At 52.9% G+C, this 68,823-nt stretch overlaps 3 protein-coding genes and 1 long non-coding RNA gene across 10 annotated transcripts in view; 2 read left to right on the forward strand and 2 right to left on the reverse strand.

The window, feature by feature from the left end:
- Positions 1-6,252: 6,252 nt before the first annotated feature.
- CISH (cytokine inducible SH2 containing protein) lies at positions 6,253-11,803 on the reverse strand. Its single transcript, XM_032868159.1, has 3 exons — positions 11,699-11,803; positions 8,048-8,268; positions 6,253-7,834 (listed from the first exon to the last, which is right to left on the reverse strand). Exons 1-3 carry the CDS (start codon positions 11,716-11,718, stop codon positions 7,302-7,304), a joined length of 774 nt encoding a protein of 257 aa, XP_032724050.1. The 5' UTR covers positions 11,719-11,803; the 3' UTR covers positions 6,253-7,301.
- A 4,638-nt stretch (positions 11,804-16,441) lies between these two features.
- On the forward strand, positions 16,442-43,156 carry MAPKAPK3 (MAPK activated protein kinase 3). 2 transcript variants are annotated; one of them, XM_032868161.1, is made up of 11 exons: positions 16,442-16,538; positions 16,830-17,105; positions 34,757-34,896; positions 35,909-35,973; positions 36,439-36,518; positions 38,358-38,481; positions 39,679-39,754; positions 40,083-40,207; positions 40,661-40,746; positions 41,017-41,097; positions 41,723-43,156. In XM_032868161.1, exons 2-11 carry the CDS (start codon positions 16,881-16,883, stop codon positions 41,873-41,875), a joined length of 1,155 nt encoding a protein of 384 aa, XP_032724052.1. In that variant the 5' UTR covers positions 16,442-16,538; positions 16,830-16,880; the 3' UTR covers positions 41,876-43,156. The 2 variants fall into 2 exon arrangements, with proteins under 2 accessions (XP_032724052.1, XP_032724051.1); XM_032868160.1 differs by having other exon boundaries at positions 16,443-16,568.
- LOC116873918 lies at positions 18,113-23,182 on the reverse strand. Its single transcript, XR_004383912.1, has 3 exons — positions 23,032-23,182; positions 19,089-19,287; positions 18,113-18,146 (listed from the first exon to the last, which is right to left on the reverse strand). It is a non-coding gene; the product is annotated as an uncharacterized LOC116873918 (long non-coding RNA).
- A 22,372-nt stretch (positions 43,157-65,528) lies between the features above and the next one.
- DOCK3 (dedicator of cytokinesis 3) overlaps positions 65,529-68,823 on the forward strand; it is a 581,779-nt gene continuing 578,484 nt past the window's right edge. For all 6 annotated transcript variants that reach the window (XM_032868163.1, XM_032868164.1, XM_032868166.1 and 3 more), the window contains exon 1: positions 65,529-65,903. In XM_032868163.1, the coding sequence (XP_032724054.1) occupies positions 65,867-65,903 (37 nt within the window). In that variant the 5' untranslated portion in view covers positions 65,529-65,866. The remainder of the gene's footprint in view (positions 65,904-68,823) is intronic.

Genomic DNA, 68,823 nt, shown 5'->3' on the forward strand with positions numbered 1-68,823 from the left:
CGGGTCCCCCACCCCCACCACCTGGGAGCTGGCTGTGAGCCTACCGGCCCGCCTGGGACCTGCCAGATCACGTTGAGCAACCAGTTCCTGAGAAGCGTTGAAGGCTGTTTGGTTTAAAATTAACTCCCCCGCTCCTCCCTCCCCTGCCTGTGGGCCTCTTCTGAGTTCTTGGAAGAGGCGCTCTGCTCTTTCTTCCTGGGAAGAGGCCGCAGCTGCTCTGATTCTAGTGAAAACACCTCACCCTGGGTGGGCGTGGGGGGGTTTGCCCGCACCCTGCCTTCTCTGCCCTCTGAAAGGCCCAGGGATCCTCCTGGAGCCTGGCATGCCCTGGTTCGCCCACTGAGACCCAGAGGAGAAAGGGAGTGATTGTTAAGGTTCTGACAGGGGTGCTTGTGACCCCAAGGCCCACAGTCCCCGATTAGGGACCCGCTGGCCCTGAGCGAAGCAGTAAAGGGCTAGAGAGACCCAGCCTGGGCACGTCTGGGGTAGGGAGATAACATATGCTGGCAGCAAACCCAGGACTTTGGGGTGCCTGGATGGCTCAGTTGTTTAAGTGTCTGCCTTTGGCTCAGGTCATGATCCCAGAGTCCTGGGATCGAGCCCCAAAGGGAGCCTGTGTCTCCCTTTCCCTCTGTCCATCTCCCTACTCATGCTCCCGCATCCCTCTCAGAAATAAATGAAATCTTAAAAAAACAACCCAGGACTTTGACTTCTTTGAGACACATATGGCTCAGAGATAAAAAGCAACTTGCACAGGGTCACCCAGCTTTGCTGGCCAGGCTGACAACGATGACCTTGGCAATGACACTCAGGGGCAGCCCCCACAGGCACTCACCTCAGGGCCAGAGTGCTCTCTGTGAGGAGGCCCTTGTCTCTTACCCACACTCTTCTAACTGCCCTGGGAACCCACCTTCTTTTCAATAGACCTTTGTCTTCTAGTGTCTCCTTAGGCTCCATGTCTCTGGGCTTTGGGGAAAAGGTTTCCTGAAAACCTGCTCTGCTAATAGCTCCTCCTGCTATGGCCATCTACTCGAAAGAGCTGAGAAAAACAAAGGAATGTTGGCCAAGTGGAAAGGTCAACACACACACACACACACACACACACACACACACACACACACACAGGCTCACAGTGATGTTCAGAGGTGGGACTGGTGGGGGTAGGGAACTGTGAAGTGCTCTTTGGGAGGAGGCTGAGGGCCTTTCCAGAACAAAGTTTTGGCCCAATCCAGACTACGAGGAAAAAGTCTCATCTCTGATGGAGGAGGAGCCCAGCGATGCAGAGGAAGAGCCCGGTCTGGTTCACTGATGCTGTGTGAAGGGAGAGTCCTCGGAATAGGGCTCTGCCTGGAGGGCGTTTGCTGGGCACTGGCCTCCTTCAGTGAAACCATCCCAATGTGGGTCTCGCTAGTGGGGACTGTGGTGGAACAGTCCTAGAGGACTGCCTGGAGGAGTTGTGGCAGTCCCAAGTTCCATCAGAGACCACCAGTTCTAGTGCTCTCGGCCTTGCCTGCTTCAGCCAGGCCAGCGTCATGGAAGCAACTATCTTTCCATTAAGCATAAAGCTTTGGCCACACCAAAAAGGCTCCTCCTGCTCCGGGCCCACCTCCTCTCCTCTGGCTCATAGGTGAGCATCGTGCCACTTACTCCACATTACCCCAAAGCCAGACCCAGCCATTCTCCAGCCACCTGGGGGCACGGCACTACTATTTCTGTTAGACAGATGGGGACACTAAGGCTCTGGGAAGAAGAGTCCAGGTCTGGACACGGGGAATCTGGGGAGCTATGAACTACGATCTTCAAGTTGCCGGCCAGTAGGCAGCTGACTCCAGTTCAAGAGTTCTAGGGGGAGGGGGACAAGCCCTGGAATGATCGCAGCCCTGGACTCTAACCCCACTTCCTCTCAGTGACTATGGACAAGCTACTTTGCTTCTCTAGGTTTCAGGCTTGCATCTTCGAAATGGGGTAGACGAGAGGCACCTGCCCAGCTCATCTCCATCCCCTGTGGCTCACCTCCGAGGGTGCAAACTACTGAGGGCCGGGAGAGGAACAGGCCTTGTGGGAGACCCCCCCCCCCTCCGGGTCTGGGGAAAGGGTAGAAGATGGCCTTACTGTTACTGTGAGAGAAGCTGCTAGAAGGTAGGGCTGGCCGCACCTCTACCCCCGCCCATGCAGAGACCAGAACAAAGGGTCTGTTCGCCAGGACCAGAACCCAAGTCACCGGCAACTGATACCTAAAGGTGGAGGGCTGGACACAGAGGGCAGAGCTAATGGGGGCAGGGCCCGCTTATAGCTCCAGCCCAGCTCCCCTGCAGCCCCCACAGGGACCTTGGCAGCCATCGACATCTGCCCAGACAAAAAAAGACGAAAACGGTGGCTAGGGAATAGTTACAATGACAGCCACAGCAGCTCCCTTCAGCATCACCTCACAAATCCTCTAGTGCTCCCTGTGTCCTCTCTGAGGCAGGCGCGGTCACTTTCCTCACTCCACAGCCAGGAATTTTCTCGGGGTCAGTGAGGTTGAGGGAGACTCCCCAGAACCAAGAACCAAGTTCATGGCACACAATCCAAACAGGGGTGGAGGTGGTTGGGGGGCGGTGTTGGGATAAAGCCAGGGAGTGGGGTCCTGTTGGCCAGGATTAAACCTCATCTCCTTGAGTCTCAGATGTGGGAGGCTCAGCCTGCTGCCCAGGGGTGACCACTGCCATGAGCGCTCAGGCAGTGGGTCGCACGGCCTGCCGAAGCTGGGGAGCAAGGCCCACACCATGCAGTTGGGGCAGCGAGGGCTCACTCACCACAAGAGGTTGTTGAGTTGCTGGCAAAGCCTGAACCTGCTTTATTTTTATAAAACTTGTCTAGCAGGTTGGTGTGAAGGGACTGCCCAGGCCTGCACGGGCTTCATGTCTCCTGAGGAAGACGGCCTTTGTGAAGTCTCCAGAAGCCTCCTGCTTTCTTGATCAGGACTTATTTCAAGGGCCCGCCCCTGCCTGTCCCTGTGGGCTGCTGTGCACGCTGGGAGCATTCCCGTCTGAGAGCGTGAGCTGCCCAGGTCTGTCCCCAGCCTGATCCAGACTTGGGTTCTGCCTGGGCCCAGCGAGATTTGCTCAGCTGGCCAATTAAAAGCTGAGCCTGGGTATAGGGGCACTGATGATCGGGGGGTATTAGCTTGGTGATCATGGGAGGAGCATTCCAGCAAGACCTCACTGACAAGAGAAATCTGGTTGGCCTGGTGTTATCTCTGTCCCAAAGTCATTCCAAAAAGCTATTGTGAGTCTAGGGAGAGATACCACATGGGATCATTCTCCCCATGGCCTGGTAGAGTCTTCCAGGGCCCAGCCTCAAGTCCCTGGGCCTGCTGCCTCCTCCAGGAAGTGCCCCTGACCCCCACCCCCTTTTCTGTGTCCCCTCTGCACCCTGTGGGTGCCAAAGCTCTAGCGTGCCAGCTCTGGGGAGGCAGAGCAGAACAGTGGTTATACCAACAAGGTCTCGAGAAGGATCTGAAGCCTGACTCTGACCCTTGCAAGACATGTGTCCCTGAAAAAACCCCACCTCCACTCTCTGAGTCTTACTTCTTCGGCTGTAAATGGGGACAACCTCTGCTGGTATTCGAGGCTGCAGGGAGAACTCCTGGGGCACAGACTCTGCCCAGGGTCCCCAGGTTGCCCTCCTTACCTCCTCCTGCTCCCCACTGCCACCTCTCCTGCTATGCCCTACACCCCTCAACCTCTTCTCCCGCTTCCTGTCCCCATCTGGCTGATGGGCTCACTCCTGAGAAATGACATGATGTCATAGCATTTCCCTGCTAAACTCGAAGGAGGCCCTCTGCCACCCCAGGATGTAATTCACACACTCCCTCTGCTCCAGGGCAGCCATTCTGGACTTCTTGCTCCTGATCACAGCAGGTTTGTTCCTGGGCCCTGGCACTGGCGGCTCCTTCTCCCTAAATGTCCTTTGCCTACGTTGTCTGCATAGCCAGCTCCTGCTCAAGTGTCCAGGCTCTCAGTCCCTGGAGCTCCCCCGATCCCCAATCTGTAGCAGGGTCCCCACACCCAAAGCCAGTCTCTGCCCTGCTCCCCTGTCTTGCCTTCTTTACACTCTTCAAACTTGTCCCCAGTGCCCACTTGTTTATTGTCTCTCACTCACCAGCCCAGGAGTCCCACGATGATGGGACTTGTTCCCTGCTATGTCCCCAGGGCCCAGATGGAGTCTGGCCTAGCAGGTCTTAAGCCCCAGCGGGACTTAACCGACGGCTCCTTCACTTGTCCCCGGCTGGTGCTGGCAGGGCATGGCCCCTTTCCTAGCCCAGAGTCCCCCAGCAGTGACTACACCCATGGGACGATTTTTAGCCTCTGTTAGGCTGGGTCTCTGACTTGGGTTTGGGCCCGATGACATGCCTTCCTTCTATCGTCTCTCCTCTAGGCAGGCATCACTCCCTCCCCTGATATGGAAACATGAAAAGACTGAGGCAGAAAAATAGCAGGTGAATGAAGTAGCTGGCAGCCCTCCACCACCAGGAGCTGGAGCCTGGCTTGTACTGAGGCGAAGGGGGATGGACAGGACCCTGTTGACCAGACCGTCTGGCCCAGATGACTTAGCACATAAGGACACAGGAGGGTAACACCAGTATCTAAGATCAACTTGCCTGAAGGCTGCCAACCCCAGCTGCCCATTCTTGCTGGCTCATGTAGCAGCCCCCGGGGCAGGGGGTCATTACCCTTGAGGTAAGCTCCGCTCTGTGCCTCACCTACCAGCCAGGGCCTTGCCCCCTCTGGGCCTCAGTTTTCTCATCCGTGGAGTATGGGTCTATTCAAACCTATTCCCATAGTGCAAAGGCCTCGTCCATTGCCAGCACCTGGCGGGTCCCCTGAGCCACCTCCCCTGCTGCAGACAATATGGAGTCTGTGGGCCTCCTCCTGCTATAGCAGCTTTCTGTCCAGACCATGACGTGAAGCGGGAAACACCCTGCTTTTGACCCCTCTGTGTCCACTACTCATCCATTGGGTGACTCAGACCTGGGGGTGGGGCAGACGGAGGAGTCACAAAGGGGCTGAGATCCAGGCGGGAGCAATGAGGAACAGCAGACGTCCCTGGCAGGGTCATGGTGACCTGGAGGAGGCGTGCTGTCTGGCCCTGCCGCCAACAACAGAGAGGGTGCCAGGCTGGGCACCGGGGCCCGGGCACTAGTCCCAGGGAAGTCGGCCTTCACTCACCTCTTATTCACTCCTGTCCAGTATCAGCTCTATTCTTTGCTAGAACCATCTCCATGCCCACACGTTTCTGTGCCTCCATAGTTCTGGCTTTTAGCCCTTCCTGCTTCCTCCTTGCCGTAAGTATAGCACTCCTGATACCCTTCCGCTCTCAATCTGCCAGCATTTGTCTCTTCTAATCATCTAAGTCCCAAGAAAATAGGAAGGTTAGAACGATTTCTAAAATGAGGGTCAGGAGGCTATAAATGAGTTTCAGAGCAGCTTTCCTATGAGTTGTTCAAGTGGAAGTGTGGAAAATTTCAGGACACAGTGGAATTTCAGGTACAGAAGCCTTAGAAAGTCAGGCCATCGGGTGATGGAGAGTGTTTTCATTTTAACGGCTCTTCCATCTACTTCTGGGTTATAGGGCCCTGAGAGGAGAGGGGTGCCTCTAACCCCAACTAACCTGTGTCACAGCCCTTCCAGGTCCCACCTCAGGGACTATCTTATTGGCCACTATCCCCAGCTCCACTGTTCTGCCGCACTGCACAGAATGACCCTTCCCCATGCCTCCTTGTGGTCCGGGAATAGGAGCTTCCCAGTCACGACCTGGTGCTTCTGCACTCCCTGTACCTCCTCCCTGAAATGACTGGCTCTGACTTTGCTGTTGGCCTCATCTCTGAAGACACAGCCCCTAGGAGTGGGTGACCCCGTAGCACCCATCCCCCAGCATCCTCCACGTTCGGTCTTTAATTGACATCTGTTTACACCTCTCAGGTCTGGTGCCCTTCTGCCACTCTCCCCCGCTGGCAGCGGCCTGGTCAGTGACCCTGCAGGCAGTCCAGCTGGCCTTCACCTCCTGCTTCCCATCCTCCAAGGGAAACAACAAGTAGTGAGAGAGGAAGGCTGCTCCCTGTTCTCCTCTACCCTTGAGGGGGTTCCCTAGCAGGACTGCTTAGCTACACAAGGTTGGTGGGCCCCAGCTGATCCAGATGTAAAGTGGCAGATAATAATATCATCAAAGGGGACAAACTGTATAAGAACCCAAAGAGGACCCATGCAGGGCTCCTTAAATGAAAAGTACAATTTTATTGTCAATACAGAAAAATCAGTAGAAGAAAAAAGACTACCAAACTGGGCTCTGCTTGTTATAATAATTATTTGATGAAGTCTTACAGATATGTATGCCTTTTCCTCTCACGTGCAGGTGCCTTCCCAGGCAGGAAGTGGGCCCAGCACACCCGGGGCGACCCGCGCGCTCCCGCAGGCCCGTGGCCCAGCCAGACCAGCTCTGTGCAGGTAGGGCTCTGCCCTGCAGGGGTGGGGAGAGGTGGGCTCTGCTGGGCACTGACGTCCAGGCTCCTATTTTCTTGTCCATTTATCTACCCTTCCAAAGCAGAGCTGGGGGCAGAAGAGTGGGGGACACATTCACAGGTAGGTGGGTCAGTGCCAGGATATCCAGAACTGCCTTGGGTCCAGCAACAGGTCTCAGGGTGGGGCTTTCCACAAGGAAGAACCAGAGAAGCTGGGGCAGAGCTGGGGTCTCGAGAGCACTTGGGGCTCAGGGCAGAGACGTGGGGTTGGGTCAGCTTGAGACTAACCCAAAGAGAATAAATAAATAAATACTGTATAACTTGGCAGTCCCCCAGCCTGGCCTATTCCCCCACTGGGGGGACCGTCACTGCCAGCCTCAGTTCCTCTAGCCACCATCTGCACTGAGACAGGGTGGCTGGAAGGAGGGGGCCCGCCCTACCCCTGTGGACTGAGAAACCAGGGCCGGCAAAGTCTACATAGTTCAGGAGGCCATAGCAGGCAAGTGGGGGCCTGGGCCCAGCCCACAGGATGAGACAGGTCCTGCCTGTCTCCCTCTCTTCTGACCCATGGCTCACCCCAGCCACATGGGGGTTGGGGGGGCTGACTTCTAGGTTGTGGGATGCTTTTCCAGACATCCCCCACCCCTGTAGCCTCGCTCCTGCTGACTCTTCCTGCTCCAGCTGGTCAGGTGCACACAGACACCGGGTGACCTGAGGAGGGATGACGAGAGCCCAAGTCCAGCTGGGGCTGGCGTCCCCTCCAGGGTATGGCCGGATGAGGCCCGGCAGCCATACTGGCAGGTCAGAGCTGGAAGGGGTACTGCCGGAGGTAGTCGGCCATGCGCCGGGGCAGCGGCAGGCAGTCCACGTCAGCCACCAGGCGGTTGATGACGAGGCGGCACAGGTGCTGCAGGCTGCGGGCACTGCTTCGGCGCACAAACGGTTGTACCAGCTTCAGGTGCACGGCCGTGACTGTGGGCACGGGCAGCGCCGGGTCGCCGGGCACATCCTCCTTCGGAGTAGGCGGGGCCGGCGTGGGTGCAGGGTCAGGGCTGTCGCTCCGGGGGTCGGCGGCACAGGAGGCCACATAGTGCTGCACCAGGCTGACCACGTCGGGGAAGGCCAGGATGCGTGGCCTGGACAGGCAGTTGGAGTCCAGGCGGAAGCTGGAGTCGGCGTACTCGATGCGCACATTGGTGGGGCCTCGGGTGGTTTTGACTGACAGGGTGAAGAGGTAGCTGGGGTGGGTGCTGTCGCGGACGAGGAATGTGCCTTCTGGCATCTTCTGCAGGTGTTGCCGGGCCTCGCTGGCCGTAATGGAACCCCAGTACCAGCCTAGGCAAGTGGAGAGGGGGCAGAGAGCCTGGTCAGTGGGGCATTCAGCAGGGGCGCAAAGCAGGGGAGGACTCCGCCTCCCCCTTTATGCTTCCATGGGGAGCACTGCACCTTCCCCATCAGACTCTCCAGGGCAGGGAGACTCAACAGATAGAGCTAAGCTTTCCCCACTGGACTTCCCAGAACAAGGCCTGCTTCTCTCCTCGAACTCACCAGATTCCCGGAGGTAAGAGAAGGTCTTGGCTATGCACAGCAGGTCCTCCTCTGGGTCCAGCACCTTGGGCTCACTCTTCGGCTGGGCTGGGGTCTCCTCTGCCACTTCCTCCAGAAAGGCCCCGGCAGGCAAAGGCTGCATAGCTGGTTCGGGCAGCTCCAGGGACTGGGCCCACAGGGGCCGCTGCCCGATCCGCTCCACAGCCAGCAAAGAACAAGGCCTAGAAAAGAGGGGATGGGCAGTGAGTGGAGGCCCTGTGCTCACCCTGCTTCCAGAGATCCCCTGCGCCCGGGGCCGGCTACATGACTTCTGGCCCGTCCATCTCGGTTCCCCCCTCCGCCCACTCATGGGCTCAATGATGTCAGCACACCACCTCCCAGCTGTCACCACAAAAGCCTCCTTGATGGCTTCCCCCACATGGAGATTCACTTTTGAAAGAGCCTCCTCTGCCTTCTTGCATTTATTGAACAGTAATTGCACTCTCTATTGTGCACCAACCCAAAACACAGATCATTCCTTAGAGGCATTTCTAGCTCAGAACAGGAAACTGGTGTCCCCGCCACCAGTAGGATCCAGTGTAAAGAAGCTTCACATTGGTGCCCTGTGGGCTGAGGTGGGCTGATTACACGGCACTGGTCCTGCTTGAACCATGGCCTGAACCTTCGTGGAGTGCTCCAGAGGCCCCCAAATTATGGTAGGATGCTTGACAGGAGTACCTGTCAGGGGGAACTCGGTCTAAACTGGCCAGGGCTGAGCGGTGGGAACAATCTCCCCAAACAGGTCAGACTTCCATCCCGTTTCCTCCTCCTCCCATCTGAGGGTCTGGGATGGACACTGGCCTCTAAGGGCACTAGTAAGTCCCACCTCCCACAAACATAAGCTCCCGAGAAAGGGCAAGGTAGTCATTCCACGTTCCAGATCCCACCCTGGCAAGCCAGCCCTACTAGGCTTTCTGATCTTATGCAAACCTTGCTGTTCAGCTTCTCCACCCTCTAATGAGGGGTACTCCCAGACTAGATCCTGACGGGTTTGGCTATACCGTGTTCTCTGGTGACAAGAGTTGGGCTGCCGAGCTAGTCCCAATCTGAGCAGTGGCCTTTCTCTAGGGGAAGACCACCCAGCATGGTTATCCTAGGGCTTCCTGGGAGTGAGGGGCGTGGGCCCTGGCTCCCAAGAAGAGACTGCTGGTCCTTCCTCACTCCTCATGAAATACATCCTCAGGCCTCAGTTCTGGGTCTGGTCCCCTGCTGGGCCTCAGGACACCAAGATAACAAAACCATGGGCTTTGCCTTCAAGGAGAACTTATAAACCGAAGTCATAAAAGCAAAGGGTGTCATGGGGGAGTCAAGGTCTGCCTGTTCCTGAGCTGAATCTGTCAGGCCAAAGGAAGGAGCGGAGGGAAGGTGCTCCATCCAGGTAGAGATGACAGCATGGGTAAGTGCCCGGGATTTCTTACGAGGCGGGAAGAGGTGTCGGACAGAAGCCTTGGCAGGGCGCGGACAGAGGAGTCAGATCTCACAGTGTAGGTTATCGCTGAGCGTTAGAAGATTTTTTTTCAATATTTTATTTATTTGACAGACAGAGATCACAAGTAGGCAGAAAGACAGGCAGAGAGAGAGGAAGTAGGCTCCCCGCTGAGCAGAGAGCCCCATGCGGGGCTCGATCCCAGGACCCTGAGACCATGACCTGAGCCGAAGGCAGAGGCTTAACCCACTGAGCCACCCAGGCACCCCATGTTAGAAGATTTTAACAAATCGGGAGAAGGGGTCACAAGACCCTGGCCTACCACAGTCTGCATAGTACTTGCCCACACCCACTCTGGGTACCTTATGGGAGTTCTGGAATCCTACTAGGGGAGCCAGAGGCCAAGCTCCAAGGAACCAGCTGGAGGCCTGCCTGTTGGGTCCCCCAGCTCAGCTCAGGCTAGCCACTCAGGCCAGAACCTCCAGTGGTGGCCCTGTCCTGACAGCTTAGCAGGGCACTTGTGGGTGTGGGCACCTCTAGGGTCAACATGGTTTCTGGGTGTGTGAACAGCCCTATTGGTCTCCTGGTGAATGACAAGCCCCCGGTGAGTGACTGTATCTGAGGAGGGGTGTGTCCACAGCTGTCATCGCCACGGCGGGGGTGACAGCGGGTGTGCTCTAGGTGTGGGTGGCCTGTACCTGTGTTTGCCTGTTGCGGAGCCCAGCCTGTGAGTCCTGAATGGGGACACATGCCAGTGGAGCATACTCAGCCCTGAGGGTGGGCGCCTCCAACAAAGCCAGCAGCCCAAACCTACCTGGGGAGGGCACCAGATGGGCTGTGGCTGTGGCTGTATATGTGGAGGTCTTAAAAATCTTGCTCCCTGGGGCGCCTGGGTGGCTCAGTCATTAAGAGTCTACCTTCAGCTCAGGTCATGATCCCAGGATCCCAGGGATCCCACATCAGGTTCCCTGCTCAGTGAGAAGCCTGCTTCTCCCTCTCCCACTCCCCCTGCTTGTGTTCCCGCTCTTGCTGTTTCTCTGTGTCAAATAAATAAAATCTTAAAAAAAAAAAAAAATCTTGCTCCCTGACACCAAACACTGGCCCTGTGGAGAATGTGGAACCCCAGAATTGGGGGAGGGGTCCTGAGAACAAGGGTGTGGGGGTGTTCGGGAGTCCCAAAATTCAGAGGAGGGAGATGTGGGAGACCATCAGGGAGAAGTATATAGTAGCATAGTCTTCCTAGCTCCTCCTGCTTCCCTTCTTGGAAACAGGACTGCTCAGGGCAACGGGCACTTCAGCCTTGCCCCACTTTCCACCCTTCTTCACTTGGTACTATGCCAGTTCTGATAACAACAGCCATTGGGCCACCCTGTGCTCCCTGGGTGTGGACACTCAGTCATCTCTCCTTTCTCTCCCCCTGGAGCTTTCTGAGTTCCTGTCAGATCAGTCCGGAGAGCATCAGACCTATCGGTTGAAGGGGATGCTAAGGTGGAAGGAATGTAAGAAGAACGTTCAGCTAAGGCCAAGACTCTTCTTATCAGCCCCCACCCCACCTCAGTCTTTGGGGGAAAGTTGGAGAAGGGAGGCAGGAGCCAAGTGCTCACAATGGGATCCCAGACTGGGTTGAGAGGAGGAGTGACGCAATTGTGGGGGTACCACAGTTAAATCGGGCCAAACTCAGGCTCTTCCAAGTGCTGCTGGCCAGCAGGTGCCAACCTGGGGGGAGCCATGGATCTCAGGCTGGCTTCCCAGGAAAAGCCTAGTCGCTAGCCCACGGCAGAAGGGTGGATGATGGGACAGAGCGGGGCAGGGGCTAACCCAAGGTCACCGGTAGGCCCTGCGGCCTGCAGGCTAGGGTAGAGAGCTCTGGGGCCAGAAGGGGGTCTGGGCAGGTGAGCCACGTCTTAGAGGACACGCTTCGCCGGCGTTCAACGCTCCAGCCAGAACCCAGGGTTAGGCTACCCTGTGTTCCTCCCGTCGTCAGCCGAACCCCAGTTTCACTACCCCCGGTACGAGCAGAGGTAGTGGCGGTGTTGTCACCGCTCCCTGTCGTCACCCCGAGCTCCTTCCGCACTCGGTCATCTCCGGCCCGTCCAGCCCTCTTACTGGCCGGCAGCGAGCACGAGGCGGTACTATCCCGAAAGCCCAGCGCAGAGGCCGGGCCGGGGGCGGCGAGCCGCACTTACCCCTGAACGCAGAGGACCATGTCCCGGCAGCGGCAGCGGCAGCTCCGGAGCTGGGGCTCGGCCGGACGGCGGCGACTGGAGCGAGCCAGTGGGCGAAGGGCTCCCTCGCAGGAGAGGCTCCCTCGGCGCACAGGCGGCGGGCTGAGACTGAGTGGCGACCGCGCGGGCGGGCCGGGAGGGCGCGGGGGGCGGGCCGGGAGGGCGGGGCGGGGCGAGCCGCCTAATCTTTTGTCCTCTGTGTCCCAACCCTTCCCGGAAGCGACGTCTTCCTAGAACCGCCGGCTGTGCTGCGGGGCTGGGGAGGGGTGTGGGCGGGGGCGCCGGCTCCCCAGGGCGGCGCTGAGGGCCGCTAAAGGAAACACCTTTGACAGATTTCCAAGAACTTTCCAGGAAAATGGGGCGGGGTCCCGCTCGCCGACCAATCGCAGCTCAGGGGGCGGAGCCGAGTGCCCGGGGCTGGCCAATTGCAGCTTTGGGATAGGAGGCTGAGGAACGAGCCGGGTTGAACGTGACCTAGAGAACAGCAGGGGAAGACCCGGTTGGAGAAAGCCAGGGAGGGGCAGGGGTTTTACCCACCCGAGCGCAGATTACTTTGGGCATTCCGCTTCCTTGGAGGCAGGCCCCTTTATCGCTCTGTAGAACTGGTGGCTGCGCAAGGGCAGGGTCACGGGCCTGTCCTGCCAGCTAGTGGCTCCCCCAAAGCTCTCTGGTGTGCAAGCGCCCCCTGTGGGCCGCATTTGGATACCCGGACTCTGTGTGGGGTGGTGGAGAACTCGGTGGCATGGGGTGGGATTTGGAGAAGGACGCGGAAGGAGGAGAGGGGTGCAGAGGGGGGGGCCTCAGATCCGAACAGGTCCACGGGGGTCAAGGATCTGCCACAGCTAAAAGGATCCAGGCGAGAATGTTTTCTCTGAAAGAGTTGGGGAAGAAGGCACATCCCAATCTTGGGATGGGGTAGGTGTGGCGACCTCATTAACCACTTGATGGCTGGGACACTGAGAGACCGCAGCATGGAGCACCTTGTAGGGTGCAGTCTCTTCAGCAGAAACTGTTACCACCCCATTACTGTGAAGACAAAAGGGCCTCACAGCTGCCAAGCGACAGAACCAAGATTTGAACCTGGGTCCCTGTGGGGCCAGATCCCAAGCTCTCTACCCCAGGACTACCTCTTCCCTCTAACTGTGACTACTTCACTGAACATTTCATATGTGCCATGTATGATCTGTGATTTCCAGCCTCATTTCCTTGTCTAACCACTACACATTGTGTCCTCTTTACAGGTGATGAGATGGAGGTACAGAGAAGTGAAAATGTACCCCAGATCTCACAGCCGGCAAATGATGAGTTGGTGCTTGGAGCACAGTAACATTCCACCCCCCCCCCCCCCCGGGTTCCTTGATATGACAGCTCCTAGGCATCCTTCAGGATCCAGCTTTAAGGTCCACAGTGAAGCTTCCCTGCCCCTAGGCCAGTCAAATGTCAGAGCACCATGGGTGTCCCATTGAAAGCTCCCTTAAGGGATTTCGGCAGTGATGCAGTTTTGTGTGTTAAACTAAAAGGCCCCAAGGGCCTCCAATCACCGTCTGTGAATGTGACAGAGTATTGCGCCTCACCTGTGTGAGTGGTCTATGATGTGCCCCTGTTCTGCCCCAGGTGTTGTGGGTCCCTCTGGCCTTCTCATTAACACCTCTCCCGCTCTGGCTGCTCCCTACCCACCCCTGCTCTGACTGCTGGGCCCACGATGCCACCCAGTGGCAATTCCTCTCATGCTTTCACTCGACAAATTTCCTTATTCTCTCCCGGGTAAGCCCTGCCTGCACTCCAGGGATTGGCTTTTGCTGCAGGGTCTCCCAGCTCCTCCCCACTAGGAACAGTCACAAGATGGGTCAGTTACAGTAATACACAGCAGTGCCTTCCTTAAAGTCTGGCTTATTTGGTCTCTTTAGTCTCATCACTTGTAGCCATTCCTCTCCCGGAAGAATAGTCTACGTGTGTGTGTGTGTGTGTGTGTGTGTGTGTGTATGTGTGTATGTGTCAGGGATATATTCAGTCCTCTACACCATTCTCCCCTGGACACACACACACACACTCACTCACTCACTGGACCCTTTCATCACTGTAAACTATTTCAAAGTCCTCAGCCCTTGGCCCCTTGGACATACAGCTATCACGGAGGGCTGTGTGGCAAAGTCTGACACCATGAACCCACCCCTACTCTGGCCCAGCTATCCCAAACAGTGAATTCTCCCATCAGTGTGCTGGCAAATGAGCAGCTAGGGGAAACCACGTATTCTGAGTCTCTTGTGTTGAGTGAATAGTTGAAAACATCTATGATGGACCTACGTGGGCACTGTGTGTCCTTGAGTAAGCATTGGCACTGGTGGTGGAGACTGCAAAGGAGCAAGCATTGCCATTGTTTACTTTTTACATTTCCCTATGGCTTGAATTTATTATAACAAGCAAGTTTTACTTATGCAATTAAAATCTGAATTAAAAAGAGATCAGTTTAAAAATATAATGATAGGGGCACCTGGGTGGCTCCATTGGTTAAGCATCGGTCTTCAGCTCAGGTCATGATCCCAGGGTCCTGAGATCAAGCCCCGCATTGGGCTCTCCGCTCATCGGGGAATCTGCATCTCCCTCTACTCCTCCCCCCTGCTCATGATCTCTCTCTGTCTCACGCTCTCTCTCTCAAATAAGTACATAAATCTTTAAAAAAATACAATTGTAAAATGTTTAGAACAATTGTTATCTGATTCTATTTTTAGAAAATAAGCTAGCAACCGCAGCATACACTGAGATAATTTGGCTGGGACAAGGAGCCAGCTCCCACCCTCAGCTGCCTGGCACTCTGCTTGTGAGTGGGATCCCACTTGTCCAGAATGAACTCTTGCTCAGCTTTGGTTTCATCTGGCCCAAACCAGGTCACCTCCAGAGGGAGGATCCTTCTCCAGTCTCCAAGCTATGGAAGCTTCCAGATCACAGGGCTTCCTTCACGTCTCTGAGATCTTGGATCAGATTCTCAGGTGGGGTTCTGTGACTGAGGTTCTGGGTCCAGCCGGGAGTAAAGGTCTGTGTGTGTGTGCATGCCTGTGTTGTGCACATGTGCAAATCTGTGCTTGTTCATATGCGTGCATCTGTGAACACATGTGAGAGCGTATTTGTACAAGTGAATGTGGGAAGGGGGCAGGGAGGCACAGGAAAGGAGGGCATCATTTGAGGGTGAGAGCTGGGCCCTGGAGTTGTTCTTTGGGGGTTGGGATGGAGACCCTGCCATGAGTGCTGCTGACCTCAGACAGGTTGCTTGATCTCTTCGGGCATGTCTGTCTGGTAGGTTATGTGGGGTGGGTACAGCACTGCCTCCTCTGGTCCCAGTGAGGTCACAGAGTGTCCAGATAGTACCCCCACTCAGTGTCTGGTCCAAAAGAGGGGTTCAGTCAGTTGAGGCCATCATCAGGGTCTCTGCTTCACCAAACCCTGCCAGCTTGAAGGTTGTCTCAAGGAGACAGAACAGAGCCCCAGGCCCTTTCCTCTGGCTCAAGACCTACACACAGCAAGTACCAGTTCTCTGGGATCTAATGCTCTGAAGAGCCTTGGATCTGCAGCCCAGGAATCCACGTGCATCCACGTGCGTGCATGAGCGAGCGTGCGTGCGTGCGTGTGTGTGTTGCTGTACAGGGAGGTGGGCGGGAGCTCAATTTGGGCCCAATCCAAAGTCAGAAGGGCTCAGAGAACCCGGTGGGCCTGAAGCGTCAGTGCCTGCAGTCCTGCAAATGGTCAGTAGATGGCAGCAGAGGCCCGCGCAGGGACCCTAACCCAAGCCTCTCCCTCCTACTCCGAAGTGAACCGTCAAGTTCCAGTCCTTCAGCCTGAGGGTAGGGGAGTGGGCGGATATACTGGAGTAGTGCAGATTTGTCACAGAAGAGAGCAATATCCCCTGCGACTCTATGCAAGTTGTTTCCTCCTAGGAAACAACTCAGTTTCCTCATCTGTGGAATAAGAGTTGTTTAACAGCCTGTGATGGGAAAACTTGCTCAAAATACCCAAGATAGTCTAAGATGGGTTCAGAATAGAGACCTAAAAGTGGAAGGGAAAGCCACATAGCTAATATAGAGTATAATGAGTGCGAGGAGGAGACTTTTTAAATAGGACACCAAAAGCCCAAGCTATAAGGTGAAAAGTTAATGGATCTGACAAAATGGGAGTTTAGGATGTCTGGTCTATGGACGCTGTATCCCAAGGGAAAAAAAATAAGCCACGGATATGAGCAGGAGATGCACAGAAAGTGAGAGACACCCAGAGTCCCCAGAGACTGGAAGGGTGCGAATCACAACGAAATGTTATTTCACTTGTCCTGATGGCAAAAATTAAGACTTTAGTGGGCCACCACTAAGGAAGTCGCAGGACTTACAAGCCTCGCTGGAGGGCCGTCTGCAGAGTACAGAAAAGACGCCCGACTCAAGTGGCTTCCTGAGGCTCCGAGATAAACAAGATTTCCTGCGCTGTCACTTCCTAGGGCGCTGGTAAACTCCGGGGCTCACATAGGCCTCGAGGGTGTCGGGAGAACCAAGAAGGTTTCCGCCCTCTTCGAGAAGCCACGCCCCCTATTCTGTCCGGGCTCAGGGGCGGGGCCCGTTGGGGCCTCCCTCCCAGCCTGGTCTTGCCAGGGCCGGCCTAGCCCTTTAAGGCTTACCGAGCCCGCTCCAAGTCCCGGACGCAAGGGGGTAGGGGGGGGGAGGGGAGCGGTCACGTGGGCGGTCCCTGGCGGGACTCGGCTCTAGGAGCTCGCGGCCGCGGGTTCCCGGGACTGGGGTCCCTGTCCCTCGCCGGCGCCAGCCAGGTACTCTGCTGTCAGGGACGGCCTCGCCAGGTACGCCCTCGTAGGGCTCCCTCCAACTTCCGTTCCCAGAACCTCGCGGCCACTTGGCTCCCAGACCCTTCCCCTCTTGACAGGTGTCGGGCGGGACTCGCTAGTGCCTGGTTGCGCGACCACCGCCCACTGCCTCGAGTCCGTACTCTCGGACAGTTCGCTTCCCGCTGTCTGCTGCCGGCAGCCCAGCCAGGATCGGGGGCTCTGGCTGGGGTGTACTGGAGGAGTCTAAGCGGAACTCATTCTTCCCTTCTCCCCCAGGTGGCCCTGGACGCGCCAGGCTGGGGTCGCCTCTGAGCGCCCCCCGGGGCCATGGATGGCGAGACAGCAGAGGAGCTGAGGGGTCCTATGCCCCCGCAAGGTGCACCCTGCGGACCTGGCTCGGCTGGCGCTCCTGCCGTCGGGGGGCGGCGGGAGCCCAAGAAGTATGCGGTGACCGATGACTACCAGTTGTCCAAGCAGGTGCTGGGCCTGGGTGTGAACGGCAAGGTGCTGGAGTGCTTCCACAGGCGCACTGGGCAGAAGTGTGCCCTGAAGGTCAGTGACCCCCTCACTGCTCCGTGGGCGACCTGGGAGGCCCAACAGCAGCCGCTTGTGGGTGCACCGTATGATCAGTCTCTCCTTTCATTCTCACATTCCCCTGTGAAGTCAGCCTCCTGGTCCTACTTGCTTTACAGACAGGGAAAACAAGGCTTAGCCTAGTTAAGCTCGGGGTGTCTCAGAAAGCAAGGGGTGGAGTCAGTAGGGGTAGAGTCTGTTGGACCCGGAAACAGGGAAGGAGTGGTTCCTGACTCTGGGGTTATGGCTGGGCCTATGTGTTCTGGCCAAAGGCGGGAAGCCCTCACTCAGCTTGGTTGTTCCTTCTATGAGAAGCTCTTCTTTTTTTCATGAGAAGCTCTTCTGACTGGAATGGAACTGAGTTTCCTTCTGCCTAAGGCTGAGTTCCCACCGAGGCTTGGGGTGGGGCTGCTTTCTCTTGTGGCCCCTGTCTGCCCCCGCTGGAGTGATGGGTGGGAGCCTCCCAGGGCTCTCTGGTGGGCAGGGATAGAGCCCATCACACCTGTGAGCAAGAGGTTGCTGATGGGCTCCAGCTGAGTCACCGGCCCTATTTTGAAAAGGGTAGGTCCTGCTCCAAGCCTGACTCACCCTGGTTCCTGGGCAGAGGGCGGGCCAGCCATCTATCTGTGTCACACCATAGGCTCCCTGGAGGCCAAGAACTCTCTGATACAAGGGGAATCCAGGGAGTTCTGGGGGTGGCTGATGTAGCCACATAGTTCTGGCTTAAGTCATTTATTTCTGGGCTGAGGACCTACCCCCTACCGAGAATGCTCTGAATCTGTGGTCACTGGGAACCTGACTCAACTGTAATTTGTGCCAGCGGCCACCTGGACGGGTAGATCGTGGCAAAGAAAGTGGCTCCTGTATTAGAACACAGCAAAGGATCTTCTCCTTTTACAGACATAGCAATTATGAGCCTGAGTGCAGGGTTCTGCGGATGTGGCTCTAATCTCTGGCCTGCATTTGCCAGCTCTGTGACCTTGCACTAGGTCCTGGACTCTGGAAATCAGGTTTCTGGCTCTGTTCAGGGGAAAAGATAAGGAGTTGATGTGAACTTGGGAGGAGACGATGCCTGTAGAGTAACTGGTACTGGGCCTGGTACAGGCCTGGAGAGGTTACAGGACTTATTTAGGTCATAGTGTCTGCAAGCATCTGAGCAGGGACCTGGGTCGAACTCCCTTTGTCTTTCCTAGGGGCACTAGGGCTGATGGGATGGGTCTGGAGGAGGCTCAGGGCTGGGCTGGTGAGGCTGAGTCTCAGATACAACTTGTTTACCTACTAACCCTACTAACTCTGAGTCCTCCGGAGGAAAACTGGCTCTTCTCGGGGGGTGAATCTCTACCCTTTCCCTCAGCACCATCTCTCCACTCTCACCTCTGTGGGTCAGGGGCAGTCTGGGTGGATAGACAACGGGCCGACTGAAGCCAGAGAACCTCTTCTTACTACCAAGGCTTTGGCCTTGTGAGCCAGGCCTGAGCTCTGATCGGCCCCTGTGGTGTTCCAGATGCTGTGAGCCAGGCAGGGATGGAGTGAGAGGCCAGAGATCTGGGACCCAGACAGTACCAGCTTTAAGCAGGGCTGGGTCTAGGCCCTTCTCCATGGGTGCTGTGTCTGACAAGTGACTTGGGGACACTTCTGACTGCAACGGTTTCTAAAACACCTCCTCTTGAATCTAGGACCTCAGTGCTTTCTCTGTTCTAGACTGGGAATAGGGCAGGCCTAGAACAAATCCCCCTGCTATACCCCTTTAGGCTTGATGGGTGAGTGTGGCTGGGGCTACTGCCTTGGGACCTTCAGGAGCTGGCCTCTAGGAGGACATGGATTAGATGTGGCTCCCACTCCAATATCTTCCTTGACTTGCCCCCAGTCCCCCTCTAGTGAGCGAATTTGGAAGTTTCTGCCATCTGGCAGGTCTTTACCATCTTCCAAGATGGCACTAACGCCGCTTCTGAAACATTGTACCTGTCCTGTGAGTGATGGCTTCAGCCTCAAGGAGGAGGAGCGTGGCATTTTTCTGCTTAGCTTCTGCCCCCTGCCATCTCTGCCCTTCTGGGTGATACAGGCCTAGGTGGTACAGGACAGGACAAGTGCAGGTCCTCTTGGCCCTGTTGCTCAAGATGGCAGAGTGCTTAGCCCAAAGTCCGGAATGTAGCAGGCACGCCTAAAACAGGAAGAGTTGTGGTCAGTGTCCCCATAGCAGTTACTGTTCTCCAGGGGCCCTGGAGGGAAGGCTCCTCCCCGGGGTGCTGGGGCTCCTCCCCAGGGTGCTGGGCCTCTTCCCCTCAGCCCCTTCCACTGTTGTGGTCCATCTTGGCCTTGCTCCCACTCAGTGGCTCCCTCCCAAGGCCAGCTTCTGCTGCTGGTACGGTCATCCCACCCTCCGTTCCACCCTCAGCACTTGCTGCTGACCTCTTGGCAGGACCTAGAGGGGACTGCCTGCCAGGAATGGGGGCAGGAGGCTGCTTCCTACTGACATCTTGTGCCCCCTCCTAGGCCTGACTGATGAGCTGGTACCCCTCAGTTTCACTCCTAGCTGGCTACAGCCCTACATATCTGTCCCCCATTAGTCACCCCACCACATCTGAGACACAATCCCTCAGTCCTTATCATGTGTATGAAAACTGTGACTTGGAGTCAGTGGTCGGAAACCATGTGGCTTGACTGGGATGACAGACTGTAGCAGAGGCCAGGTTTCCTCCCCTCCTGACTTCCTGCCCAGCCCACTTGGGGTCCTCTCCCATACAGCAGGCAGGAGTGACTGTGGCACTTAGATAAATAAACAATAAAAAAATTAAATAATAAGTAAATAAATAAATAAAATAAATTAAAAAACAATAAGAGGTTCTGAGAGGACAGAGAGGGCTCTGCACGTGGGGAAAGTGGAGTCTTCTTTCCCGCCCCTGCTCTCTGGACTCTGGGGCTCGGGGCCCTCCTCTCTGACCACTGGAGTATGTCGGAGACCCCTGAGGCTCCCCGTGCCTTCCTCTTCTTTTCTTCATCAGATGGAGTGGAGTGGTGGGGTGCTGGAGCCCAGGCTGGGGAGCTGCCCCAGGGCTCCATGGGTGCGGCCTGCCTGCCAAAGCTGGCCCTGGTGAGCCAGAGTGGAGGCTGGGTGGGGCTGCCAGGCAGGCCAGGTACTTTCTCATTTGGCAGCTGCCACCCCCTCACCTGCCATCTCCAGACTGGTCAGATCAGCCTGGGCAGGGCCATCTGTTACCGAGTCAACAACTTGGGAAGCGTGTGGTAGGGTGGGCAGCCCTGCCAGCCCTCCCTGTCTGCTGGAGTCCCCCCAGGAGGGATTTCAGTGTACCCAGCCTCCTTCCTGGGCCGTCCCTCTTCTGGAAGGAAAGAATTGGGGGAGCTCGTGGGCTTCCATGCTGCTGGAACCTGCTGAACTGTCAGGGGTGGGCCATTGGCTGTTTAAACAAAGATCCTAGGAAGGGCATCAAGCCCTAAAGAATGCCAGTAGCGGAGTTTGGTGCAGAGATTGGTTGTTTTGAGCTGCTTCATACCTGCCCAGCTGGCCTTGCTCTCAGGTTTAGAAGCTGTGCTCAGAGCCTGCACCTCTGCTGGGGATCCCCTCTGCTGGGAGGGCCAGAATCTTCCCAGTCTTTCCAGGAGCTGATGCCGTCTCTCCAGGCTTCAGGCCTTGCTGCTGTGGATTCTGATATTCTCATAGACGGCCAACAGTTTTCCAGACTGTTCTCTCCGGCAGGCCCCATTCCCAGTGCATGGTACGTGTTCTCTTACCTAATTCCTGTCGTTCCCATTTTGTGGTTACTGTCACTGACATTCAGTAAGGTCAGCGACTTGCCCACCATGCACAGCTGAAGAGTGGTGGGGCTGTGATGGGACCCTAGGCATCTGATGCCAGAGTCTTTGTATTTAAGTCACCCCATGCCTTATGCTAGTTTATGGGGACAGGGGACGGTCTCTAAGACTAGGGCCCTGGATGGGTCCTGGCGTCCTCCTGCATGGCTCCGCTGGGAGCCCGAGTGGCGCTGCTCATATCTCTCTCTCTGCCCAGCTCTCCTCACTGTGTAGGTTCTGCCCGTGAGCGGACACATGGTCCCAAAGGCCAGCACACAAGGGACATGATGGCTATGGGGCTGTCTCAGAGAGGTTGTGTGGTTCCTCTCGAGTTCCTCGTGAGTCTCAGACAAGCCCAGCCTAGCAGCATCCAGACTGCCACAGGCAGGAAGTGAGGTTGGTGAGTGGGCGAGAGGAAACCGTGTCTGGGCTGGGCCACCCAGGGGAGACTTCCTGGAAGAGACTGCCAGCTTTAATCCAGGCCTCTGGTCTGAGAAGGATGTGGATGTCAGAGGAGGGGAGGGTGTGTGTGACAGCATGCCTGGTGTGGACCACTCGGCACTAGCTGCAGAGTTCTGCTTCCCCACTTCCAGCCGAGGGTCCTGGTCGGACGCAGTGCATCTCAGTGGGGTAGGGGACCAGGCCCCGGAAGACACTGGGAGCCATAGAGGGACTATGTGGAAGAAGAGGCCTTTATACGGGGCCTTGAAAAAAGGTCAGCGACTCCCCCTCTCATTTTCCCTCAACTCTGGTTCATACTGCACCCCCAGGGACCTCTGTCTGTCTTTGGTGTCCTCCCTCACTAAGCAGGCAGAAATCCTCCTTCCTTCTCCCGACACTTTCTTTCCTAATGTCGCCAGAACCCTCTTGGAGCACTGCTGTTCAGGGTCCTCTAGAGGCTTCTTGGTCTCCTGCACTGTGCTTTAGTTCAGGTCGTGTGTGAAGGGCCTGGTTTCTGTTGACAACAGAGGTCTGTTATGTCTCTGCTGAGGTCTGTTACATCTCGGGGAAGCTATTTCCCTACTTGGATTCCTCATCTTTTTCTCCAAGGGCCTCCTTGGGATATCATCATGGGATACCCCTGGGAGAGGACCATAGGTGGAGCGTTGGCTTTGTGGTCCACTCACCTCTTTTGGTTCCAGCCTGGTGACTGGCTGCCGGGTGTCCAAAGGTGATGGTCACCAGGCAAGTGTTGAAGACAATGACCATCCCTAGGTTTGGTAAGAGTGTGCCCCCCCGCAACATGTGTGGGTTTGCTGCTCTCGGGGCAGAAGAACATGGCTCCCACGGACTCCTGTGTTTCTTCCAGGAGAATTTTGGTTCTGTTATGCCTTGTTCCTGTCTACGCGAGATCTTTTGTGTTCCCACATGAGAGGCTGTCTGAGTGCATTTTTTTTTTTTTTTTTTTTTTTTTTTGGTGGCACGTTATTGACCTTTCTGAGGATTCCCTTGGGCTCTTGGGCACTTGGGGAAGCCAGCCCCTTGTGGGGTGAGAAAGAATAGTGTGAAAAGAATTTTGGGTCCTGAACTCCTCCCTACCCTCCCACCCTTTTGGAACTAAGTAGATTAGGCCCTGCATAATTGTGAATAAAATCCTGTTGCTGGGAACCATGGGGGTTTTGCTTAGAGCAGGAGAATAAGAGGAGGCTGCTGTTTGGGGGAACAAGGAGCCTCAGGAGGCCTTTTCTGCACTGGACAGGCCAGAGACACTGAGAATATTGATTTTGGGTTTTCTTGCAGTTTTGGTGTTAGAATTGCCTTTTCCTTTAGGCTAAGGCTTTTGTCCTCGCTGCTTTCTCTTTGTGACGCTTCTATTCTTCTTAGCTCCTGGTCGCTCTCATTTCTTCTTTCCCCTCTCTGTTTCCCTTGCTGTCACTTAGTTCCTCCCCTCTCTGGCCTTGTTACTCTTTGTCTTAGGAGTTTCAAGCTTAATGGGCCTCTTCTCTGCAGCCCACAGGTCAAGGCCAGACAGCAGACATATGGAGGCTAGTCAGGTGCTGGGGATTCATGCTAGTCACCGTGAAAGTCTCCCCAGACAGGGTAGGGTAGGCGTCAGACAGAAAGGAGGAGCTTCTGGCTTACGCATGCCACTCACAGTGTCCCCTCCTGCTGCTGGCCTTGACTAGGCGCCGGTAGCCTTGGCAGCCAATGCAGTGGAGTCAGGAACATTTGGGCCAAGCTTGTAACCCGAGGAGTCCCCTGTGGAGTGTAGGAAGTCAGCTTCAGTGGCGGCCTCCGCTGTTGGGTCTCCTTTTATGGCTCAGTGGTCTGAGACTCTTGCTCAGGACAACAGTGTGAGATCAGGAGCACTGTGACTCCCGAGGCTTCTCTGGCTGAGACTGAGGCTGAGGAAAGAAGGGGGCTGGGGTCAGAGCCAGTGGGAGGAACCTGTGGAGGGACTGGGAGGCCTTGAACATGAGGTACAACCTCCCTCTGCTCTAGGGGACAATATTGTGTGTGAGCTTCCTTGCACTGGCTGGGACGAACCCTCCAGAGCACCTGACTCTCTAGCCCGCACTCTGCACCTGACCCCGTCACCTGGGACACTCAAGGCTATTTTCAGGGGGGTGTGATGAGCCAGGGCCTGGACCTGCCACTCTCATCACTCCATTCCTGAGGGTTCAGCCTCCAACAAGGGACCCACAACTTGCTCTGTAGATGCTTCCCCAACACAAACAAGCCCCCTTCTCAGGGTGTGGCAGAGGGACAGGCTGGTAGCCTCCACGCTGTCTGGCAGGCAGTGGCACTTGGGGCAGAACTTGGGTGTGGGGGTGGGGATAAGAGCACCCACTTATCCCTTGAGTGCTTCCTCCATGCTGAACCCAGACACAGAAAAATCTAAGAATGGGTTGTATCACTCCCGGGTCACGGATGAGGACGCTGAGATTCCGGAAGGCACAGCTACGCCTCAGAGAAGCCTGTCTGGACTGTGTGGCAGTCAAGTTGTGGCTCTCAGCCATCCCTGGGATGCCAGACCTCTCTACCAGGCCACAGTCTCCCCATCTGTAAGATTAGGGGCTGGGCACTCTGCTTGACACGAGCCCCCCCTTCTAGCTGTGAAGACCTGTTTGATGGGCAGTGATTGTGGGCATTGCCAGAGAGGTGAGTAGGGGTGCAAGTAGACAGGCAGTGTGGAGACTGGCTAGAGGGGGCCCCAAGATGCCTCTCCGAAGCTGGCTGGTAACTGGTGTCACCAAGGAGACAATCAGCTTTGAGACTCCACCAGCAAGATCTGTGTGCTGCTATGGACAGGAGCTCTGGGGTTAGGACTTAGGTTGGAAGACCCCTTTCCACTGTACTCCATTGCCCAGTCAAAGCCTTTTGTCAGGCTGAGCCTATACCAGGGCGCATCTTTACCTGAGGAAGAACTGAGAGAATGGGGATGGGTCACCATTGCCTGTTCCTGTGGCAGGAGCATCCCTCGTGTGGCCAGGCCACTACCCTGGTCTTTCAGAGGAGGACTTCCCCTTCTTCATGGCTATGGCTCCATGGCATAATCCAAGACCAAGAAGTTTTCCCAGGAGTTGGAACCCTCAGAGTCCTCGAGCAAAAGAGGAGCAAGAAAGGGAGAGCAGCTGGGGCCTGTGGAGGTTGGAAGCCCCTCTGGGAGGAGCCTGAGTTAGGCCGTGGCTGCCTGTGCTCACCCAAGCCTGTGTGGGGAGCTGCAGGGACATGGATGGAGCCAAGGGAAATGGGAGAGATGCCAGCAGATACGATGCTGGCTGTTGGCTTCAGAAAGAGCAGGTCTGGGGAGTGGGGGTGTGGAGTCAGAAGGTTTCCTAGGGTCTCTGCACTATGTCTCCAGGAATAGTCCGGTCTGTCTCCCCTCTCCGCACCCCAACGCACACGTTTATTCCTTTGTTATCCTCGTGACACCTGCTCCAGGGGGACAGAGACTAGCCATCACTCTTCTCAGAGCTAGAGGGTGTTGGCTCTCCTATTACTACGCCAGCAAGGGGCATGGCCTGCTGGGTGCCTCAGCAGGGGTCCCCTGGGCATGGCCTCACTTGCCCTAGTCACCCTCTGCTTAGGGAAGGTGGCCAGTACCCTCTGTAGCCCCACTGGCTATGTGGGCATCCCTGTGGCACAACTGGTCATTTGGGGGGACAGACTGTGGCTGAGGTAGGGGTCTCTTCGCCAGAAGGGACCATTAAAGGGACATTGCTTCTGAGATGAGAATAAAACACTTGCGTTTGCTGAAATTTTCTAGTCTTAGGGTGAAAATGTCCTATTTTTACACTGTCATAGGAGAAATAGAACCAGGGTAATGTTTCACCGATAATGTAGCTGATTTTGACAGAAAAATGCTTTTTTCCTCTATGAAGTTTAAAGGAGGATAATAGAACCTGGACCCTTACAAGCCCCTGAGTGGCCTCTCCTCAAACAGCCCTCTCAGAAGGTCTGGGTGGAATGCTGGGATCTGGTACCTGCCTCGGGCAAAGGGAGTTCTGGTGCTGCCACTTACTCCGGGTGTAATTTCTGAGAGAGAGAGAGGATGTTGTAGCTCTCTCTGTGCCTCTTTCCCCTCCTGAGAAGTAGATAATGACAGTCCCAGACCTACCTGTCCTCCCATCCTTATTGCCTTGTGTGAGGAGACTGCACACCCATTTCCACAGATGGGGAGCCAGAGCTCAGGGAGGTTAAGGGATTGGCCCGGAGTCACCACACACTTTGCAGAAAGGGCTATTGCTCAAAAGGAAGCTTGGGGTAGCTGAGGGGGATAAAGGCGGCTGCTGCCTGAGAAAGTCGAGTTGTGCTCCTCTTCTAGTCTGCCAAGCTGAGAGCTGAGCTAGTTCCCTGGCTTGGGTCCCCAGGGAGCCTTGGCCCCCCAACCCACCCCACCCCAGGATCCCTCCCCGGAGATCAGCCATCTCACCCTCTCACCACACTGGAGGGTCTGTCCCTTCCTCACTGGGCCTTTTACAGCAAACCAGGCTCTGTAGACTCTTGATTCTTGGTCCATTTTCGCAAAGCCAGGTCCAGTACTGTCCGTCGCAGGGTTTGAGACCATTTCCTACGACCAGCTGGTTTGCAAGGGGTCTGTCTCCCCTTGGTCCCAGAGGCTGCATCTGGATTGCCCCATTTCTGGAGGTGAAGAGTATGGGGCCACCTCAGGGCAGACCCAGGGGAATCCTGGAGCCAAGCGAACCTCAAGGCCCATTTCCACTCTGTACATAGTTGGCACGGTGCTAATCTGAGTTCTCTCTGTGTTCTCATTCCATCCTCATGGCCACCTGGGGACATGCTTACTGTCACTGCTCCCATTTTCCAGATGGGACCAGTGAGGCTCAGAGAGGTTGATGGCCTGCCCAAAGTTAGAGGCAAGTGGAAGAGGGAAGTCCAGGTCTGTCTGACCTGGAGTCCTGTGCCCACAGCTGGTCATTCATAGTACATGGTCTCTGGCCAGGGACACTGGGACCCATGGGCCTGCCCCAACTAGCACTTATGTTCCAGCTGTCCCTCTCCCTCCCTGCCTTGGAGCCCAGCTCAGTTCCCTCTTTCTGGAAGTATTCTGCCCCTCTCCTACCCGTCTCTAGCCCTCCCCAGACCCAGCATTTCTTCCTTTGTTTCCAGGTCATCTGTGGCTGGTGGGAAACATAAACTGAGGCTACCAAAATTTAGCAAATTGAAGGAGTCTTGTGTTCCTGAGACTTGACAATTTCCACACATGTGTTGGATCTGCAGTTGACAGAGCTCACTGTGAAGACAGCTGGCACGGAGCCTCCGCCATCCTCTCTCCCAAAACTGTGGTGGGAGGTGGTCAGGGAGGCTCCAAGCCTATCAGCGGTCCTACTCTCCCTCCCACACTCTACCCCCTGCCATCAGGTTCTCTGGCCTTGGCCTGGAAGGGGGTTTTTGGGGGCTCCTCTTCCTCGTGGGCCCCCTTGGCTGGGCTTCCCTGTCTTGTTTGCTCTGCGAGAAAAGCAGCTGTCTGCCAAGTCCCGACTCTCAGCGCCCAGCTGTGTGACTTTGGGCAAGTCACTTAACCTGCATACTATCCCTGCTCCCATTTTCCAGATGGGACCAGTGATTCTCAGAGAGTCACAGTTTCTCCGCAGTTAAAAGGATGACACTGGTTCTTCTCAGGATATGGTGAACACCGAATGAGGTGGCATCTGTGGTCAAATGCCGGGGCCAGCACCCCACTGGCCGAGCACCGGGGAGGGACAGCTGCCATGAAGGAGAGGCTAAAACGGATCTGCTGCTATCGGTCCCTGAGCATCCAGCTGGGGCCTGGGTGGTTGGGGTCAGTGGTGTCCCGTGAGCTGACCTCCCTGGAACTTAGCCTCTGAGGAGGAGAGGCAAATGGACAGGGTGAGCCAGAGGACAGGCTACGGCCAGAACTTAATGAAGTGAGGTCTGATCTGGCACGAGGCCAACTAATCCATAGCTGCGAAATTGGTTCCATTAGCTCCTTTAATGAGCTACGAAAGCCGGGGAAATGAGTCTGTGTGAGAACAGTGGCACATGTCTGAGGCTCTAATTTGAAACTGTGGTGAAAAAGTTAGACTTGACACTGCCAGCAGCGGTCCAAGGAGCACTGGTGTCCTGGGGTGGGGTGGCGCTTTGGGGAGGGGGGCCTGGCTCTGGCTTTCTAAGAAGAAGACCTGAATCCTGAACTTGAGTTCAACCTGTACCCGCCCCCCCCCCCATCCCTGAGGCTGTGGCCTCTGCTCTGAGTGGGCAGAGCAGCACGTGGGAATCGGGGGCCGGCCTATGCTCAGGGGCCAGGGTAAAGTGTGTTAGAAGCCGTCACTGGTGCCAGCAACACAAGGCAGGCATGGTCTCAGCAACTAGCTATAAAATGAATTTAGCTTTTCCGGTGGTTTGTGTCTTTCATAAAATCAGGGTTTTGTCAAATGGGAAAAATAATGCCAAATAATCAACACTGGGAGTCAGAAGGGACCTTAGACATGATGGAGCTGAACGCTCTCGTCAAGGAGGGAGTGTGGTGGGTTCAAAGTGCTTTTTCTTCCCCAGCAGCTCTCTCTGTGGAGAATAGAGGTTTCCCCACAATGAACAAAATGGGAGTCAAAGACCTGTATTTCCCTATACCATTCCATTCAGTTCTGCTGCCCGAGTGTTTGGCATTGACTGCGAAGCAGTGAATAGCCCAAAAATGCAATTCTTCAGTGTTCTGGTCTGCCTTTGCCCGAGTCTGGGATGAGAGCCCCCCAGTGGGAGAAGAGGTATTGTGGGGGGACATACCGGTCCTTCTGCCTCTTTTGTCTCTGTACTCTGGCCCAGAGCAAAGCTGGAATCCCCAGAAATTAGAGGGTCTGGTGAGGTTCTGTCCAGCTCCTGGCAGGTGTGCCAGGCTGCGATGCCATGCGCCGGCCTCACTCTTTAGGAAGGAATTTATGGGTTCATGTGAATCTTTCTGTATCTTGCAAAATTATTATTGAAGACACTGTCAGAATGTTATACTTTTCCCTCATGTAAGGTCTGATGCTAAATCTCTTTAATAATTTGGTCTTGAGGGGCACCTGGGTGGCTTAGTTGTTTAAGTGTTTGCCTTCAGCTCAGGTCATGATCTCAGGGTGCTGGGATCAAGTCCTGCATCTGCCTCCTTGCTCAGTGGGGAGCCTGCTACTTCCTGTCCCTCCACCGCTCCCCCTGCTTGTGTTCTCTCTCTCACTCACTCTTCCTCTCAAATAAATAAATAAATAAAATCTTAAAAAAAAAAAAAGAATTTCGTTGTGGAAAAAGTTCAATGAATGTCTGTGCTTCTCTTCGTGGAATGATAAAAGCAGCAGAGTCTATCTGGTTTCCTTCTTTGCCAAGACTCTCAGGAAGCTCGGAATCAAAAGATGTCCTCAGTTATTAGTTACAAGTTTACACGGGTTTCTGGTATGCTTTATTTTTCTCTGTATTCTATTTTTTTTTAAAGACTTTATTTGTTTATTTGACAGAGAGAGAGATCACAAGTAGGTAGAGAGGCAGGCAGAGAGAGAGAGAGGGAAGCAGGCTCTCTGCTGAGCAGAGAACCTGATGTGGAACTCGATCCCAGGACCCTGAGATCATGACCTGAGCCAAAGGCAGAGGCTTAACCCACTGAGCCACCCAGGCGCCCTTTTTCTCTGTATTCTAAAGAGAATTGGACATTTCTTGTTTTAGTCATGCTTTTGGATTATAAAATGCCTGAACTCCTGTTGTCCAATGAGTAGAGCAGTGGAAATAATGGGACTTAGAGTGGCACACTGGGCAGCGAGAGCATCCGGATGTCTGGTCTCCAGGAGGTTCTCTCTGCTGTAAGGATGATGTCTCTCAGGCTGTGGGTTGTCATGAAATCCAGAGTTAGTATTTCTTAATTTGTTAGTGCCTCACTGGCAGGAGAGATTGCAAGCCAGCTCTCTTCCCCCGAAGGAGTGGGTGTTCCCACAGAGGCCACGGAGCAGCTTAGCCCTGGCTGTGGGTTAATTGGCTGGGAGTGTGGAGGTTGGGTGAGGGGAGGCTGCCTGTCCAGGATGGCAGCCTGGGGGCTCCTGTGTGTGAGACAGATGGAGAGACTGAACACTTTTTACTTGAGAAGAGCCTGGCCCTGAGGTTAGCTAGATGTGGACACTAGATATGTGGGTGAGTATAAGGGCCTGGGTAGGTAGGCTTTTATGGGACTGAAGTAGGGTGTTGGGGGCTTGTCCTAAAGTTGTGTCCTCACAGAGCTGCTACAGACATCCCAGTTCCATCTGATGCCCTAGGAGAGCAGACAGAGTACTTTCACAGCTCTGGGCCATGTGAGGTGATGTGGAAGACAGGGCCCCAATGGGAGAGGAGGTCTGAATCGAGGGGTCTGGACTTGGCCAAGGTGGTCACAGAGTGAGTAGTGGCAGCAAGAACCCCAGTCTTTCTTGGGTGCCTCTCCGTGCCCAGTACTCTGGTGGGCACTTCAGAGAGAGAAAGAGAGAGAGAGAGGGAGAGAAAATATTGGATGAATAAATGGACAGGTGGATGGGTTCCACTCTCCGGGCGTTCAGAGTCACTATTGCAGGGCCTGGAGACACACATGCCCACGGCCCTACTTTCATGCACGTCCCCTACCCCATGCTCCCTATACGCATGTGCCCCCCAGGGACACACCCCTATACATGCCTGTATCCATGTTCCCGTGCAACCCCCCACCCCTGTGCACCGGCACCCATGCACACATTCATTTCAGAACAAGCTTCCCAAGGCCTATAAGCAGTAGTTTTGGTTGGTGCCTCCCCCTCCTCTCATTTCCCCTCAGGGAGGGGTTGTCTGGACACTCTCTCAAAAGTCCCTTCTCCTCCCTGTTCAGCCTTGCCACACTCCAGGCTGGTGGCCCCCGGGCAGTGACTTCATCCTCCTGAACCTCTCTTTTCTCAGTCTGTAAATTGGGGTTGCCAGCCGCACCCTGCTCGCCTCACAGGGCGGCACCAGCATTCCCATGAGATAAGGGGAGAGTGTGTTTTGTAAACTGCAAATTGTTTTCCAGTCCAATGTTGCTCTCGCTTCCCAGCTCCTGAACTCGGGAGCTCCTCCACCCACATGGGAAGCCTGTCCTTGTCTGGGACAGGATGCAGCATGGGGGCGGGTGAGGAGGGGGCCTGGCTAGTCCTGAGGCTCCCATTCCACCTGAGGCTGCTGGGTGTGTGGGGGGGTACAATTTCTCTCCACCTCAACCTTCGCTGGGGTCCTATGTCTGGTGGGGTTGGCAGGGGTCTCGGCTGTTTGGCTGTTGTCTCTGGGGGCAGCTTGGAGAATTTGGCAAAGGAGAGTAGGGAGAAGGGAGAGGTCGAAACCACTTCGTCAAAGCCTGAGGCTAGAGCAGTGTCATTTGTTCAAGGAAATGTCATCTCAGATCTGATGCTCATCTAACTTCAGTGGCCCACACCTCAAGTATGGCCAGGAGCCCCACCCTTAGGAGAAAGCCAGGATTCTGCCTCATGGGTGTGTGGGTGCCTGCTGGGAGCTTGGGGGAGTTGCCCAGGAGCCATCACAGACCCACAGCTTTGATGGACCCTTGGGGGGCCCAGGGGATATAGGGTGGGAGTGAGGTAAGCCTGGGGTCTGCCAAACTGGCTGGTCAGAAGCCTACGCCATCTTCTTTTCTTCCCCACTGTGATTGGGGACCAGATGGCCCCCATTGAGTTCAGGCCTTTAGACATGGGTCCATGGAGCCTCAGGGGCTGCTCCCTGGGGGCGGTGGTGGGGGAGGGGGTCTACTGTAGTTGCTTTGCAAGGAGCCCCTGACCAGAGGTTTCCTTTTTCTCAGTCTAGCCCAAGCGCTGTAACTCAACTTTAGGGAAACAGAGGCCCAGAGAGGCAAAGGAACCACCAAAGTTCATGCTGAGAGTCAGAGTAGAACCAGAGCCTCCTATCTCCTAGCCCTGTGCTCATTTCCATGCCTGCGAAAATGAGGCTCTTGCTTGGGGACATCTTTTATGAAGGGTTGTGTGGACTCACATCCTTACAAGAATGAAGCCAACAAATTGCCATTTATAGCAATGGCCTTGTGGCCGGAGCAGTCAGGATGGGCTCTTTGGAAGAGGAGGTAAAGTCTGGTTTACCAGGGAGGGTGGGTAAGGCACAGTGGGGAGCAAATTTGGCTAGGTTGTCATGTCTCTCATTGTTGAAACTTCCTGGGTCTTCCTCAGTTTAATCTTATTCTGTCCTCATGATGGGTTGTGAGGGTTTCTTCCTCTTAACCCCACTTCATAGATTTGTTCTGTAAATGAACATGAACCATTACATGAGCCGGTGCTCTGTGTCAGGCCCTGAACCCCATTACCGTGACCCAGGGATGACCAGGCAGGCTGGCCGTGCCCTTATGGGCCCACAGTCTGCTAAGGGAGGCAGCCTGGTGCCGGCCTGGCTGGAGAACCAGACGTGTGGTCTGGCACCAGTTACTTCCCCTCATTGTGCCTCCATTACTCCGCTAAGGAACAGGAATAATGAAGCCCCTTGCTCCTAATATTTATAAAGTGCTCAGAACAGAGCCAGGCACATTGAAAAGTGCAATATCTATAAGCATGTTTTTGTTTAAAGAGTTATCAAAGGAACAAGCTAATTGTAGGTTGTGAACTGCACAGGAGGGAGGTAAAAATGGTGATGACGCGGGAGCTCGCTGGGAAGCTGGAAGTGTTTCTGTCTTGGTGGGGTTGTGGCTCATGGGGGGCGGTGCAGCTGTCAAAACTCCCTGAGCTGGACTCTTGAGACCTGTGCATTTTACTGTGTGTGGAGTGTACCTCAATGAACAACACATACATATTTATAAGAAGAAAAGGTGAAGGGAGACCGAGGGATCCTTGTGGTCCTCTTTTGGCAGGGTGGTCAGGGAGGGCTTCTGAGAGGAGGCGATGTTGGGGGGACTCCTGGAAGAGGAGAAGGCCCTGGCTATGGGGAAGGCAGAGGAGGAAACTGAGGCTCAAGGAAGTTTGGGGCCATACTCAGGGCCAAGCTGAGGGATCAAGAGTGACAGCCCAGGAGTTTCCTTGGCAGCTGGGCCTGGGTGGGCCGGGTCCTGGGCTCTGGCGTCCGTGATCTCCCCTGCAGAGAGGCCGGTGGGGGCATTTACTGTGTTTTCTGGGGGCAGCCTTCTCCCCACCCCTAGGCCTGTTCTCAAGCCCTTGACACTCAGAAAAGGCCTATTTTAATCCGTGTGGGAAATGGGTTCCTAAATATGGACTGAGTGGGGTGGGAGGCAGTCCGAGGCTCCAGCTTGGGGCGCCTCCCCCTGCTCCTCCACCCCAGCAAAGCACAGGGTGCAGGCCTAGGCCCTGAGCCCTGTGGGCCCCTCTTTGGCCGTCCCCTCCCCTCCTCCTCTCCCTCCCACACCTTCCTTCTAGCACCGTGCCCATCCTCCCACCCTTTGTTCAGGAGCAGGCCAGCCCTCCTTGAATTGCCCTAAAGCTGCTTTCAGCCTGGGGGGGAGTTAGAGAGGCAAAAACCCTAGGGGAAGGTGCTGGGAGGTCTTTCCAGAGGAGTTGACATCTGAACTGAGCCCAGAAGGTTCCTCAAAAAGAGGGAGTTGACCTGATGGAGAAGGAGAAGGGCAAGGGTGTATGTGGCACAGGCAGAGTGAGGACTGTTTGGGTCAGCAAGTACGTCCTTCTGACCAGAATGGAAAGGGTTGGGAGCCAAGGTAGCAGGCAATGAGAGGGAGGCAGGCCTGAATGCCAGGGGAGAAGGTGGCTGTTATTTGGAGAAACGGGCGTGGGGATTTAAAGGGTGGGGGCAGGAATAGGTGGGGCTGGGGACCCCACTGGGAGGTTTCCAGCTGTGTGCTTGGGATTTTACCAGAGGAGAAAGAGGACCTCCGAATAGGGGTGAGACACCAGGAGCAGGGCAGAGTGAGGAGGGGGTCCAGGAGCCAGCCTGGACACCCCTACAGGACACTGTCAAGTCAGGCCAGCCTGGGGAGGAGAAGGCTGGGGGCAGGGAGGCCACACAGGAAAGAGTGCAGAGGAGACAGAGTGGGGGTAGGGAGGATGGCGCATCTTGGGTCCTGTGGCTAGAGAATGGGCTACCCCTGGCTGGAGCCACCTCAACACAGTGGGGCTGAGCTGACATGGTGAGTGGGGGTGACCGAGCCCCCGCCCCCAGCACCGTGAGCAAGAAGCTGGAGCTCGGGAGGTGTGTGGGCACGGAGCTGAGGATGTTCCGGGAGGCAGAGGCAGCGTGAGCAAGGGACTCATGGTTTCCAGGCGGGGAGTCTGTCCACAGCAGCCTCTATGCACACCCCCATCCTGAAATGCTTGATGGAGCAAGGACCCCAAAACTGGTGGAGGGACTTGCCTACGTTCTTGCACCCCCAGGCTAGGGTCAAGGTGAGCAGCTCTAGAGATGGAGGAATAGCCACAGAGCAGCAGATTCGAGAAACTTCTGCCTTCCTCTGTGCCTCAGTCTGCCTTTGCCTAGGGAGCTTGATCCCAGAGTCTGCCCCACCCAGGGCCCTGGTAGAGGGAAAACCATCCCACAGAGGAGGAGACCAAGGCCAGAGACGGCCACTGAGCAACTTGGAAATGAACAGGGCAGGGTCTCAGGTGAGCAGCCGTGTGCAAGGATGGCTGGTCGGGCTCTCCGCCTTGTGGATCACCTCACCCTGCAGGCTGACTTCTCCTCCCCCACACCTCCTCCAAACAGGACCACTCCAAGGCCTTGCCCACTTCTGGTGACTGACCTTCTGACTGGCAGCCGTAGCCTAGGGCTGAGTTAACCTGAGCAGGGATCCTGTTGTCTGCCACCCACCACGGGCCTTGCCGTGATGCATCCTCTGGGGATGACTCCGTTATGACTCCATTTTACAGAGTTGTGGGCTGAGGCTTCGAGCTAGGAATGTTTGCCTGAGGTCACACTGAGTCACTGGAGGGATTCAGTCCCAAACCCAGGCCTCACCAGACCAGGCTGACCCTTCCTTCAGCTAGGGTCCCTCCTGCCCTTGGACTCTACCTTTGGGTCTACAACTCTGCCATCCCCTTGGAAAAAGGCAGTTCCGGGGATGTGTGGCCCCTGGCCTGGGGTCTCACATCTGATGTGTGAGTCTACAAAACCCATCAACTGCCGCTCGCTTGGCTTGCAGTCCCCACGAAGAGAGGCAGGGCTCCTCTCAGTGGACTCTGAGCCTTTCCAAACTGTCGGCCACCTCCCGGGGCCTTCTTGTGGTCATTGGACCACAACTCATGGAGATCTGGATTTGAATCCTCATTCTGCCCTTCATAAACTGGGTGACCATGGGCAGGTCACAGGCCTCTCTGAGCTTCTCTATTCTAGTCTGCAAAGTGAGGGCAGTGGCACTCTCTGGGTGGCTTCTGGGGAGGTGGACTATGTGCCTGACACTTTCTGTGCCTACCTGCCCTCAGCTCCTGTATGACAGCCCCAAGGCCCGGCAGGAGGTGGACCACCACTGGCAGGCCTCTGGCGGCCCTCACATCGTGCAGATCCTGGACGTGTACGAGAACTTGCATCACAGCAAGCGTTGTCTCCTCATCGTCATGGAGTGGTACGATGGCCCGTCCTGCTTCAGTGCCTCGTCGGTACTCCCATGGCCCCTGGGCTTCATTCTTCTATGGCCCCTCTCTGCTCTTAAGATAGCAGCCCCTGGAGGCACCCCAGCCCCTGAGGAGTAACGGAAGGGTGGGTGCAGGCTGTTCCCACCAGGGTGGGAAGGGAACTACGGGGGCTCCAATATGGCCTCCATGGGTGTGATCTCACTCTGTGAGGAGGGGCAGGAAGAGTAGTCAGAGAAGGCAACTGGAAGCCTGAATGTGTGGGTACGGGGGATGTGGGAGGAGCAGGACACACACAGTCACCTCTGCTTTCTCCTTCCTACCTGGGTTTGGGCTCCCATGGTCCCAGGAGACCACAGGGTAATCCAGGAGCCAGTGGCCTCTTCTACCTCGGGCTTCTCCCAACAGCACTGTGGCTCAGCCCTAGCCTTCCTCGGACGCTGGGTCTTGTGAGCTCCTCCCCATCTACCTTTAAGTGCCCCCTCATCCTACAGGTTAGCAACTCTCGAGTCAGATTTGGGGTTCAGATCCTGGCTCTACCACCCACTTGCTGTGTGATTTGGGGTAGCTCTTAACCTCTCTGAGTTTCTGTAACTGCCATGTGAAATGTGGAGGAAGATTTTAACGTGGTACTCGCCCTGTACCCAACTCCATTCTCAGTGCTCCACACATCCTGCTTACTCGGTTTGCATAAATAACTCTGTGACTTTGGTGCCATAAATCCCATTTTACAAAAGAGGAAGTGGAGGCACAGAGAGGTAAATGGACCAGGCCGGGGTCACAGAGCACTGTAGGTGTTCAGAAAGCAGTGATAATGATGATGATTGACATTTCCTCCCTTCTTTGAGGGAACTGAGACTTGGGCAAGGGTTGGGCTGCTCTAGGCTCAGCCAGGTGGAGGCAGGCCCAAACTCTGGGCCTGTGAACCCCTGAGCCCAAGCTCAGGGCAGCGGTAGGCTGACACCTGATTCAGGGGGCCCTGCTTCTAGTCACTTTCTCTTCTAGCATGGAAGGTGGTGAGCTCTTCAGTCGGATTCAGGAGCGTGGCGACCAGGCCTTCACTGAGAGAGGTATGTGCATGCAGCAGGACAATGGGGAGCATTTGGACAGAGATGGGCTGCACAGAATTGCTGTGCAATGCTGGGCAAGGCCCTGCTCCTCTCTATGCTTCAGTCTCCCCTGCGAAACAAGAGAGGGTGGGACAGAGTGTCCAAGAAGTTCTATGAGTTTGTAACACATCGTCAGAGATGAATTGTCCATGGCCTTGGGATGGAGGCTTCAAAGCCTCTAGGTGTCAACCAGCACCTGAGCTGGGAAGAGGTGGCCCAGGCCTGAGGAAAGAGGTCCAGGTGGGTTGGGGCATCCCCAGAGGGAATTAGGATGACTGGGGTGGGTGTAGAGGATGGGTGTCCTGGGTAGCTGGACTGCTATCACCATCTTGTGTTGTTCCGGGGACATGGTCGGAAGCCACATGGGTGGAAGCCCCAGGTGCCCGACCTTTGCCTCGTACCACCGCCCCTCCTCTGTGTCTGCAGAAGCTGCAGAGATCATGCGGGATATCGGCACCGCCATCCAGTTCTTGCATAGCCAGAACATTGCCCACCGAGATGTCAAGGTGAGGCTCTTAGTTGGGGGACCAGAGAAGGGAATGCACAACCCTCAATGACTCCCAGCACCCACCCAGATGGAAGCTCGTTTCCTTGATCGTCATTCAAGGCCTCTGCCCCGGAGCCCAGACTGCTCTCCTCAGCCACTTCTTCCATGGTTCCAGCATACTCATCCTGCTCTAGCCAGATGGGTCTCCTTGTAGCGTTCAAACACTGTGTAATCCCAATAGGCTTTAGGATAACTGAGTGCCTACCTCAAGCCAGTAGACCCTGACAAACATCTTGTTTAATCCGCTCATAACCCTGTGGGATCGGTTACCCATTTTACAGATGAGGAAAACAAGTCTCAAAGAGATTGTTATCTTGCCTAAGTTGGTGCAGGTGCCACACTGGTGTTCATTCATTCATTCTTTCAGCAAGGATTTTTTTATTTTAAAGATTTGTTTATTTGAGAGGGAGAGTGAGGGGAGGGGGCAGAGGGAGAAATCCTTGAAGCCAGCTCCCTGCTGAGTGTAGGGCCAGCCCAGGCGCCCAAGATCACCACCTGAGATGAAACTGAGAGTCAGATGCTGAACTGACTAAGCCACCCAGGGGCCCCCAATGCCAGCATTTGAAGGGAAAGAAGCCATTAGCTGGGAGGCAAGGAGGAACAAGTGGAGGTAGTCCCAGTTCCTGGGCCTGCCTGCCCTTTCAGTGGATGGGCTTCAGACATGTTCTGGAGGCTCAGTTCTCCAAATGTCCTGTCCAGGGAGGACTGGGTCCTTGAGGTCATCAGGATCAGATGGGCAAAATGAAAACCATGAGAGCCCCACATGCATACGCAGACATGTGCCAGCCACTGTCAGAGCAGAGTCCTGAGCCCTGCATGTCCTGAGCCCTCTGCCCCAGGCCTAGAGCATTGCCCTGAGGCCTGTTTCATCCTGAGACTGGGCCAAGAGGAGCTCGGGGACCAGCGGCAGTATCAGGTTCCTCTTCTGGCTGAGTACTGCCAGCCCACTTATCCTTTGATTCTGGATATGCGTGGAGCCATGACAGACTCACCTTCTGAACCTTTACTTTATTTTGGCCCTGGCTTCCTTTTTTTCCCAAGGAGCGAACATTCTTCTGTTGAGGTGACTCCCTTGTGGAGAATAAACGTGCTTTCCTGTTTTCATCCCAATCCAAGGTCAGAGCATCTCAAATAGAACCAGAGAAAGGGCTTTCATTGGCTCCAAACTGGAACTCCATCTAACACCCTGTCCTTCTACCCCAGCTCTGCTTGAGGGTCCCCTCCTTTCCTCCATGGCCCTAGGTCCTACCCATTCATTAAGAACCAGCTTTAGGGCTGCCTCCTCACTACCCTCTTACCTCAGGCCTCTCTGTGCTCTGCAGCCAGGAAGAACTGCCCCTGTGCAGCTCCTGGGGCCTGGGGCGGAGGCCTTCTCCCCGAGAGCCTCAGGCAGGCTGCCCTGCTGGCTTGTTCTAGATTGGGTACCAGACGAGTGCTTGGGGACATAAGAGCCTACCTTGCCTCGGAACCCTCATTTTGGTACGTCACGGAAGCATTACCAACTCAGGCTCCAAAGTTCCTACCCCTGGGCTGTCTGTGGCCCTTGGCTCTTCACAGCTTTGGCTGAACACTTGTTTCTGTTCCCCATCTGCGAAAGGAGGAAACACCTCCCCGTCACCTTGGTCTTTTCCATATTTGACCCATACTGTTGGAGACCAAGGCCCAGGTCTTTTTCATGAGATAGAGCTGGATCCTCCTGAATTGATTGAGGTGAAGGAAGTCTGCCTGGAGTTCCTCTAGGGTCCCTACCCCCACCTGGCGCCTAACTCCAGACCCATGCTTTATCTTCCTGGCCCAGCCCGAAAACCTGCTCTACACGTCCAAGGAGAAAGATGCAGTACTCAAGCTCACCGACTTTGGCTTTGCCAAAGAGACCACCCAAAATGCCCTCCAGACACCCTGCTATACTCCCTATTACGTGGGTGAGTCCTTGGGATGTGGTTTGTACGTTCCTGTCGTTACCGGACCCTGCTGTGGAGTGGGGCAGCCTTGGGAGTTGCAGAAGCCAAAGGGTTAAAGCCGAGTAAGGAAGGAGGGAAGGATCCTGTCTTCGTGGAGGCGGTGACGTGGGGGGCCGGAGGCTGCAAAAATATTCTCCCAAACTTCAGCTTCTGCTTTTGAAAATAGATCCAGGAAAATTCTTGCTGTGGCCTGTGAGCTGAATGACATCACAGTAACTCTAAATATATACGTGATAAAAGGCTGCCATCAGCTTGGGACGGAGCCCAACCGTGGTTGTTTTTCTCCAGTTTTTATCTTTCTGGGATTCATATTCAGAAAGTAGGCAGGACTTTCCGATTGCATTGGAAGGATACAAGGCACCAGCCCCTTGTCTCAAGGGAAAGGGTCCCTTAGGATTGGCAAGGATTGGACTTGGGGGTGTTACCTACTCAGGCTTCCTTGGAGAAGCTCCCTGCTCCCTTGTGAGTGGGCAGCCCAGATCTAGAAAAGCCCCTGCTGAAGGTGCTCCTTACCCGAGAGAGGGGATGACTCCCGTTACAGAGGGCTCTTTCCCTTCATGGGGTGCCTTCTAAGAGAGCTACTTAAGGAGTGGGGAGCCCCAAGACAGCTGAAATGGTATCCTGTTGGCCAGCACGTGTTTTGCAGTATTTTGGCTTAGAAATCTCCTGGCCTACCCATCTCATTGCATGCGGGGGAAGAACAAGGCCCTATGGGATGGTAGCTACGTTGGAAGTAAAAACCGGAGCCTTGCCCCTGTCCTGTCCTTGCCTGTCGCCTAGGCTGTACATTCAGGGAGACAAGGGACACAGGGCCGATGGGGAGCAGAGGCCCTCTTGCCTGTGGCAGGATCTCACCTAATCCCAGATTGGCCCTCTCTCCGTTTCCTCACTCACCAAGGCCAATATCGACCCAAAGAAGCTAGGAGGCTATCATTCGTTATAGCCCAGCCTAAAAGCGGGTTTATTTTTTTTGTGAGCTCTTTTTCCTCCCCCAACTTCACACACATGCTGCCTTCCCAGAAGGTGCCAGACACCAGTCTGCTTTGCCCCACCCCCAAACCCAGGCACCTGCTCCCCACCTTGCTCAGGCTTCAGGCTCCTGTCTGGGCTCCAATACCCTTGGTGCTGAGCGCCCTCTTGTGCCCTCTGCCCTGGTAGCTCCGGAGGTCTTGGGTCCAGAGAAGTATGACAAGTCGTGTGACATGTGGTCCTTGGGCGTCATCATGTACATCCTGTGAGTACCACCCATCCCCTGGGACCCTCAGTACCACTTCTGCCCCCTCCCCCAATCCTTGTGAGGGGCTTGAGTGGGTCATTCTTCACGCAGGCTGCCCTTCCCCTCTGGTCAGGGGACACCCCTCCTTCAGGTGGCCTCAAGGTCTCTCCTTGCCAAGGGCAGATGGCAGTCCTAGGAGGAGCCCAGAGTCCAGAGGGCTGGTCTTCTGGCCAAGGTGACTACCTCGGTGGTTGCCTGTCTTCCCAGTCAGGGATTCGGGGAGGAGAATGGGTTCACTCCGCTGCTGCCCTCATACCTGTGCCGAATGACCTCCGCTCTCTCCCAGCCTATGTGGCTTCCCGCCTTTCTACTCCAACACGGGCCAGGCCATCTCCCCAGGGATGAAGAGGAGGATCCGCCTGGGCCAGTACGGCTTCCCCAATCCTGAGTGGTCGGAGGTTTCTGAAGATGGTGAGTGAAACTCTCTTCCCCAGCTTCCTCCGCCAGACCCCATTAACCTTCATTCTGGGAGATACCACGTTGGTGTCAAAGCAGCCTGTTTTTCAAATCCTGGGTGTGTGACATCCCACCTCCTGTATTCCAGCTGTGTGACCCTAGACAAGTCACCCAAACTTTCTGAGCCTCAGTTTCTGTATCTGCTAAATGGGCTTAAAACTTGCCTCCTCAAAACTTCCTCTGACTCCTCTCCCTTATTAATATTTTCCCTTTGGGGACCACAGACAAATTTGCCCTGTATCCATTCTCTATGACTGCTTAATGAATTGCCCCAACTCATGGTGACTTAAAACAAGAAACAGTTATTAGCTCACTTTTTCTGTGGGTTAGGAATTCGGGAGCCTGGGCAGAACTGGGGCGACTGGCTCTGAGGAGCTCTGCAACCGCCCCACTCCCTCTCTTCCCCAGCCAAGCAGCTGATCCGCCTCCTGCTGAAGACAGACCCCACCGAGAGGTTGACCATCACACAGTTCATGAACCATCCCTGGATCAACGTGAGTGCCTCCTTGTCCTGTGGCGGGCAGCATGGCAAGCTGGAGGGGGGCTGTGGGCAAGGGGGTTATGGCTCCAGGGGCTCTGGGGCAGGCCACAGATGTGCTGGAGGACCCCGCCGAGAGCCTGGCTTTGCCCCTGCTCCAGTGGGGATCCTTCACCTCCCTGAGCCTTGCTTCCCATATCTGAGACCAGGAGAGAGGGGGTGGGGGCGGCGAACCAGTGCCGCCCCAGGTGCCTGTTCTGATCCATGGATTTGGGGCTCCTTCCAGCAATCAATGGTGGTGCCACAGACTCCCCTCCACACTGCCCGCGTGCTGCAGGAGGATAAAGACCACTGGGATGAGGTCAAGGTGGGTAGATGCTGTCTCAGTCTCCCAGGGTTTTGGGAAAAGGGACTCCAGAGTGGTGGCTCCTGAGAGCCTGGGTCATCAGCCCCTTCCCTGGGGCCAGAACCTGAGGTGTCACTGACTGCCCAGGGATCCAGCTGGGGCACTCAGAGCACAGGGCTGCACTACCACACTCACGGGGTGCTCCTGGCTCACTGGGACTTGGTGGTGGTGCTCAGTGAAGGAAGGGGTTTTGACCATAACCCCCTTACAATCTACATTTGGGAGGGTGGTCAGCCTGGTTTGAGCCCCAGGGAACCCTGGGCACAATCTTTGGGCTTCAGTGCCCTGGATGTGCCACGAGAGGGTGTCGCCTGCGGGCCTGTGGTTCTTAGCAGGTGACATTGGTCCAGGTCCCTGTCCTCCTTATGCTGGTGTGGTCGCAGGGAGTCACTGTACTCTCTGTGCCTTGGTGGGTAAGTTCAGTGTCTACTGCAAAGGACCATAGTATGGGTTAGGTGACACAAGGGGATGGCTCAGGCAACAGAGGCTGTTGTTGCCCTCGTGGACATGAATAAGGGACTGGAGGCAGGTGGGCGATGGCTCCTGAGGCCAGTCCATCCTGACCTCCGCGGACATCTGTCACCAGGAGGAGATGACCAGTGCCCTGGCAACCATGCGAGTGGACTACGACCAGGTGCAGATCAAGGACCTGAAGACCTCTAACAACAGGCTGCTCAACAAGCGGAGGAAGAAGCAGGCAGGGGGCTCCTCGGCCTCACAGGGCTGCAACAACCAGTAGCCCACGGGGCCTCCCATGAGGGCCCAGGAGGAGCCGCCCTCTCAGCCTGGGGCCCAGACCAAGCGTGCTGAGGCCCTGACACAGAGGGCCCAGGGTCATTTTTTTTTAAACAAAAGGATCATTTTGCTGTGTTTTAATTTGTCACTTAGAACTTCAGGACAGAGGCCCGCGACTCCAAACCTCCTTGGAGGGGGCCCAGAGCCTGGGAGTTAGGGAGCCATCTGCTTCAGCGGCAGTGGCTGTGGTCAGAGTGGCCCAAGGGATATGTGGTTCTGTTGGGCTCGCTGGGGCATGGCTTTAGACTTCTAGGCCATGGCAGTGGTGGCCATGGTGGCGGGCTTCCCTCGGCCCTTGGAGACACCCCACTGTCAGCTGGGCAGATGGGCCAGACCTTGGGAAAGGCATCTGGCCATTGGTTGCCATGGTGACCAGGGACAGACTTGTCTGTGAATGCTGATTGAGAGCAAGGGAGGGAGAAAGGGCAACTGAGGGTCTGCCTCTGTGGCCTTGGGGAGGCTTGTCTCCCTCACACTGCTCGGCCCTCTCAGGCTTCCTACTTTTGGTCTCCTGAGAGAGGCTGCAGGGTCAGTCTGCCTGTCTCACTGGGTGGTCCAGCCTTATCTTGCTGCAGCCCCATCCCCCGGGGTCCTGGAGCACCCTCCCTGCAGAGTCCCTGGGCCTAGTGATCCTGTTACTACCCCTTACCCAAAGAGTGGCCTCTCATCTCAGGGGAGGGGGGAGGCATTTTTAACCCTCTTCTACTTTGGAAAATGTCACTGTGACGAAAGCCAGTACGGTTCTCCTGCCTTTACCCACTCACTGGTTCCCAGGCAGGAAAGCTTATCTGTGATGGTTCGCCCTCTGCCTCGTCCTGGTTGACTGTAGCGGCTACCTCCTTGGGTACTTTTGTGAGAGTGGATGGCTGGGGGCAGGACCCAGGGGCTCCCCATTAATCAGGGGTCTCTTTCTGCACTCTGGGTCAGACCCGAGGCAATGGAGGGCTGCTGAGTGATGCTTTGATGGTCTGGTCCTGGGTCCTGGCTTCAGCCCGAGTGGGAACAGAGAGGACCCCTTCCTTGCTGGTCCGGGCTTACCCAGTCCCATGCTTCCCAGGGTAGCGTTAGGGTTCTTGGTACCTGATAATGGGCCTGACAAGTGCCTGACACCCAGCCTGGTTCCTGACCTGTCTCTCACTGGCTGGGAAACCCTAGCCCACATCAGATAGGAAAACACTGCTGGGTTTTACATCTAGATGGTAATAAACACCATTTTGGCATTTCCTCCTGGTTCCTGGGTTTCTCTGTCTACATGAGTGGACAAAAGTGGCCCAAGGGCAGCTGGTCACACCTACTTGTGGTCTCCCCCACTTTGGTCCTAGTAAGCATGCCAGGCTGGCTCCAGGGCCACTGTGGCCCCACCGGGAATGGAAAGGTCAGAGGAGCAGAGGAATGGCAGCTGCCTCATGCCACCAGCTACAGGGGGCCCAGTGCCCTATGTGTGTGACACCCACCCCTGGGCCCCGCGTGCGCCAGCCCCTGCCCACAGCGGCCACCCCCAGCTGCATGCCAGCCTGCTGAAGGGCGGGCAGAGAGACTGCTGCAGCGCTGAGCTATTTTCAGAAGCTGCCAGATTTCATTTGGCAGCGAGAATGTCGGGGAGGGGAGGGGGCGGGACGCTGGAGACTGTCTTTTGACTATTCGGGCAGGAGAGCGCCCTCAGCCCTTGGGAGCCCTTGCGGGCAGCCTTGAGGTGGGGCCCTCACTGTGGCAAATTCCCTCTGCTCTATCTTGAAACCTCTCAGTTTTCTAAGAGCTCAACTGGCAACCACAGCTCTCCGTCCTCCACCTCCTGTCCCCTCAAGGCATGGGGGAGGGGGTGGAGAGGGTAGAAGGCAGGGAGAAGCCAGCACTCCTGAGGTGTGGGCTGCTTCCCTTCTTGGCGACCTTGGTCAAGTCCCCCAGCTTTCCCGCCTCAATTTCCTCAGCTGTGATGGGGAGGTAGTGCCCCCCTGGGTGTTCCTCTGGGGAATCCAGGCAGATGATGTATGTGAAGTGCCTAGTGAGGTGCCTGGTCCATGGCTCATGCCCAGCACCCATTTGCCACCCCAGCATCCTCAACCATCAGGAAAGAGAGAAGTACCCGAGGTTGCCAGAGGGAAAAGCAACCCAGCCCCAAATCTATCTCTGGGCCTTTCTACCCCACAAAATCAGGCATTTGCCACCCATGGGATTTCACTCTCCAGAGCGTCATCACCTGGGTGTCCTGAACTTTGGGCAAAGCCCTTGGCTTCAGGGAGGGTGGCCCACCCTTTTGTAGATGAATGCTGGGGCCTCACAGAGCCTGTGGTTCAGACCAGCCTTCGCTATGTACTCTGCCCAGGGCAATACTGGCCAGAGGCAAGGGCTCATTGTCTAGTGACAGGGCTGCAGACAGATCCTTCACTGGGCCCAGAGCACCACTGCACTCAGCCCCCACACAGGGTGCCAGGAAAGCAGCAGGGAAAGCTGCAGGCAGGGCTCTTGCCTTGGGGAGTTTACTCTCCTCCAGGAGAAGGACAAAACAGCACACAAATACTACCAAATCATGGGCTCCAAATGGTCTATGGTGGAGTGGCATGGCTTGAGACGGTGATGTCATAGGGCCTTTGAAGCCAAAGAGGGAATGGAGGCACCTCGGTGGCTGGGGAGGGTGCCTGATGGTTTCTAGGATTGAAGGCAGAACTGCAGGGACTGGGACCAGAGCCTTGGGGGGCAGAAGGACTCTTCACCCCTCAGCTCTGCCTGTCTGTGCTTCTCCCTGGGGGTGACCTTGATCTTCTGCCTGTACAGCCTTCTCACATCCAAGCCCACGGCTCCCATGGTTCCAGCAAGGGAGGCATCTGCCAGGGGCCTACAGTCCAGACCCAGTGAGGGATTCTAATTGGTCATACTTGGCCCATTGCTGTTGTGGGGAAGGGGGAGTGGCTCTGTTGGTGGGGGTGTAGCAGAGGAAGTTAGCAAAGGAGAGGGTTGGAAGGATTGCCCCCAGAACTCCCATGTCCACTTGGCCACTTCCGAGAACTGAAGAGAAGCGTGGTCCCCTGTTCTCTGGCATCAGGTACAGCTCTCACAAGCCAGGGCTAAGAGTCTGGGTGTCTGGCCAGGTCATATTCTTTGGGCCTTAGGGTGGCTATCTGTGAAACAGGAGCAAACCCCTGACAATCAGCTGGAGTTAGGTGAACTAAAAAGCTGCGTGACCACTTGTTCTCACCAGCCTGTTCCAACACAGGCATTTACTTGGCCTCCACGGTGGTGTTCCTGGGAGCTTTCAATAAAGAATCCACGAGAGGTGTATTGACATGTGTGCATGAGTGAGGGAGCGCGCGCACGCGTGTGTGTGTGTGTGTGTGTGTGTGTGTGTGAGACATTGCTTCCCAGCGCTTCCCAGGGATGCTCCCCTGACCCAGTTGACAGCAGAGTTCTCTGTCTTGCAAACCTGGTGCTGGCTGGCTTCCAGCAGCCTAGCTCATTGCTATTCCGCACCAGCCCCTCTCCGCCCTCGACTCAGCCCCTCCACCGCAGAGCCAGATTGAGCCTCAAAAGCAGCCTGCTGTAACCTCTGCAGGGGGCTCAGTGCTCCCAGGCCTGTTGGAAACTCTTGCCCTGTGGCGGGTGTGCTGAGGGGGCAGAGGCCCTGGGGTGGCCATCTCCAGACCCGATGCCTTGCACTGAGCCTTTGCAGCTCTAGTGGGTCCTCACAGCTGCCCTCAATCCCAGCAGGGTACAATTCTTCCCTTTGTCCCACTAGGCACCCAACACGTTCACCCCTCGGAACCAAGGCCAGCAGGTGGGGAAGGGTCTGGGAAGTCTACTTCCCTCCTTGCAGGTGGGGTGGGATGGGGTTGGGTTATTTAGTTTAGAGCCAGGACCTGAGCTTTGGTTTACATGAGGACTTGGGCAAGGCTGTTCCACTTTTTGAGGTTCCCCATCCCATCAGTAAAATGAGACATTGATCAAGCAGGGCCGGATCCTTCCGGCACCCTGGGCAGACATGCTGCCACCAGTGGAAAGTTTTCTTATCTCTTAAATGGAAGTAATCCTTACAAGGGTGGGCAAAGGGGAGAGGGGCAGCCAAGTCAAAAGGCCATGGTCACCAATGTTACCTAAGTGTCTGCTAGGCGACATGCAAAGGTGCCAGGACTCTGTCAGTCCTGCCCTTTCTCTGTTTCCCATGACCAGGAGAAAGTAGCCAGAGACTCAGGGAACCAATTTCCCCCGGCTCAGAGCAGTTGGTCAGGGCAGGTTAACTGGGGATGTGGGGCCACCTGCTGGTCACCCGAGTGAGCATTCAGTTGATGCCTACTGTGTGCCAGAGCCAGAGGGAGCTGTGGGCCTGCCTGGGTGGAGGGGGAGGGCATGACAGCACGATGAACAGCTGCTGTTTCTTGAGTGCCTACTGTGTGACAAGACAGTGCTGGGACTTTACATGGACCATCTCGGTCCTCACATTCCATCCTACAGATGGAGAAACAGCCCCAAGCTCTCAGCCACTGCCCTCTCTGCTGGAGAACGTTGGAGGAAGCTACTTTCGGCTGGGGATAATCGTGGAAGGATTACCAGAACGTGGTGACGTGGGACTTTGAAGGGCAAGTCAGATTTGGAAAGGCAAAGACTTAGGGAAAGGGCATTGCAGCTGGCAGGTAGAGGGGGAGGCAAGGTGAGGAGGCGGGAATGGGCTCGACCTGTGTGAAGAACGGAGAACAAATAGGTTTAATGGGTGAGAGGCAGACGTGGCAAGGAGATCTCTCAGTTTCTCATCCGATTTTCTTACAGGAAGGCAGACTGGGGACCCTGGGGGTGAGACAGTAGGCACCTGGTAGCAGTCTCGGTCTTAGTGCTCCCAGGGCACTCTCATGTCTTCCCCCCTCCCCACATCCATTTGCTCACCTCCCCTAGAGATGCAGCCTGTGTTTGATGCTAGTTTGTGGAACAACCTGTCTGCCTCCTCTTGCTGCTGTGGCACTTCCGGGTGGCTTCTGTGTTGCCAGTCAGGGGCCAGATCTTTTCACACCTGACCCCCCAGGACTTCAGGATGTGGTAGAAGAGTCCTAGAGCCCCTCCACCTCTGCTTCCAACAAAGCTATTTTGTGTGTTGGAATTTCTCCCAAATGTAATTTGACCAAGAGTTTATGTGCTTAAAACATTTTATGGACTGTTGAACTAGACACGTAACAAACAAAATTGGTCTCAAATCCCACAGCTAGGCATTATGATCCCATTCTACAGATTGAAAACCGAGGTTCAGAGTGGCTAAGTGGCTGACCGAGGTCCATGGCTGGGCTCTGATGTGGCACATGGACTTAAGATTGTCCTTTCTTCTCTGCCCCTGTCCTCAGAGAGTCCAGATTCCACGGGGAAAGGCAGGGAGCAACTATTTGCACTGTCCGGTGGGCCGCAACGTAGTGCTGAGGGGGAGCAGCAGTAGCGGGAGCAGCAGTGACTGATGATTGTGGCTCTTGTGGGCAGGCTTACTTTCCTCTTTCTCATGCAGAGTTCAGAGAAAGGACAAAGAGGAAGTGATGGGGGACGAGGAGGCATTGGGGAGCCTGCCTTACCCTCAAATACTTGCTTCTGCGGCAGGGGCAGTGTGGACAAAACTACCTGCCCCCCCCCCAGCCAGCCTTCATCTGTGTTCACAGCAAGCCGATCAATGCTCAGACCTGGCCAAGATTCTCTGTGTAGAAACTTGGTGAGCCCTTCAGCCACCCTGTGGAGCAGCCCCTGCTCCCCAGTACACCTTCACTTCCAGCTGATGGGACTTTGATGCCTAGGCCGTGTCTCCCCATCTGGTCTGCTGGGGCTGCATGGAAGTTTTCAGGGGCCACCAAGGAAAGGTCAGGTGGGTGAGACGGCTGGGCTTCCCAGCCCTGGCTTAGCCTTCCAGCAACATTTTGAGCCCATGTTTTGAGCACCTAGAGTGTGCGAGGAATGTCTCATATAAGATCTTCCTTATATTTCTTTCCTTCCAATAGCTTTCCTAGGCAGAGGTTCTGCCCATCTTGCAGACAGGGTCACTGAGGTTTGAGCAGCACCAGGAGAGAGTGCCCAGCTTCCTACATGCAGTGTGTGTGGCGGGGCCAGGTCCGAACCTGGAAGTATGGGGCTCTAGAATCCCCTCCCTAAGAGGAAGGCTGTCCCTGTCCAAAGAATCCTAACCCCGACTACCCCGACTGACCCCTTCCCCAACCTGGCCTGGTTGGAGGTGTCACAGACCTGCCCCTTCTTTCCCCTGGTCTTCTCTGCCCCCAGCAGCCAGAGAAAGGGCTCTTAGGGGTGACCTCCCATGCCTTCTAACCCCTGAACCTGGAAAGGGAGCACCAGTCCCCTCTCAGGAAGGTTTAGGGTCAAGGCACTTCCCTGAGGATGGGAGAGAAGTTGGGCCAGGTCACACAGCCTGGGGTGTCCCCCCAGCTCTGTTTTGTGAGCTTGGACAACTCCCTTAATTTCTCCGAGCCCATCTCCTCATTAGAATATGTGGATAAGTGATACCTGTCCCCTGCTCTATGAGACTGTGAAAGGGAAGGTGCAGAGCGCTGCAGAGCTCTCAGCATGTTTTAGATCCTGAGAAATGTCACCTCACATGAGAGACTGTGGGGTCTGATGGTGTCCAGGAAAGTATTGAGTTTCAGGCTAAAAGCCTTTAGAAAGGAGACTGTCTTCCTGGGGGAAACTGCAGTCAGAACTCCTGTCTGATTGAGCTGCCTACCTGCTCTTGGGGCCCCCCTCTCTCTGAAGGTTCCTGTCAGACCAGGGCCTAATGAGTTGTGCAGAGGGACTGGCCCAGGCTGTGGGGGGAGACAGGTGAGGTAGAGGAGGCTCTGAACTATGGCAACCAGGCAGGTCCAGAGAACTCCTGCTCATGGGGTCATGAAAGGGCCCTGTAGGACACAACATTGGTCACTACACTAGCCAGATGAGGGGATGAGCTAACTCAAGAGTGTCTAATGTGGGCAAGCCTCTCTGGGCTATTGGAGGGGCAGGTTAAGGAGTTGGAACTCCTCCTTTAATGACAGAGCTCATTGCCAAATTGGGGTGACAGGGATAGGAAGGTCAGGCAAGGTCTCTGAGAAGGGGACACTCAGCTGAGGATGAATGACAAGGAGTTTGTTGTAAGAAGAGCAGGAGAAAAGGCATCCCAAAAAAGAGAGAAGAGCACGTGTAAAGGCCCTGGGGCTCTAAAAACCTTCAAATATCTGAGGAACAAAAATGAGCACAACATGCCTAGAGAGTGCTGGTCTAGTTCAGCCTCCCTTAGACAGAAGTGGGTGTGTGGGCAGCCTTATGGGGCACCAGGAAATAGGAATTTTGGACTTGTCTTTCTCTAGGGTCTGCCACTGACCATCCAGAATAGGGGCCTAAGGCTCAGGGCAGCTTAGACAGACATGAATCAGCCCTCACTGGACCCTTGACTGTACAAAGAGAACACCAGCTCCTGAGACAGCTTTAATATCTAATTGTTGGCAATAAATTGAATGCACTAAACTGTGGATAAAGAGCTTGCTGGGGCTGTGTCTGTGGCCGTGTCTGTTTCTACACAGAGGAGATGAAGTAAGATATCTTTTCTCTCTTGAGGCAGATGCTACAGAGATAGGGTATGGCCCCTGGGCCCGGGGTGGGGGGGCGGGACTCCATTCCTATTAATGAGCTCCTGTAATGGGATTCACTCTAATTGGAGTTATGTGGTGGCTCGGGTGGGAGATCCTAGGGTGGGGGGTGTGCAGAGATTCTCAGCAATAGTCACCTACCACAGTCTCAGCCAGGGGAAGAGAAGGCCCTCATCTCTCCAGCCCATGAGTCAGTGCAGGCCACCAGTCGGAGCCGGGAACACTGCCAAGGGATGAGGGAACCCCAAGGTATTCTTCCCAGGACAGGTACCCTACCTCCCATGCCTGCCCTTCAGGGCTGACCCTGGAAGATTTTCTTCTTTCTGTTGCTCTTGAGGTCAGGTGGGTTTTCTCAATTCTTTGGAAAAAGTCCTGTGCACCTGAAGCTGGGAGGGCTGCCTGGAGGAGACAAAGGTGGAGTGGGCGGGAGGAGATTTAAGAGAAGGGCAGGCAGCCAGGTTCTGTTCTCTGGGAGGAAGGAGGTCAGAGGTCAGCTGGCTCATCCAGTGCCACACAGAAGGCTCCCTGGAAGTGGCCATAAAGTTGGGGGCGGGGAGGAGGGTGTCAGGATGGGAGGGTCCTAGAAGAGCTTATGGGTTCCAGCTTCAGGGCTTCTCAGAGTCTGATTACTTGGAGGGTAAGTGGTGCCTCTTGGGCCTCTGCACTTTCTCGTCTCCCCGTGTGCCCTCCTGGGTGGGCCAAACCCAGGCCTGCAAGAATGGGAACAGATCCAGGGCCAGTGAGTGTCACCACAGGTGTGGTTCAGACACACTTTGGAAAGCTGTTCTAGGTTGACTGTGAGAAGGTCAGAGTGGGAAAATGCCTTACTGTATTTAATTTCCATTTTATATGTGAGAAAGTTGAAGGTCACAAGCCAGCCCCTCAGCCCAGACTGCTACCCCTACCCTGCTACCCCTGCCTGTTGGCTGGTTTGCCCAGGGGCCCTTTCCTGGCCTCAGTTCTCTCTCAGCCCTCCCGGCTATCACCTGCGGAGCTCTTTTCCCCTTTGGCTTGCTCCTAAATAGGACTTTGTCAGCCAGTAGCTTGGGGCCTCCATGGCTCTTGCTTAGGCTTCCCTTTCAGGGGCCTTCAGGTGAGAGAAGTGTCGGGGCTTGGCACTGGGAGCAGGGGTACGGGGCTCTGCCAGGGGCATGCAGAGAGGGGCAGGTGTGCGGGGAGCCTGGTCCTGGGGGCACTGGTTTGCTCTGGCCTACAAGCCCAGAGGCCTGAAGTCGGGGAGCTTCCCTGTGCAGATTCTGCTGGAGCCCAGGGGGCTTCTGAGCCTGAGCCCTCAGGCCCCTGGACTGGCTGCTGACGTACAGTCTCTGCTACTCCCAGGCTTGGGACTGCCTGAAGGCGGGACACAAAAGGGATTTCCTATTTCCTGCCCATGCCTTAAGGACGAAGAGGGCTGCAGCTATGGAATGCTGGAAGCTGGGGCCGTTTAGTCTGCAGTCCTGGATTTCTGGCTGAAGGTGGGACTGCTCCCTGCAGGCTCATTCAAGGTGGAGGCTCCAGAGAAGAGAACTTGCCTCAGCCTGGATGGCACCTACATTTATGACTAGCTCCTTGAGTGATACCACTACTCAGCTTGGTTTGGAAAACTTGACCCCAGCTGACCACCCCATCACAGGTGCTGATCTGATTTCTATCACCATAGATGAGTGTTGCCTATTCTAGAAGTTTTATATAAGTTATACAAGTAGGTAAGTATGTAGCTTTTTGTGTCTGGTGCCTTTTGCTTCTTTTCAAGATTTATCCTTGTGGTTGTATTAGTAGTTCTTTCCTTTTTATTCTTACGTAATACTACATGTTATGAATATGCCACAATTTGATGGCTATTGGGCTGTTCCAGTTTTTGGCTATTTATGAAAAAGGCTGTTATGAACATTCATGCACAAGTCTTTCTGTGGACATAGGCTTACATTTCTCTCGGGTAAGTATTTAGGACCAAAAATGGCTCGTCAATACCTGGAAGTGAAATTTCTGGACATACATTGAGTATATATTTAACTTTTTAAGAAATGCCAGACTTTATGGACATTGGGGAAGGTATGTGCTCTGGTGAGTGCTGTGAAGTGTGTAAACCCGGCGATTCATAGACCTGCACCCCTGGGGCTAATAATACATTATATGTCAATAAAAAGTAAAAAATTTTAAAAAAGAAAAGAAATGCCAGACTTCCAAAGTGGTTTATCTTTTTATGTTTCCACTAGCAATTTATGAAACTTCTGATTGTTCCACATTGTCGACATCTGGTGTTTTCAGCCTTTTTATCTTAGTTATTCTGATGGGTGCATAGCATTTCATTGTGGTTTTTCAATGTATTTCACTACTGTTTCAGTTTGCATTTCTCTAATGGTTAACAATGCTGGGGACTTTTTCATGTGACTATTGGCCATTTGTAAATCTGTTCAAGTCTTTAGCCCATTTTCAAACACTGGGTTGTTTGCCATTTTATTATTGAGTTATGGGAGTTCTTTATATACTCTGGATACATATCCATTGGTACAAATATGTGTTGGAAGTGTTTTGGCTTATCTACTTCTTTTCTTTCTTTCTTTCTTTTTTTTTAAGATTTTGTTAATTTATTTGACAGAGAGAGAGATCACAAGTAGACAGAGAGGCAGGCAGAGAGAGAGGAGGAAGCAGGCTCCCTACCTAGCAGAGAGCCTGATGCAGGGCTCGATCCCAGGACCCTGAGACCATAATCTGAGCTGAAGGCAGAGGCTTAACCCACTGAGCCACCCCGGCACCCCATCTACTTCTTTTCCTATCTACTTGTTTTCTTAATGGGTACTTTTGATGAACAGGAGTTCTAGGTTTTTTGAAGTTCAGAATTTATGATTAGTGCTTTTTATGTCCTCTCTAAGAAATCTTTACTTACCCCAAGGTTATGAACATCCTTTTATGTTTTGTTTTCTCCATTATCTGTATAATTTTAGCTTTTATCTTTGGGGCCACGATCCACTTGTCATTGACTTTTTGAGTGTGAAAGGAGCTTAAGATTGAAGATTAATATTTTTCTTGAAGAAAAATAAACTTTTTTCCCTGTTGAATTGTTATGGCACGCTTTCAAAAACCTCTTGACTATATATGTGTGGGTCTAGTTCTGGACTCTATTCTCTTCTGTTGATCACATAGTTGTCTACATATCTGCCAATATAATATGGCCTTGATTATATTCAATCCATGAACATGGCATATCTTTCTATTTAAGTCTTTTAAAATATTTTCTCAGCAGTATTTTATAGTCTTGCACATCTTACATTACATTAACTGCTCATCTTTTTAGTTTTTGGATGTTATTGAAAGTAGAATTTAAAAATTTTAAAATTTCTGAATAGTTTATTGCTAGCATATGAGAATACGATTGATTTTTTTAATGTATTAATCTTGTATTCGATGATATTGCTAAATTTATGTATTAGCTCTAGTAATTTTCTACATTCACATTCACAATAATGGTATCTGTGAATAAAGACAGCTTTCCTTGTTCCTTTCCAATCTTTGTGCCTTTATATTTCTTGCCTGTACACTGACTGGGGCTTCTAATACAATGCAGAATAGCAATAGTGAAGGCAGTGTAGAGGCTTTGTTTCTTGGGAGGCCATTCTTTTGCCTGGAGGAATGACATGCTGTGATTTACACTTTAAAAAAAAAAATCCTCTGGCTGCCTGGGAAGAATTGTAGGGGCAAAGTGGAAGCAGGGAGACCAACAAAAAGCTGCAGAATTCCGAGTAAGAAAGAGAGTGGTTTGGTCTGGGATGATGGGAGATCTGGGATATATTAGGAGTTGGAGTCATAGAACTCACTGTAGAATGGGTGGGGGTGGGGGAGGTAGGAGAGGGGTGACAAGGATGATTGCTAGTGTTGCCGGGAGCTGTTGGGGTGATGGAGGTGCTGTCTCTTGAGATAAGGAGACTTTGGGGGTGTGCAGCTTTGGCCATTTTCATTTCAAGATACTGTTAAGACATCCAAGGTGTCAGGAGGGCAGCTTGAGTGATGGGGTTGGGGCAGAGGTTTTGGGAGACATCCTGACTTAGATGGAATCCAAAGCCACAAAACCAGACAAGAAAGGAGAGAATTTGGAGACAGATGGAAAAGGAGATTTAATCCTGGGGCAGAGGCCCAGGAGACTTGAAAGAGCCAGGAATGTAGACTGAAAGAGAACCATAAGGGAGGAGGAAAACCAGGAGTGTAGTTTTTTGGAAGTCTTTTGAAGCCAGTGTTCCAAGAAAGGGATGGTTACTGTATTGGATGCTGCTAAGCAGGAAAAGTGGGACAAGAACAGAGACAACCAACAGATTTTCCATCACAGACATCCTTGGTGGCCTTAAAACAGGCATTTCAGTGGTGTGATAGAACTTGAAGCCCAGCTGGAGAGGTGGGAGCTGTAGGTAGGGCAGTAGAGACCGTGAGCTTAATGAAGGCGAGTGGCAGCCTTTCTCCAAGTACCCTGTAGGGAGCCTTGCAGAGCTCTAGGTATCTGCTAAGACACCAAAGCTCTCACTGGCTGTGGGGAAAAAGATAAATGGGTCCTATGCTCTGGAAGTCAGAGGCTGGGCCAGCCGGGGTGGTTGTGTAGACAAGATACCCTGGGTAGGGGGGAGAGGATAAAGCAAACATAGGAATCCATGCCCAGTGCTGTCCTTGGCTCTCTATTATGGAAGTCCAGCTTCAGGAACTCCTCCATGCTCATCACCAGGAGGGAATGAGCTCCAAAGAGGGTGGGAGGTGGACCCCAGGGTGCAGGACAGCAGAGTGCAGTGTGGCCCCATTCTACATCCTGAACTCAGTATGTTGTTTCCTGAGAAAGCTGCACTGCTTTGTATTAAAGCAACTCTATGGGGAATTACAGAAAAGAGGAGAGCTTTATGTCTTGGTAAATTTCACTCTGGTTTGTTTCCACATGCAATTGTTCCTGCATAATTCTAACTATGCTGTGAAGAGGGTTTTGGGCATGATTATTTTTCATTGAATGTTATATAATGACATTCTCCATGTGGATATATGGCTTTCATTGCTGGTATTGGTTGCATAAAATTGCAGGGGTAATGCCCCATGTTTAGTGAATTCATCTCCTCCTGGTGGTCATTTGGGTTGCTTCCAATATATGCAGGCAGTATTGTAGTGAATGTGTGGATGGGGCTTTCCCTCGATCCATTTTGGTTTGTTTGTTTTTGGTTTTAATTATTTTATTTTGTAAAAAGATTTCATTTATTTATTTGGCAGAGAGAGAGAGCACAAGCAGGGGGAGTGGCAGGCAGAGGGAGAGGGAGAAGCATGGGACTCTATCCCAGAACCCTGGGATCATGACCTGAGCCGAAGGCAGATGCTTAACGAAGGCAGATGCTTAACCGACTGAGCCACACAGATGCTCCTATTTCTTTGTTCTTATTTAAATTCAATTAATTAACATATAGTGTATTATTAGTTTCAGAGGTAGAGTTCAGTGATTCCTCAGTTGCTCATCACATCATGTGCCCTCCTTAATGCCCATCACCCAGTTACCCTATCTCCCCACTCCTCTCCCCTCCAGCAGCCCTCAGTTTGTTTCCTATAGGTAAGAGTCTCTTAACAGTTTATCTCCTCTGATTTTGTCTTATTTTATTGTTCCCTCCCTTCCCCCATGATCCTGTTTTGTTTCTCAAATTCCAAATATGAGTGAAATTATATGATAATTGTCTTTCTCTGACTGACTTATTTCGCTTTGGATAATACCTTGTAGTTCCATCCACATAGTTGCAAATGGTAAGATTTCATTATTTTGATGACTGAGTAATATTCCATTGTATATATATACATATATACCACATCTTCTTTATCCATTCATCTGTCGATGGACATCTGGGCTCTTTCCATATTTTGGCTCTGTATTTCGGGGGTTTGTGATACCCACTTGCTTTATTGCTGGTGGAGGGAGTCAACGAGACCCACCCCACTTCTTGCATCTGTCTTCCTGCACCTAACTTCTTGTACACTATCATTTAATTTTTCCTTTTTATTTGATGGACCAATAAAGAGGTCTTATAGTTTCACATTGTCCTTCTTTGATGGTCGAGAAGATGCTCATTTTCCCAGTTGTTCATTTACTGATTGTATTTCTCCTTACTGGGGGAGCCAATCCTATCAAGTGACCTTAAAGGGGTCTTATAGTTTTATTCTGTCTGTCTTTGATGGTTCAAGAAGATGCTCATTTTCCCACTTGTCCATTTACTGATTCTATTTCTCCTCACTGGGGGAGCTGATCCTATCAAGTGACCCACACTTGTACCTTCTTCAATGTGGCTCTCCCAGTGGCTTGACAGGCCCTGTCAGGGCTTTCCCCACTCACTGCAATGATTCAAGGTCAAACCTTTGTGTCTTCCTGGACTGTCTCCCCCTCATCCATCAGCCAGTTTTCAAGGTCACATTCTTCTTCCTGAAGGCCTCATGAGGTCTCCGCTGCCTAGTTTTCAGTGCCATTTCCCCAGGTTAGGCCCACATCTCAACATCAGGGGCCCATGGGACAGTCACAGTCACAGTAACTTTTCAGCCCACCCTGTACTTTCTCCTCTAAACCGTCCTCAACTCTGCCCCCAGTTACTTTCCATGGAACTGGCAGAGCCTTTGGCTAACATGCCTTGACCAAGTGACCAAACTAATCTCTCCTGACTGCTAGGAATTCTGTCATCTGCCTCCACTCACCTGCCACCTCTCTCAAGGAAATCTCGGGCTCTGGTCACATTGGCCTCATCATTGTTTTCCCCATGTCTTTGCTACTTCTTCTCTCTGTGCCTTAGTTCATGAGACCTCCAGCAAGAGTATGCCCTTTACTCCTGAGCCATGTTCAACCATCCTCAGAGACCTTGCCTCTTCAGCCAAGCCTTCCTGGATTTTTCCATTCCACTTGGCCTTTGCCTCTGAACATCCATAGCATTTATAGTCTCTGGGGCCTCTCTGAGAGTACCCTCAATAAATTGTCCCTTTTTGGGGCACCTGGGTGGCTCAGTGCGTTAAGCCTCTGCCTTCAGCTCTGGTCATGATCTCAGGGTCCTGGGATCGAGCCCCGCATCGGGCTTTCTGCTCAGCTGGGAGCCTGCTTCCCCCTTCTCTGCCTGCTGCTTTGCCTACTTGTGATCTCTCTCTCTGTGTCAAATAAATAATAAATAAATAAAATCTTTAAAAAAAAAGTTTTAAAAAAATTGTCCCTCTTACCCCAACCTCATTTCTGAACAAGTTGAGAAATAAAACGCAGATGGAGGCTAAAACATCACTTTCTTCATTGATGAAGGCTGGGGGGAGAAAGAAGCTTGGTGTGAGGCCAGCTGGACCTGTGAACTGAACCCAAGATTAAGCTGACTTCCTCCTTTCCCCCCAGTGTCACTGCTCTGGGTGAGTGCAGCTGAGGTATCATGACCAGTGGAGACCAGCATGTGGAAAGCAGCATCAGAAATGAGAAGTCCACCCTTTGCCCACAGTCTGTGCCCCAGGAAGAGGTACTAAATCCTGTCTTACTATTTAGTCCCTTTCCATGGGTTTCATTTCTTCTATTCCACTGTGAGCTCCTTAAGTCTAAGGCGTGTATGGTTTCTGATCCTCACAGTGCCTTCAAGTGCGTGAAGAGAGCTGACACTTAGCAAGGCTCTCCTTCTTCATGTGGACGCACTGCAGGGAGGTCTGCAGTTCTGTTCAGAGGGCTTCATTTCTCCATTGATGCTGGCCTCTCTGTAGGTTGAGATCGCACAAGTATAGGTAGTCATGTAACCACAACCATTCACTCAGGCTTCAGTCTAGAGGGTAACAAGCTCTTTCCTTCCATGGGGGTATAGGGTGTAGAGACACAACTACTCCTGGTGCCCTTGTACTAGGAATGAGAAGAGAATCAAACAAGCAGTTGGGGTGCTACAGACTTGCTTTGCTTAACTCACAGTTGTGCTGAGTCTACTTTGGGCCTTTCCTGGACTGACTGATGAATGATTGGATCATCCAGGGCCTGGGCGATTAATTATTTTCAGCCAGGCAGGGGATTCCATGGATGGAACCAGGTCACAAACTCCACTGCTCCACTGGCTGCTATTTTCTTGAGGACTCTGAGCCCTCACACAATTTGGAGCCCACCTGGTAATGCCTGGATCCCAGAACTGTGGGTGCACACACATCATTGTACCACGTAGAGTTAGAAAAAGATTTCTCTAAAAATAACCACCGAGGAATATTTAATTTGATAGCAAGACTGTGACTAATGCATGAAACAGAGAGAGTCTGTGTGACAAGACACAGTACAATAATGGGGAAAAATTCATGTTTGACCTTTAAACCAGTGCAAAATGAAACAGATCTAAGCCTTGGCAGATGAGGACCTTGTGGCTCTAGGAAAAGTGGCTATGAGTAGGGGATGTGATGGTCATGGAGGAACAGCAAGGGGAGTAAGTGGCTTTCAAGGGTGTTGCATCCTGGAAATAGATCAGGGAAATCAATACCTTTTGGTGTTAGAGAGAGAGAAGGGGCTGGTGCTGAGCTAAGTGCTGGCTGGTGAGAGGCGGACGCGGGAGGCCAGCCCAGCTGGATGGGGGTGACTGAATCACAGGCTGGCTCCAAGGAGAAGTAGATTTCACAAAGACAAGGAGACCCGGCATTTCTGGGGAGTGAACGGAGCTGGTGGGGCAGGGAGTGGGCTCCCAATATTGAGTGAACACTTACCCTGTGCGAGGCTCTGTGTTGAGATCTTCTCAGGCATTATCCTCCTAAGCATCCCTGACATGGAAGCTATTATTCCCACTTGGCAGAGGAGGAAACTGGGCTCAGGGAGGTTAAGCTACTAGCTACTTGCCTGGGTTCACCCAGTTGGGAAGTATCTGGAGCTGGGTGTGAACCCAGACCCTTCAAGCTCTATTTGCTGCTACTAGGTCACTTACACGTGATAAAGCCCACAAGGGACAGGTTGGGTTTGGGACAGATTGAGCGTCAGTTGTGGTTTCAGCTGGGCCACATGGTGATGAGTTCTCATGGAAAATTCCCATGGATCCTGGCAGGACAGGTTTCTGGATTATGATCATTATACCAATCTTTCCATAATTCATGACCCCATATGATAGACTCAGATCCATCAACTTCAGTGCTAAGTGGGGAAGAAAATAGTCTCCATTGCTTAGAGTTGCTCTTCCTCAGTGTCAACAGGATGAGTCCTGGTCCTGCTGTGTCTGGGTCGGGGTCCTGCATGTTCTTAGTACACAGCCAAGGTACGTTCTCAGAAGAGAGTTCTTTGATGATTTCTTTTTCTTACATCCTCTACTATATGAATGTTCCTGAAGAGATTAGCTCGATGGGATTCAGGGCCAATAGTTTCTTGGGATGCTTGATGATGTTCTTTCTCTAGAAATCTTAGCATGGACAGGGCTGGATGTGACAAGCAAGGTGTTGAGATTGCAGTTGAAGAAAGCAGCAGAGACCCTTCTAGACTTTGGAGAGTTAGCTCCAACAGGAGATAAGCTTCTCTTCCCCTCTGACCCTGAGAGATGAAGGCTGAGCCCAGGCTCAGGTGTGCCATCAGGAGAATCAAGGAAGAATGGGCTTGAACAGGAGAGGGAAGTCTGGCGTGGTCCTGGGGGAGAAATGGTTCTGTGCAGCCTTTGTTGCATGCTCTGAGAATTAGGGAGTGTGCGCTGGTGCTTTTGAGCCCAGCACAAAAGGGGATGGGCCTTTGCCTCTGTTGTTTTCCCAACAAGCCCAGGATCTCCTTGAGGAACCTGGTCTTAGGGCCTGGTCTGACTCACATCTCTCAGTTCTGGTTCTGACCCAAGGCCTAGCAATGGTTGGTGCCCGAAGATCATGGAACCCAGCAAGGACCTGGCCTGCTTCCCACACCAGCCATATCTTTCCCCACTCTCCATTTGTTTGCTCACTTATCAGATCCTGGTCACACTGGCCTTTCCATTCCTCAGATACATCAAGCTTCTTCCTCATCAGACCTACCTCCCCAAATGCTGCTCCCTCTCTGTAGAGCACTTTCCTTCTTTATTTGGCTGATTTGTCTGCATGGTCAGGTTCCAGCTTAAGCACCATTTCCTTCAGGAAGTCTTCCCTGATTTACCAAACTAGGTCAGGCCCCTTGGTGGATGCTCCCTTTGTATACTGTACTCTTCTGTTCTAGTACTTATGTCTCCAATTATAGATTAACTTGTGTGATAATTGGTTCAATTCTTCTTCCTTCCAACTAGATGGGAAACTCTGTGATGGGAAAAATGGTGAACATCTTCTACTCTGGACCTGGTCCATAACAGGTGCTTAATAAATATTTGGTGAATGAATGATTAAAATTTCCTACACTGCAAGGTGAAAAGTGTGAGGAGCTGGTGGGAATGAAGGTTCCCTTTCTAGCCCCAGCTCCATAGCAATTCAGAGATAAGGTAGGTGGCACTACACCAAACAAACATGCTTTGTTTTGCACTTAAGTGAATTAGTGAAGGCATTGCAATTGGTTGCTTTTTATGTGTAGAGAAATTACCTCTGTCCTGATTTGCAGTATCTGTGCTATTTTGGGCTGTTTTTCTCTTTTGGGGCTATTTGTATTGGAGCAATAATTTCACTATTTAGCTACGCAGAGGCCCAATTAATATTACAAATACGGTCCCATAAAATTCACTTCTTGACATTATTACGTTTCATTGCTAATTGCTCTCCATGGTTTTTTAATTTCAATTCCTCCTTGGTGACTTAGTGCAGAAATTCAAGGGCACAGTTATTTCCCCCAAAGGGAGAGGAGAACTGAGTAATGTCAAGTTTCTATCTACTTGCCCTTCCTTTCTTGGGGTGGGGGGGGAGGTAATTTGTTTTTCATACTTTTTCCTCCCTTTTTCCTGGCCAGAAACAAACAACAAACAAAACCCATTGTGTAACAATGATATACATTTCAGGAAAAGTAAATAAAAGCACTCATCTGCTAATGTATTCATTCAAGCAATATTTACTGAGCACCTACTATGTGTCAAATCTCATGTGCAAGGCACTAACAACATCAAAAACAACACAGCATGACACTGTCTCTGGGTAGTTCAAAGTCTTGAGTGGGCAGGATATCTGAGGAACCTGTTACATTTCTAGGGCTGCTTCTCATGGGGGCGGGGGGTCTTGATAAGCCACAGCCCATGCAGAAATACACATCAGTCTCCAGTGGTGGAAATCAGGGAGGTTTTGGTCGTATCTCATTTGAAAGACCTTGGCGAACTGCAAGGAATCTGCATTTTAATAATATTTTGAATGGGTTGATAAAAAAGAAACAGATGGTTGAAGTTTGTCATTTTAGGGAAAATAATAAAATATTGCACAGCTTAATTTGTCTCTTTTTCACACTCTTCCCTATCCCCTCCCCACCCTGAAGATATTCAGATGCAGCAAAATTTAAAGCAAAATACTAATAATATCTTCTTAGTCACTTAGGTCTCTTACCTGAAAGGACCCTAACTTTGTCAGCCAGCTCTGTGTTAACCTACTCTGTTAGCCCTTTGTACCAATGTTGCCTCCTGAGAGGAGGCTTCCAAAAAGGTGTTGCTTTGGGGTAACATAAGGGTTAGTGAGACTAGCCTCTGAATCTCTCTGCCATGAAGAAAACTAGCTTTGTAGATGCTTTGTTAACCAGAGCAGACTCACTTCTAGAGGACCCAGCAGGGCAGAGATGCATTGGGTAACAAGTGTTTCTGAGCCTTGTATCCACCTGCCCCTGGGCTGCGTATGGGCAGAAGCCCTAGCTGCAGGCACCGAGTGATGAAGAGAAGGCAGAATGTCACCACTATCACCTGTCCTCTTAGATTTGCCTCTCTAGCCACTGCACGTCTCTGAACCGCCCCACCCATCCCCGCCCATTCTGCTTGGATAGAGTACCAGATGAGATCAACCACTGGGGGAGGGAAGTGAGTGATGTTCTAGCACTTTGGCCAGAAACTCTTGGGAGACTGAGCATCGTGGACCACTTGCCTACTGCTCACTGACTTCAGTAGCAAGAGCCTCCAGGATGCTCCTGGATAAACATCATCTTTGTGGCCACACATTGTTTTATGAGCTGAGTCATCAGACTGGCTGACTCCTTAAACGCTGCTATCTGATTCTCCAGGCAGCAGAAAAAACAGGAGAAGATATGAAGTGTAGCTCATAGAGCTTTGTAGAGAGGGCTGGTCTCAGTGACCAAAAGGGTTGGGGGGACTTATCATTACGGAGTTTGCTTATGTTAAAAATTGTTGATTAAGTTCTATTTGAATGAAAAAGATGATGCTGTCTGCAATTCTTGTACGTTATACACAAAATACGTTTGGTTATGGGCTATCTTTTTAAAAAAGATTTTATTTATTTATTTGACAGACAGAAATCACAAGCAGGCAGAGGCAGGCAGAGAGAGGAGGAAGCAGGCTCCCCGTTAAGCAGAGAGGCCGACGAGGAGCTTGATCCCAGGACCCTGGGATCATGACCTGAGCTGAAGGCAGAGGCTTTAACCCACTGAGCCACTCAGGTGCCCTGGTTATGGGCTATTTTTAATAGCCACCAGTCTTAAAGGACATCCTGCTGAAGACTTGATTCCTTCCTCCGTCAGCAAGTTGTAATTTATCGTCTGAGGTAATGAGTTCAGCCCAAAAGTAATAGTGACATGTTAAGTCAAACTGTTTGCAGACTTGTTTTTTAGATAAGAAACCATGTTTATCTTTTACATAGCTACTCAGTAAGATGTCTCAGTGAATTTTTAATTAAAGCCAATGTTCCTGTATCAAGGAAGTTTACTCTTATTAACTCAAGTTTCTGAATTGAGAGACTTGTGATTTGCTGGTGTAAATTTCTCAGTTCTTTCTAGCCTATTGCATTATGGCCTTAAGAAACATACAGGTAGTTCATTCACCCAAGAGTATATGTTGACTTCTTGTTAGGTGGTAGGCATAATTTAGTCTCTGCATGGGGTAAAAATAAATGAAAAGCAATCTTTGCAACTGAGGAAGGAAACAGACTTTGTCAATGTTCAAGGCAGACACATTTGATCTCTTGGAGGAAGTTGGGATGAGCAGGTAGTACAGGAAAGGTCCTTATGGGAGAGCAAAATCCCCTTTAGCCAAGGGCAGTTGGGGAAGCTTTCCTGGGGAGAGTGGCCCTTGGAGGGTGAGGAGGGTCCATGAGTTTCAAGAGAGGAGAGTACATGGGTTCTGGGATACTGTATGCAAAGGCCCAGCCAGAGCCAGGGAAGGTAGCTGCTTGTATCTGGAGTTGGGATGACCCTGGGGACTTCTGGGAGAGCAGTTTCTGGGAGGTGACAGGGTCAGAAACCAGAACTTTCTGAGATTCAAATGAAGTGCATTGAAATAATCTGGAGCAGATGATTCTCCTTCAAAGTCAGAGAGAGAGATAGAGGAGGAAGAGAGGGAATAGCGGATAAGGATACCAAAAGGGCAGATGTTCCTGGAAACATGGAAGGAGCCTGTGGAGCAGAACTGGGTGAAAATGGAGTGCAGGTAGCAACAATGGTGCAGTGAGTCCTTGCAGATCCTGCAAGGAAGTCTTCGGACCCATCCCAGTGTCACCCACACTGTCTTCGGACTCATCCCGGTGTCACCCACACTGTCTTCTTGTGGGTGTCACGAAGTGTGGGGATGGGCTGTGACCACACTGTAGGTGACACCGGGATGGGTCTGAAGACAGTGTGGGTGACACTGGGATGGGTCCGAAGTCAGTGTCATCCCACGGTCACCCACACGCTGAAGACACACCCATTTGCAGATCGTCACAAGGAAGGAGCAGACGATGAAGCTGGGTGGTGGTGAAAACATAAGGAAGTGGATGGAGAAGAGGGGAGGGCAGGGCACTGATGAGCCTGACTTTCAGAGTCAAGCTGGAGGTTGGCTCACATGCTGGGAGGGGTATGTATGTGTGGGGTGAGAGTAGACTGGGAGCATGAGGAAGGACTCAAAGCAGATGCTGTGGATATAGGAAAGCAGGTGCATAACCCTGCTGAAGGCCGATTCTCCATGACGTGCTCTCTGCTCTTTTGCTTCAAGAAAATCTAAATTTAGTACAAAGAGAAAGGCTGTAGAGTCTGGGACTTATCAGATGTCCTTCTTCTCACCTTGGCCCCTTTTCTTTTCCCTTTTTCAGTTGGGATTAATGCATTCCCATCCCTGAGCTGTTGTTTGCAGTTGTTGATTGAGACTGTCTTTGTCCAGGGAAGCAGGCACCTAAGATGAACTCAGACTGAGAACAAGAGAGTAAACTTAGGGAAAACCAGTCCTTAGGCTCTGAGACTGTGATCATGTACACCAGCCAATAGGGTGAAACTAAGATATGAGATAAAAGCTTTAAGGTTGTTTGGAAGGTCTGTATAACTTGGCCCACTTGCTAGATAGCTCCCTGGAGAAAGCTTTGTGGGAATGTGGCTTCATTCTATGATGACATTCCATGGTGATACTGGGCAGAGTTCTTCCTGGAACAGTTAGCTACATAAATAAGGATTTTTTTTTATTGTGTTCTTGGACTCCCCCAACCCCTCAATGTATCCAACTGCTGAGAAACTCAATTATTTACAGAATATTTTCCCAGGACAGCAGTGGGCAGCCTTCATTGGCAGGGGTCTTTAGGTCAGGAGTTGGAAGTCTGCAGCAACAATCCAGGTGAGCTTAGGTCTGGGAGGTAGAACCAGTTATAAAGGTCGTTATGAAGAAAGAATCAACAAGATCTGTTGATTATCTAGATATTCTCATATTAGTCTTGTTTCCTACTCAACAGGTGTGTGTCGGGTGTTCAAGGTGCTGAGGGACCAGAAAAATGACTTTAGCCTGGAGCTTGCCTTTTCGGAGTTGATAGTCTTATGGGAGAAATAAGGCACAAAAGCACACAACTGGAATCCTAGGCAAAAGAAGGAAGGGTCCAGTCTGTTAGCTGCAGAATCAGGGAAGCTTTCCTGGAAATGAGGCACTGATCTGGGCTTTGAAGAGTGGGGGTGTTCAAGAGTGATATTGAGGGGGCACATGGGTGGCTCAGTTGGTTAAGCAACCACCTTTGGCTCAGGTTATGATCCTGGAGTCTCAGGATCGTGTCCTGCATTGGGCTCCCTGCTCCCCCCTCTCATGCTTTCTCTCTCTCTCAGGTAAACAAATAAAATCTTTTAAAAAACAAATCTTAAAAAAAAAAAAAAAGAGTGATATTGAGGGATGGCACCAGGGTTTTGGCCCCAAAGTGCGGGTAATAGAGATGGGTGGTCCATATGTAGATGGAAAGAAGTCCTGCAGTTGCCAGGATTATCCTGGTCTTTGGCGAATGGTTGACCTAGAGTCACAAGGTGATATTTGCAGAAGTAAGAGGGAACAGAATTTGGGAAGAGGAGATAAAGGAGGAAAGTTTCGGGATGGAGCCAGAAACTCCGAAGAGCCAGCACGGCAGAAACCTAGGAGCAGCAGAGGCGGTGCCCAGGGCAGGATACCAGATCCCAACGAAGAAGTGCTTCCTTACTAGGAAGGCTGATATTATTGTTCAGACCCCAAACCTCTACCAAAAAACTACAGCCAAGGAGGCGGTGGGACTTCGGCCTAGACGGCATCCCAGAGATGAGGAGCCAGGGGCCTGAGTATGCTCCACCTTGTTCTCCCGCGGCGACTCCAGCTTTCGGATTTGGTGAGAAGCAGAGTGGTTCCAGGGACCTTTCCGGGGATGGGCCGTGTGGGTCCGAAGACAGTATCCTTCTTTCTCGGCCCTCCGCTCTCGGACAGGGGTCCCGCGGCAATCTCGGTGTGTCTGGCAGGAGGCACCAGGCACGCAAGCCTCTAGGGGCCTAGGGCTTTCCACCTGCCCAGCTCTCCTCTTCCAGCGCTTGCCGCCGCCGAGGGCGGGGGTCAGCGGAGGAGCCAGGCCTGACCCCCGCGGGGCCGCCCAATCCCTTCTCGCGGATTTCCCTCCGCTGGCGCGCGGCGGCGGCGGCGCGTGGGCTCGCGCGCGGGCTCGGGCGGCGCGAGCCCGGGCAGCGCGAGCCCCCGCGCGCAGGGGAGTGGCGCATGCGCGGCCGTCCTGCGAGCCCGCTGGGGCGAGCCGAACCGCGGCGGCGCCGGGAGTCGAGCAGCGGAGCTGTGAGGGACCGAACAGCGGCGCGGGAGCAGCGGCGACGGACAGGTGGAGAGCCCTCGGCTGTGCCGCCGGGAACTGCTGGGCCGCTCGCGGAGCCTCGCGGTCCGGACGTGGCGGCGGCGGCGGCATCCCGGACGGCCTGTGAAGGATGCGCCGCCCACTGCCCCGCGCCGCCTGACCGCCCCCGCTTCGGCTTGCGGTGCGCCACAGCCGGGCCCGCGGCCGTCCCCGCCGCGCTGTTGCCCGGCCGCCGCGCTCGCGGGGCCGCGCCCGGCCCGGCCATGTGGACCCCCACGGAGGAGGAGAAATACGGCGTAGGTAGGTGAGGCTCCGGTCTGGCCGCAGCGGGGGTCCCGGGGACGCGCCCGTGCTCTTGGCCCCGTGGCGGCCCCGCCTCGATTCGCGTCCGCGCGCCCCCGCCCCTGCCCGCAGGCTGCGCGGCCTCGGCGTGGGGCGAGCGCGGGGCGAGCTCCGGGCGAGCGCGGGGCGGGGGCGGTGCGGGAGGGGCGCGGGCTTGGGGGTGGGAGCGGGTCTTTGGGCGTGGGAGGGCGGCAGGGGGCGCTGGCGGCGCTGCCTCGGCAGGTGGGGCCCGGGAGGGGCGGGCAGGGTGGGCTGGGCCCCTGTGGCTGCGTGAGGTTTCTGGTGTGGGGCACAGGGCAGTTTTACCCAAGAAGCCAAATCCTGGGAATCTTGTTTTCTCCGCTCCCAAATCTCAATTTTAATGAGTTTCCGCACCTGAGTTGATGAGCCGGATGACTGTTTATTTTTGGACTGCAGCCTTTCAAATAAAAGGACAAAAAACGTTGACATCATTTTTCTCCATTTCAAAATTTTGCAGACATTTGACTGCAAATGTTTGCTCTGTTTTAATTTGTTTTGCCTTCAGTATTAGAAATAATTACCTTACAATGGGAAGTGTTTTTGGACATGTCTAAGTGTTAAGTTAGTATGTATTATGGTCACAGCTTTGTTTAAAAAAAAAACCAAAACAAACCTACCTGTTTTCATGAGACCATTATTCTTCTTAGAATCCTCTTTTTATCCGTTATAAGTGTTAAACTCCTGAAGCTAAATAATCCTTGTAACATTAAACTTCTGTAAAAAGAATATTCAATAATTTAAGGGATTGAATGTCAGTTTTCCTTTTATAATAATGTTGTAACATAATGTGAGTGTTTTGTGGCAATAACATGCTATAAGAGTTCAGGCACATTGCATTATTGTAAGTCATTTGTCATCTTGTTGGGCTAAAAACAGATTTAAAATTTTGAATGTACAGGTTCCCCTCCCTCCAAAGCTTGTAATGGAAAACTATAGATGGGGAATCTGTCTAAACATAGACTTTTATTTTCCTTTTTAAACTGCAGTTCAATCAAGATTTAGCTCACAATTTACTACAAAACAACTTTTTAAACTGGCAGTAGTAACAAACACTTAGGAATACCATCAGGCAAGTTATCATGTGAAAATTGAATTTATTTAAATTTAAGGACCTGCAGAGAGATCTGTGCTGGTAGCAAATCCTGTTTTGAAAGGTAACTTTCAGGAGTTTTTAATAGCTGTGCTATAATGACACGGTACCTTAGTAGGATGGAAGTGATAAAAGGAGCCCTCGTGTTTGAGTCTCTGTTGAGAAGGAATTGGGAAATGATATAAAGAGCTGGGATTCACCTCTGGGGACATTTTAGAGTATTCTCTAAATACTATATAGATTCCATGAAATGAAGAGTTGATGGTTTATTTTATCCATATCTTGCTTTTAGGGCTGCTGGATTAGAATAACAAATAATTGATGTGAAAGTGGTCAACTGTTCAGTGGCACCTAAGTGATAATTTCCTTTGGAGGAAAAACCCCTGAGTAGGGAGTTAGCCAAATTCTGAGTCCTGGCTTCTCTTTAATGGTGTTGTGGGCAAGTTATTTAACATCATTTTCTTAATGTTGTAAGTGGGGGGTAATATTTACCTACAGGGTTGTGAAAATCAAATGAGAGCATACCAAGTGCTTAGTAAGTGTTAATTTCTTCTTTTCCCTTTAGTACTTAAAGTAATAATAACACTAGGTGTTTCCTCTGATGTGTTCTTAGAAGGAGGCAGTGCAAGGTAATCAAGATAGGCATATATGAATCTGAGAGTGCTAGGATTTGGTGTGTGATTTAATCAGAAAGATGGAATGAAATTCTTGAATTCTTAGGACTGTGAGTTTAGCTTTAGAAAAATGGTTATTTCCTGGGAAGGGGGCACAGTATTGGGCACAGGTGCTTGGTAAATGAGAGAGACAGTTATTCTGAAGACATTAACAGCTGTGATTTAGTGTAATTTAGATGCCTTTGCTGCCAAACAAGGCATCTCATTTTTCCATTTCCCTCACAGCTTTCTTCTACTGTCCCTTCCTCAGTTATGATCTGAAAGATTGTTCAAAACTCAGGGTGCATCTCTTTCCATAAACACGTTAGGGCTACACTCCTAGGCCTTTTATCTAATAAAATCATTTCAGCCTATAAAGTAGCTTAAATATTGTACTTATAATAAGAAAAACAGTGAATCGAAAATAGTATGCTAGCTGCATTATTTAATTGCTATCTTGAAAATCTATGATTATTATTCCTATGAGAAAATATTTTGAGTTTCAGCTTTGATTTTTATGAGGAGCTTGGAGCACAGGTTTCTTTCTTTTTTTTTTTTTTTTAATTTCTTTTCAGCGTAACAGTATTCATTGTTTTTGTACCACACCCATTGGGAGCACAGGTTTCTATCTTTGCTAGCTAATCCATAATCCTTATAGCAGGGAGGGAAAACTTGTACCCACTTCCTACCAGTTTGGAGAAACTGCTTGGATGTTAGTGAGGGAAGGAGTCCCCTATTGCAGCAGTACAAAGGAGTTTTATTTTTCCTTACTGCAGCTGTTCATCTGTATTTGACATTGGTAAGGTGTTTGAGATCCTGTAGAAATATCTTACTAGCTTTTAATTTTTGTAAATGTAGGAATTCTATACAACGTTTTCAAATTATGTGATATCCACTTAGAACTAGGTGATATCTGGGCTTCCATTTTCATTGTAATATTCTGTGGTTAACTTTAGGTGAAGGGGAGAAAACTGTCCTTTTTTGAGGTTTAGTCATGGGTCAGTCAGTGTGCTGCTAGAGATTCTCAGTTAGGTTACACCAGGTAGATTCCTAGAGCAGTTCTAATGTTATCTTCATCATACAGTTGAAGAAACTGGATTTTAGAATTGTTAGT

The sequence above is a fragment of the Lontra canadensis genome, unplaced genomic scaffold (genome assembly GCF_010015895.1).
Source record: "Lontra canadensis isolate GAN:19392208 unplaced genomic scaffold, GSC_riverotter_1.0 scaffold35, whole genome shotgun sequence".
NCBI lineage: Eukaryota > Metazoa > Chordata > Mammalia > Carnivora > Mustelidae > Lontra > Lontra canadensis.

Excerpts from the sequence above, each read along its gene's own strand:
- CISH (XM_032868159.1), bottom strand. The coding sequence starts at position 11,718 with ATGGTCCTCTGCGTTCAGGG. Across the intron at positions 8,269-11,698 it reads ATGGTCCTCTGCGTTCAGGG|GCCTTGTTCTTTGCTGGCTG; the intron begins GTAAGTGCGGCT and ends CCTCTTTTCTAG. Across the intron at positions 7,835-8,047 it reads CTCTTACCTCCGGGAATCTG|GCTGGTACTGGGGTTCCATT; the intron begins GTGAGTTCGAGG and ends CCACTTGCCTAG.
- MAPKAPK3 (XM_032868161.1), top strand. The coding sequence starts at position 16,881 with ATGGATGGCGAGACAGCAGAGGAGCTGAGGGGTCCTATGCCCCCGCAA. Across the intron at positions 34,897-35,908 it reads CTCCTCATCGTCATGGAGTG|CATGGAAGGTGGTGAGCTCT; the intron begins GTACGATGGCCC and ends TTTCTCTTCTAG. Across the intron at positions 39,755-40,082 it reads GGCGTCATCATGTACATCCT|CCTATGTGGCTTCCCGCCTT; the intron begins GTGAGTACCACC and ends GCTCTCTCCCAG.